We start from the raw sequence: 71,554 nt of genomic DNA, 5'->3' as shown, positions 1-71,554 counted from the left end.
GTGTGCAGCACTCCGCACCCAGGGGCCCCGCTGCATTTCAGCATTCTGTTCTCGGCTATGGGGGCAGGAGCCCCAGAGACTGGACTTGTACAGGAGATCCAGACGTCATCTGTGCAGATGAAGACTGAACTGATAGGAGTCGAGGGGGCCACTGAGAATACAGAGAAAGTGAAGCAGATGGCCAGAGTTCTGAGCCACAGACAGTGGGGACAGTCCAGCAAAGGACTGAGAAGCAGCCAGGCTGGGGGGGGGCTCCCCCCTTATCGGTGGCCTCCCAAGGTCTTTGCTACTGCTTAATTTATCCACTTCTGCTGAATATGTCAGACCCTGGAAATGCAAAGGCAAAAATAAAACAAATCCTTGGGCTTAGGTTTTATCAAGGAAGACAATGCATTCATATAGAAGTTTCTGCAAAAATGCATTTGAGGTCATTGAGGAAGGATGCACTAGTATCTGAGGGGGAAAGGCCTAGAAAGGCTTCAGATAGTGGCCCCTTCCTGGAGCTGCTATGGAAAACAGGACCCCTAAAACAGAAGTGAAGGCGGAGATAGGGGCAGTGCCGGTGCAAGGGCGGGCAGGCAGACAGGCAGCAGCAAGTGGGCAAGAAGCAGTAAAAAGACCAGTGGGTCTGGACTGTGGGGTATATGAAGGGAATCTCTCCTAGGCTAACACTGAACATTGAATACTTGCAGTCTCCAGCACCAGCCTGGTCTTTGCCAGGGGTCTGGTCAGTTGTTCGATTTTTTTTTTCAGTCGCTGAAATTCATAAAGTCCTGCCTACTAAGGCTTGGAGTGGTTGTGATGAGTGTTAGCAGAGGAAGGGCCCACATCAATGAAGTATCTTTTTTTTAATATTAACATAGGTAGTATTTATTTAGTTTTGAGGTTTACAACAAAGAATTATTTAGAACAAAGATTTTTTTTAATTCAGCAATTAATTAGTAGTATTAATTGGGGTACTTCTCCAATGCCAGCACCTTGAATTCCCATTCTAGTGTGTTTTGCCCAGTGACAACCACCAGGGGTGATTAGAGCCAGTGTTGTTTTACCAATTGAAATGAATTCATTTTTATAAAGGGGTATTTCCTGAGAAGACATGGCATGAACAGTGGTACAGACCTTCACACCAAACCTGGGGCACGCTCACCCCTCACCACCTTGGTCTTGGGAAGGAGGCTCAGACTTGCAGTTTCCACAATCTTCACCCCATTAAGTTTCAAATGCAGCCTGCCTGCTGGATTCCCTCCCTCCTAGAGGCTTAGGAATGATTTATAATTAAGGCCATGGGTCAGTCCACTGCTGGGTTGGATCCCAGTCATTCCTTGGGCCTGTGATGGTGGATCATAAGCTCCAGGGGGGCTCACTCTCCTGACATCCCAGAGTTTACAATGTTGTAGCCAGTATGATACACCTCCTCCTAAGAGCAGGAGAAAACAGCAGTAGAGAGACAGAGCACAGAGCCCTGTGCTGGTTAAGCCTCTCTCCTCACCCGGAGGCTTCTAGCCTGTCTTCTGCCCTCTGTCTTGCGGGAGGAAGGCGAGATCAGATGGTCACTTTGGGGCCTTACAAAAGCAGTCGTTCTCAGTTCTAGCTCACGAGACAATTGAAAGACTCTTCTTCACGTCAAAATCTTTCACGGGAAACAATACCTGTGTGCTCATCTCTGTGCCTCTGCATACCTGGAATGTCCTCCTCCCTCACATCTGCCTTACAGAACCCCTCTCTTCCCTCACGATGAGGCTCAAGCACCAACTTCTACAGGAATCCTTTATCTCCCCATGTAGGCACTGCCATGTGCAGGATGTGTATAAGGAGTGGGCTCTAATTGGCCAGTTCCAGCTTCCCTCCTACACAAAGGAAATGGACATATAATCCCGAGCTCACTTGCAAAAAACAAGCCAAAAAACTGTATAAAAGCAAATGTGCATACATGGTTCTTCCTTATAGAAAAGCAACAGCACTGCCATGTACAAGCTGTATGAATGGAGGGAAGTCATTTCACATTTCAGAGAGTCTGGGTCCTCCTTTGTAAAAAGGGGATAACACTTCTACTACCTTCAAGTCGTGGAAGAAAATGCCTTGTAAACTGTAAAGTGTTATAGACACATGAGCCAACATTTCCCTGCACACAAGCCTTTCCCAACACCCCATGAGGGCAGAGGTGACCTTGGCTTCTCAAAGACTTAGTGGAAGGACCTATCAGGCTGGAAAGGATTTGAGTACAGCCCGTCAAGAAACTGGATTGGTTGTCTGAGAGCCAGTCTGGCTCAGCACAGAGAAATTCATCTTGTTACTTTCCTCAGGGGTGGGTGAGTGGTAATGTGTCAGTGGTTCCACACGGACGAAGTCCAGTCTGGCTCCTTGATATTTTTATTGGGGTCTAAACCCTTTCATATGCCTCTGTGCTCAGAACACTGGGAATAAAGAGGGGCTTCTCCCACAGCCGTATGTGCTGACCTTCTAGTGATGACGTCCTTTCTTCCCCTCACTAGTTCTAGTCACCAAAACATTTTCTTTCTCTTCCTTTTCGTCCAGGTGTCTTTTGTCTCATGTGATCAAATGAACAGAGATTATGCCATGTACCATGTCTTTCCTGGTCTTTCTCCTGAAAATTCTCGACATTGACTCAGGCATTCAGTTTTTTATCTTTTGAATGGAAGTAACACTATTATTCCTTTCACAGTTAAGATAGAGTTCCAGATTTCAGAGCAGGAAGCAACCTCAGAGACCACCTGGCTCGTCCCCTGCTGTTAGGCAGACATGGTGGCATCTCCCCCATTTTGTCCAAGAGGGAGCTCACTGCCTGACCCAGCGCCACATCACTGGTGTTGGGGTGGCAAGCGCCCTGCTCCTCAGGCAGTACTCCCTAACTTTCAATCTCATGACAGTTAGATTAAGTGAGAATTCCACAGATATCTTGTGTTCAGTGGCATTATTATTAATTTAAAAAGTAATCATTTCAATTAACATATATCTCATAGTGTCATGAAACCACATGAAAAAATCAGGTTTAGCCAAATAATTCCCAGCCCACTTTATAAACTGTAAGATCGTAGAAATGTGAGCTGCCCGTGAATACCAAGAGTGATAGTCAATAAGTGCATATGCACAGTGCCTTTGGGTATTCTCATTCCTGATGATGTTTCTAGGATGGCGCTGCCGTGTAGGCCTTGGCAGTCTCAAACCAGATGTCCTCCACAGCCTTCTGACCCATACTCAGCAGGGTCTGCAGGTGCTTCCAGCCTGTTTTGGCAGTGATCATGAGATACTCTTTGTTCTCAGGGTAGAGCTGGGATGTATAAGCAGCCATCACGAGCGACTGAGAAAACCGACTGCTCACCAGTAAAAAGAGAGCCCCCCTTTCTTCGGCTGTCAGCGGGATGACGCTCTCGAAGCCAGCCAGCACGTGGCCACCTGCCGCCAAGGAGTCCTTGCTCTCTATCATCATGTACATGATGGTGATGGCCACCTCGAACACGTAGTAGCCTTGGCTCATGTCCTCAAAGTCCAGGACTCCAGACACACGATACGCTGGGTCTCCGGAAGCCTCGGGGCTGGCCTCCACCAAGATGTTGTAGCCATTCAGGTCCCCATGATTGATGCCTGAAAGAAGAGTGGTGAAACCAGTGGAGATGGGGCAGAGGGCAACAGAAAGGCAGTTAAGCCCCCCAAATCACTAGTTTTGTATTTTTACTCACTAAGGCCATTCACACCATTTATTGGAAAAGTCATCAAAAAATCGAGATGGCACCCAAACCCTCTAGGGTGCCTTTTTGCTTTACACAAAAGCACAGTCCTGAATACAGAAAGGACGAGCAGATTCTTCTGCTTTCAGCCTTTATGAAGCCAAGAGATGGGACCTAGAGCAATGTGAATGATCTGAGCATGACCACCGAAAGAGTTGTGAGAAAAATCACTTTTAGAACAGAAAGTTTGTATCTGAATAAAGCACAAATTATATTTCAACAGAAATTCAGTACCCACAAAGGAAATTAAGATGAATTTGAGATTCATTTGTTTTATCCCAGAGCTTCTCTGGATGAGAGAATAGTTTTGATTTCACCCCCAAATCTCATCACTCCTCTCATGGGCAAACTGACAATGGGGATGGTGGGGGAGCCAAGCTTGGAGGCTTCGGCATCAGGCAGGCCCAGAGCCATGGGTTGGGAATCCCTGTTTTACCCCCATTTACCCTGAATGTCATGGAGCATGTACTCCTGTGCTTTGGGCACAATAAGATGACAAAATGCAGAGGTTCTGAGGGCCCTCTGCTGCCACTGAGACTGTTCCTATGATTTATCCTAAGCACTTCAACTGTTTGGCCCTTCATATTACTTGCTTCTACATTATTTAAAGAATAATATACACTGACCCTGCACACACCTCAAATGACTACCATAGAATAGCATAATGTCCTTAAAAGATGTTGTTGAAAAGGTCGTAATGATATAGGGCCAGGTTGGTCCTCGGACAACAGGGATACAGTCTGGGTGGGCCCAGCAATGGAGACCCTCACTAAATCCAGACAGCCACATCACCAAGGGGTGAATTTCTGGGCCAGAGCCCCAGTCTAAGACTTACTGAGGGGCCACAATCAGCCTGGGAGGAGATGTTTCCACTTTGACCCAAAGGCAGATCTTTGCAGGACTGCTACATCCTCCCACCTGCCCCCCAGAGTCCTGCCTTAATGCCTCATCACGGCATGGAGATAACTCTCAGTTCTTAATCATGCCCACAAAGCATATGTCCTGTCAGATTCTACCAAGTGGAAAAAGGTTTCCCTGGTGGTCCTGGAAAAGCCCATATCCATGGTGACCACAGCTGAAGGGCCAGCCAAACAAAATTCATAAAGGCTCAGCCACGGATGGGGGCTGGCCCTTCTGATTCCCCAGGGATGGCGGAAAGGGAGCAGGGGCCACACTAAAGCATCACAACGCTAGAAACATTCATCTTCCTGTTGGGGTTCTCATGGCGTGATCTCCAGCCAGCCAGTGAGTGGGCACACGTCTGGTGGAACTGATGGTTATTCTCATTCTGTCCTGAGATGCACTATAGAGGAGGGGGAGGGGCCACAGTCTGAACTGGCAAAAGGAGGAATGATAATCATGAGAACACAGATCCACAAGGGAATTTGAGCAAAGGGGTAGATGTTTGGGAAGGCCTCCTCCATCTCATTTCACCACCTCCTCCCCATCTCAAAGAGCTTGTCATTAATCTTCAGGCAGCAGTTTACTGCCTTGGCTAGAGATGACAGTCATCACTAATTGGGGCGGGGGTGTGTGTGTTAGTTTCTGACAGTGGGAAATACTCACATTCTCGAAAATGGCTTAACTTTGTCATGATCTCATCCTTGAAGCATTTGAGCACCCACTCTACCATCTCTCGATTTTTGCTTTGGCCCAAGGCATAGATATATTTTTCTAGAACAGGAACATTTCTCAGATTCCAGATGAAATCCCCTCGATGCAGGCTGCTTATCTTTGGATGGCGGAATTTCTAAGGAAGAACCAAAGTAATGAGAAGGCCAGGTACTAGTACTGGGGACAAAGGGGGAAAAAGAACATTCCTTGACCTCATGGACCTTGCAGTCTAGTGGGGGTGGTGAGGGGGAAGACACTTGGATCCCTGTGTGCTATACAGAGTGGAATTGAATAGAGAGAAGAAGTCCAAAGTACTCAAGGAAAATTAGAGGGAGGAAGAGATCATTCTTGGTGGAAGGAGATGCCAGGGAAGGTTTTAAAAAGGAGATAGGACCTGATATGGACTGGAAGGAGGAAGAGGATTTTAAGGGAGAGATGAGGAGACAGTTGGGAATTTACAGGAACTCAGATTTTGAGCCAGAAGGGAGATGAGAGGTCATGTAACACAACCCCCTCATCTTATGATGTGAAATGGTGAGAAATAAAGAGGATAACCAGGATTTGAACCCAAGTTCTCAAGGCACCAGCCTTAGACAAACTGTATCCTACTGTACTGAAAGAAATGGGCTTGTTGAGCTAGGCTCACAGGCAGATGACCCACCATGGTGAGTAGGAGATGAATGGCAGGAAGAGAAAGGAGGGAATTGGACAGACTGTAGGCCAGTGAGCTTGCTTCCAATCCTGGCAAAATCTGAGTGTTATTGGGGGCTGTGCTTTGAGAGGCAGCGTGTTGTCAGCAGGCACAACAATGGGCTGTAAGTCAGACCTGGGTTCCTCTGGTACCTTGGACACATACTACCCTGTGGTCCTAGGTTTCAGAGCCTCAGTTTCCTTATCTGTAAAAATAGGATAATCTGTATATTTCCTACCTCACTGAGTTGTTGTGAGTAAAGTGTCATATACATTTAAGTTATAAATATTTAGAGAAAAAAGCCATAATCACCAAAAGTCAGAATGGTTTCATCAGAATAAATCATACCAGATTGACCTCATTTGACAGGGAAATTCTGGTCAATCTGGAGAATGCTACAGATACACATACTTTGATTTTAGCAAACCATTTGCACCAAGTCTCTCCTTGCATACTTGTGGGCAAAATGCAGAGATTTGGGCCAAGTGATGGCTCCATTGGGTTAGTTCAGGGCATCTTGAATGGCTGGACCCAAAGAGAGATTTATGGTTCAATGTCGACCTGGAAGGAGGTTTTCCCAGTAAGCCAGGGATCGGTCTTGGGCCTTTTTATAAATAACTTGGAAAAAGGCACAGATGGGAGCCCAATCCTTCCAGCTTCCCTGGGTCCCCTCAGACTCTGTGATGCAGCCAAACTGGCCTCTTCTCTGGTCCCCACAGGACACTAATCTCTGAGCCTTGCAGCTCCCAGAATGCCCTCCCTCTTCACCTTGGCCACCTGCCAGCTGCAGCCCAGGGACCACTTTCTACACAAGACTTTCCTAACCCCCCCCACTACCCTTTATTTAACTACTTCGTGTTTGTTTATATTCATTCAACATAACATTTATTGGTGACCTAAAATCTTAATCTATAAACTCCTGGTTGGTAGGGTATGTTCTGTCCATTGTATTTGCACCCTTCAGTACGTAGAACACAGAAAGGCACTTAATAAATACTTGTTGCTTGACTGGCAGCTAAAAAGCCAGGAGCGACAGTCAACCCCCTGCATAATATGAAAGCTTGGCAGGCGAGGATGTTGGGCCTAATCTAAAGGATGAAATTTAAAGAGTAAAAATGAAAAAGCTTTAAAATGGCCTCAAAAAATTGGCATCACTAATACACAAGGGGGGAGGTTTTTGTAGGTAGCAGAATTTTTAAAAAGCCACAGAATTTCAGGGTGGGCAGAGCCTTTAGCAGCCCCCCTGCCCCCCTGGGGGCTCCCCAGGGACCCCGCCTCCAACATAGGGGCTGAGCGGTAGAACTCCATCCCACTCCTGGATAACTGTCCTTGTCAGGAAGCTCCTCCTTCTTGCATCCAGCCTCACTTTGCCCTCTTGCAGCTTCCGTGTTCTCTTCCAGAAGCACAAAACCTCCAAGTGCAGCAGACCCAAACATGCCCCAGGTTTTCCAGGCTCTGGGCTCCGGGCTTTGGGAGCTTCTTCTCCACTCTCACTTCCATTCCTCCCCATCCTTCAATGCCCAGCCCAGATAGCAATGACTCCTGCAGCAAGCCTGCCTCACTGAAACGGCTGGCTCCCACACAGCGCCTCCACTCCCATGTTACACCCTGCATTCTGAGTTATACTTATGTGTCTTACCTTGGATGCCCCGGGAGGGGGCCCTGCCTTAGCTTCTCTGTAGGTCTCAGGTATCTAACCAATGCCAGGTACTCAGTGATCATCCAATGAATGAATGAAAAGCCGTGAGGCTGAACTTAGCAGAGAACAAGTGTCCGTCTAGGAGCTGAAGCCCTTACCTCCAGACTTCTATCCATCTGGGCCGCCAGTCTGCCAACTTCATATAAGAGCTTTGGAGTGATGGGAACCTGGGCTATAGGTCTTCCTGGCAGGTAGGTGAACAGCCTCACCAAGTAACTGTTGGTCTCAGAGCCACTGTCTGGGGCATGGAGAGACAGAGATGATCAAGACTTCAGAAGGCCCACCTCTCAGCTCTGACCCATTATAGTCACCTGGGTGACTGTGGGCCAGTAAGTCACCAGAAATCTGAGATGCTAGGAGAATACACCATCCACCTCATAGATCCATTGCAAGGAGAATAATGTACACACCATGAAGCATTATATAATCATTACCTATTGTCATTTATTAAGACAAAGACTATTTTGCCTAGAAATAATCACCAAAAAAAGATTTTTAAAATGAGTGAAGAAAAAACTAGAAAACAAGGGAAAGTGAAGTCCATAGAACCAAAAATCCTATAGACCCCGGTGGGGGAGAGCAATCCAACAGTCAGAGTCAGTCCTGGCAAACCCCATCAGGTGTCCATGGTGGTCCTTGTACTATGCACCTCGTGGGGCTGTTAGGAGGGAAGGGTTGGATTAGCCACCCTGATGACAGCCAACTAATAATGCAAGCAAGGTTGGGGAGCTGGGGGGAGGGATTAGAGGGCCCACAGACAGGCCTCAGGCACTATGGGAGCCCCTAATTCACATACCAACAACTGCCTTCCTCTAAGGCTGGTTTTAACCACCAGTGGTATCTCTTACCAGCTGTTGTCCTCATTGAACCCTTAGCTAACAGTAGAAAACAGAATACTCTGCCTTTTCAGGTCTGGACAAACCAGACCTGCAGCTTCTCTCCTCCCATCACTGTCCCACCCCTCCTCCTCCCCCACCCTCTTAAGGCAGAGGACCCAAGCACCCACCCAAGTTTCTTCACTATCAAGGCTATACCCAAGGGGGTATAAGTGATTGGGGGAGGAGGGTCTGCAATGAACACATACTGTTATCCCTATGACAACGTAACTAATCACCCCTGGTCCAAGGTCTGCCCAAGGTCTAAACCCACGGGGCAACAATACCCCATTTCCTTCATGGCCCCCCAGGCAGAGATGCAGGACAATGAGATGAACGCGCACTGTGGCCCTCTCAGCAGCAGCTGTCTCGTCATGCTGTCTACAGGCCTCCCTCCCTCTCCTAAACTCTAAGACAGGGGTCTCACACCACACTGGTAATCAGAGGACCACTCTGCTCCTCCCATCCCTCAAGGAATCTAGTAGGATCTTTACATGTGCTCGAGAGGGAAACCCGTCCATGCCACAGTGAGAAGAGCCTGAGCTAAGCTGCCTTTTTCTCACCTGGGCACAAGTTTTAGTAAGTCTACCCACTCCTGCCAACCATGGGACAGGGAAGGTGGGTTTACTGTAGGAACCCGCTTCTCTCCCAGATTTAAAGGCCACCCTCAACACTCTGCAGCAGGTACATACAGATAAAGGAGGTGCTAGTGGCTGTTCTCTAGATCCCCTTTAGTGGGGGAAGGGGTAATGACTAAATGCTATTTGTGAGCCACTCCCCCTCCCCAATCATTCAGTATCTTCCCTTCTTTGAGAAAACTTAAAAATCCATCCTTCTGAAATGGCGTCTCTGGGAGCACAGGTTTCATCTGTGAGTTTGGCCTGGTCCAGTTGTTACAGTTACTAAGAATGGCAACAGAACCAGGAAAATGCAGTGGAAAAGAGTCTAGAAGCAAGTGGAACTACTACCATTGTCCTGAAGTTGGCCACACAGTTCTTAAACCAACAGTAAATAACTGAGTTTCCGGTTTCATCTATGATTTTTCTTCTTGTTCCTGTATCAAAGTGTTTGTTTTTATGGACAGTTACTGAGTTTGGAATAGATGATAAAAAACACGAGCAAGCACATCTGATGACCATTTAATGATATGCCCAGTTGTTATTGAATTGTGCATGACGGTGAACAAGAATTGGGGGTGGGAAGCCATTCACGGTACAAAGAAGGTCAAGGCCATCCAGCTCGCTCATCCAGACACAACAGAAGGGGAAATTTCACTAATGCGCTAGATCAGCTTCCCTCCTGGCCCCAGCAGCCAGACCCCTCACCCCCTCTCCCTCGGCTCTCACTGAAAAAATGGAGGCCTTGTGACCCAAGCTTCCATTTCTCCCCTTCTGTTCCTCTCCAGATCCACTGATATCACCTCTCCCTCTCTCTCCCCCAGGCTCTGACAAAGAGGGGGCTGTAGATGATTGCCACAGCCTCTTCATTGGCTCTCCAAACTCTAGTCCATCTTCCACCCTGCTGCCAAAGTAATTTTCCTCGAGTGCAGATCTGACTATTGACTCCCCTAATCATTTAGCTCCTATGGCTTCCAGTCCCTCTAAGCCAAAACCTAGACCTCTGTAGCACAACCTAGGGCTCTGGGAGAGCAGGACATTTCCTGGCCCAGTCCCTCTTTCTGAAAACCCTGCCCTAGATCTAAGGGAGTTCCAGAAGCATGGATCCTTGCTCCAGGTTATAAATACCCCCAATGGGTAGGTCTGGTCAGTGTAACCTGACTTCTCTGGAGGGAGGGTGGGGGTCAGTAGGAAGTAACATCAGTGCTGAAAAGAACCTGTACAAAACAATTTTTTAAAATGAGTTACAGAATCACATCAATTGTAAAACCTGAGTGGTTTTAGGTGGGCCTACCTGGTCACCTACTGGATTAAGAATGTCCTCTCTCATATCTCTGACAAGCAACCATCCAACTTCTTGAATCCTCCTCATGATGGGGAGCTCCCTACCTGCACTCCACTGGCTTTACTTGGGAAGATTTCCCCTCCATCTCACCTCACTCTGCCTCTTTTCGGTCCCTCCACTGCCCTAGTTCAGCCCTTCAAGGCTGAGTAGAACACTCCACCCCTCTTCCCTGGGACAGGCCCTCAAATCCCTGAAGACAGCAGCACGGCCCCCTCAGTCTTGGGGCAAACATTCCCAGAACCTTCAACCATCACTCCTAGAGCAGGCTACTAACCCACCTGGCACCCTTGGCACAATCCTCTGGTGACCAGGACGAGGCAGAAGTACCCAGGTCCTTATGAGGGGGTGAGAGGGTCCCAACTCCAGACCCTCCTACTCACCCAGCACTTCAGGGAAGGCACAGCTGTTTTTAACAACACAAGACTGAGAGAACGAGAGAGTGTGTAGTTTTTAGTTTGATTTCATTTGACAAAAGCACAGTGTTGGTCAAACATTTTATACAGCTGGCTGGAAAATTAAATACAGCGCAGAGTGTTATAGGGCTGACCAGCAGGAAACATTAGGAGCCAGGTCTGGTGAGGAAGGCCAGCAGTATCACGCGTCACTTGGTATCACGAGCAGTGTCTGTGTATGTGTCCTACTCCTTCTGCTAGACTACAAGCTCCCTGAGGACAGGGATTGAGTCTTATCTAAACTTGGCGTCTTCCTCTGCCCCAGGACAGAAGGCAGGTAAGAGACATCTGAACAAATTTCCAGCTGCTCCCTTGGCTGCTCCCCTGGCTACCAGAAGACACTTACCAGTCCAGAATTCCCAGCCTTGACTGTGTCTGAACAGAGGCCTCAAACTGGGGCCCCTGGGATAGTGCTCCTTTTCTGTCACAATACCTGCACAGGTGGTTCTGGCCAGCGAGGGTCTGGGCCACAGATGCTTCTGGAGATTTGGTCACCACTTACCTATGGACATCAGAGAGGTCAGGCTGCCTCCTTTCGTAGGATGGACGGTGGCCGTTGGAAAGCCTTCAGCCTTCAGAAACATCATGATGTGGCTCTGCACCTCGACCAGGTCAGAGTTCTTGCTGGATTCGGTGTTATTCACTTTGAGGACATACTCGAGAGGGCCGCCACTCATTTCAGTGGCCCTTGGAACTTGCACGTGGAAGTTCTGATCATCGTAGCTGGGAAGAGGCTGGATCTTGGTCACCTTTAACCCGAACACTGACTCCACCAGTGCCGAGGCTTGGAGCTCACTAAAGGAAGGCTTGGTGAGGGCCTGGGATGGCTGATGCTCTGGGCCCGACATGGTGTCTGGGAGGCAAACAGAGAAAGGGGCTCAAAGAAGGGGATCGTGATACACTTGTTCCCAAAGAGGACTTTGGCCCTACCCTTTATTTCAAACCCTCTTGGATTACCTTGTTCCCCCTCAAGCCTACAATCTGACCTTTCTCTCATACTAAGTTATGAAAGACTAACATGAGATTAAAGGGTGGCCTTTCCCAGGGTGATTTCCATTGTCAGAAATTAAAAACATGAACTAAAAGAGATGAAGGCTGGCAGATAGAATTTCAGGTCTCCATCACAGGTGTGAAAGAGACCTTGTGGGAAATCCAGGCCTTTGTCACATGCCCCTGAGTCTGGACCAGAAGCATTGTTAAGGACTGTGAATCCATTCAGTTTTCTTTGGTACTATTAAAGACAGTTTCCTTGTTTATTTTCTGATCAGTGTTTTCTTCTGTCAGAAATGTGCTAAATAATCTCCCTTGTTTAGTTCCAAAACAATATAAAGAAGCTTGGGTTGGGGATTAAAATATTCCTTGCCTTTAAATGTGCTAAGGCCTTTCAAATCCTGGCAAATAGTTCAGCCTTCTATCGAGTGATTTATTTAGCTGGCTTAGCCATTGGAAGTGATCTGAGCCAGTTTTCAGTCATATGAATTGAAAATCTACCTTATGGATTTTTTTTCCTGGAGAGGTCCTTCAGTTTTCAGAAGCTATAAATGAGTCTGAAGGGGTTTCACAGAACCATGAGAATACGAAGGGCCCTCAGAGACTCTCTTGGCCCACCCAGTGCCTAGAGGATTCCTCCTCCAGCATCTCCCCACGGTGGTTATTCAGCTTTTGCCTGAATGCTTCCAGTAACAGGGGCTTGGTATCTCATGAAAAAAAGCCATGCCAGGGCTGAAGAGGTGAAATCTGCCTCCTGGGTTTGTGGACAGCGATCTAAACCTTGAAACTTATCAGAGCTCTTCAGCAGACCTAAAGACCAGATTCACACGTGGGGTGGTTGGCTGTGTTTATTTCAAACTTTTGCCCTTGTCCTTCTCTAGAAAGCAAACCACAAACCTTCCTGGGTCATTTGCTGACAGATATTATCCTATGAAAACAAAAGATCAATGATTTCCTTATTGTGAGACCTCTTGCTGAAAGCCCTACCAACCCTCCCCCCCTTCCCAGTGCTGTATGCTTTGGTTAAACTGAATTATTCCCTGTCTCCAACACACGTGGCAAAAGTTGACCTCCAAGTCTTTATGTCTGGAACTTCCTTCCTCCCCATTCTGGCCTATGCTTTAGAGACCAAGTCAAATGCTGGCGGTTTGCTCCCTAAGATTTGCTTTCTACCCTACCCACCCACATTCACCTCCAAACTGGGTAAAGAATTCTCCTTCCTCAGACTGCGAATATCTTTTTTTTCGTCTAGTACTTACAGTGCAAAATTATACCAACGGAGTATTGGGTATATAATCTCTATCAGATTTTAAATTCCATGATGATAAGGACTTGGCTAAATTGTGTCTCTTCCTGGGCCCTGAGCACACAGTAGGCATTTAATAAGTGTTTCTTGAGTTTAACTGTTAAACTAGGCAGGGGCAGAGCCCGGGCCAGAAGGAAGCCTTTCCAGCCTGGAAGCACCTGCTGGCACTTTCACTCCCCTGGCAGAGGCCAGGTGATCCTGATGGATGACCGTTGGGAGCCTTGGGCCAGGAGCTCTCAGCCCTTCCTTCTCCTCTCCCAGGTTCGAGGCACTGTGGTTCCGGGCTCCAAACTGCCGTTTGAGCTGTCTACACTTTGTACCTTGCACTAACCCCGTGGTCATCCGGAGGCTGGCTCCCAGGCAGCCCCAGGTAGTGCAATTGAGCAAACACTTTAAAAGAGGGGAGGGGAGCCAGGAGTCCCCCGAGCGGGATGGAGAGCTGGAGCCAGGCCCACGCAGGGAATCCTGTCCTGCGGAACGCAGCCTGAGAGCCGGGAGAGGGCTTCTTTACGCGGGGTCGGCGGAGAGAAGGTCCCTCTGGACGGGGCCCGCAGGAGCTCGTGGGGAGGCTCCCAGCCCCCAGCTCAGACCCCCGACCTCCAGGGCCAGGGAGAGCCTACGTGGCCGGCCCGAGGGACTTCCTCTTTTACCCCGGCCTTACTCAGTAGGAACTTAGGGCTCAGGAAGGGGGTTCCCCGCCCCTCCCCACGCCCCTGGTCTGACAGCTGGGGGGGAGGGGAGCTTTCTCCTCATCTGTAAAATGGGCCGATGAGGAGGTGGAGGCGGGGAGGGGTGGGACCGGGGGTCTCTGATGGGTCTTTCCAGTCTGGGCCGCCCCCCTCCCCAGCCCTGGTTTCCCCCCCTTTAAAACGGGCATCTCTCCTGACTAGCCATGACAGCACGCAGGGCCGGACGCCAGCACCTGACGGAACGAGGGGTCATGGCCTGACAGAGTCCGAGGGCGTGTCTTGGAATCCCAGATGGCGATGCCCCTGGGTCACCTTGGGCCGGCCAGTCAACCTCTCTAGTCTCAGTTTCCTCATCTGGAAAAGGAGGAGGTCGGCCTCTGAGCTCTGAGCCCTAGGCGGGGAGGTGGATGGGGCCCCTGACCCGAGTTCAAATCCTCCCGCAACCAACGAAGTGGCCGTAGGACGCCCACCTCCTGCCTCAGCTTCCCCGTCTATAAAACGAGGGAGATCATGGCACCTACCTCCCGGGGCGGTGGTGAGGGGCTCCCAGCTTGGTGGGACCTCTGGGAGAGCCACGTAGTCCTGGACTGAACCCCGAATTGCGCCCCGCGAGGCTCCTGGGGAACCCTGGGGTGGGCCGCCAGCCCAGAGGGCGGGGCCCCTCCTGATTCCGCTTCTGGATTGGCCGAGTAAGCCCGAGGGCGGAGCGGAGGAAACAGAGGCGAGCCCACACTTCAGGCTCAACTCCTGATTGGCCACCTCCTCTCTTCCCGCCTTTTGGAAGCTGATTTTGTAAGAGAACGAGATTTTGATTGGTCAAAATTCCTCTCAATCGGTTACCTTGGTAAAAGAAGACACCCCTTCAATGTCCCCTCTGGCTTTTCTGACTCTTCCTGTCCAATCTCGCTCTAGGAGGCCCCGCCCCTAAACGGCAAACCGAACATCTGATTGGCTGATCTCCCGAGGGGTCTTACTCCCCCTCTCCATTCACGTGCAGGGGCGGAGCCTCCGCGGGCTTTGAGTCTCTTTCAGCCTAGTAGAGCCTCGGCTGCGTTCTCGGCTCTCCTTTGGCTCTTAAAGCTCTTCTCCACGGGGCTGAAGCCCACCTTCGCACACACATCACTGGCCTTGCTGCCCCCCCCCCCCCAGACTTTCCATTCTGCTCTTCTAAATCACTGCCTTTCATGCCAGGCAGAGCGCTGATCCTTCCCCTGAGCAGGTTTTGTGCGTACGGACTTGTGTAAGAGGACTTCCAGACGCTTGAGGCAGGATTTGCTTAACCAGGTTTGGTGACCTCAGAACAGCGCGCTCTGGGATACTTGATTATTCTGAGCTTGTTCTCCAAGCTTGGCACTACTGCAAAGGGTCTCAGTTAGGTAGTGCTGTCCTGAAGGTCTTTGGGGAATTGTTCTTCCCACTAGAAACTCGGTCTCCATACAGAAAGCTAAACAGCATCTGCTCCACCTGTTGTAATCAATTATCTGTTAGCAAGTAAGCTTTTTCTCAGCTATCCCTCTCCCGCTCCCTGCCCCCCAACCTGGCCCTTGTATTTTTAGGACTCTACTTTGCGTATCTTCATTAGAGATTAATCATACCTTCTTTAAATTTAAATTTACATCTTAACTCTGTTCCAGCCTCCATCAAGATTCAGGATGGCATTTCATGCGCAGTCTGTTGGAATGCCTCTTGCCTTGCAGCCGTATGTGATAAAGAACTGCCTTGCTCAAAGAAAGAACTCAAGAATACTTAATGTTTTCTGATCGTTTGGGCCCCTTGGTGTGGGTGGTTAGTCCAGACTCTTGAGCGGTTCTGCGACATTCCTGGGCTTGATAGCACAAGTTCTACCATATCAGGAGCACCTGGAAGAGCCGTCTAAAAGGGAATCGATCCCTCCTCAATTTGCTTTGCTGGACCTTCTCCACGACAGCGGCCAACGCTCCCAGAGAGCTCTTTATCGGCCTATGTTATGCATCGAGGGCATAATTAGAGGGCCGCCCAACTAACAAGGATCACTTGTGCTTGGCAGCAGAAAGGGCAGAATCAGGACCAACGGGTCGAAGTTGCAAAGCAGCAAATAGTGGTTTGATGTAAGGGAAAACGTCCTAACGTAAATTGGTTATCCAAAAGTAAATTGGCTTGGCTCAGGCTTCCGGTTCTTGGTAATAAAGCAAAAGTCGAATGACCATTTTTCCAGTAACGGTGGGTAGTGGGTAAAATGATTCGGGAACTGACTTCCAAGGGCCATTACAGTCAGAGTCTGTAATTTCATTAATGCCGAGGGATTTGGGTCCCTGGGGAAGAAGCTGGCCACGTTCGGTGAGAAGGTTCTAAACCCCAATGCCTGGAATGAGGATTCTGGCTCTGGAAGGATCAACCAAAAGTATTTGTTTAAGATGACATTAATGTAGCGAATATTATGGTGGCATAAAACATGATAAATGTAAAACAAAAAATGCGATGTAGTGATGTAGGCAGAACCAGTATATATGTGTTTCTGTATGCACACACATATATAAAAGCATATATATGGAATTTCCATATTAATATAATAGAAATATAATTATATATAATATCAATATAACATAATTACACATTTGCTTACTTTGTTTTTATAAAGAAAAATAAGAAACATAAGGTTTAAAATATTAATATAGGGCATCAGGTTGTATGCCACCCACAACACTCCTGGAGCCCACCAGATTAAAATGTAATTGGGAAATCTTTAACAAAATATACAACAGAGATGATGTTAATAGGTGGCTTCCTACTCCACATGCACCAGCAGGGATCCTCATGGGCTTAAGTGGCCCATTTCTACTTGAGTTGGACACCAAGGTGAAATGACCAAATTTCAGACAGGCCTTAAGAAGAAACAAAGAACAAAATGCATCTTGATGATGGCTTATTTGGAATTTATTTTGGTATTTTAAAAATACATTTTACTTATGGTTCTCTGATCATTTTTTACAATGCCTTCTCTAGGAGGAACCCTATGGACCTCAAGATGAAACAAACGCAGATGAAGCAAACCATCCCATAAAATAACATCTGAAAACATATGTACATGTGTATGTATGAATGCCTGCATATGAAAACATCCTACCCTAGTAGCTCCCTGCTCTTTTGCATTATTTGGTCTCTAGGACACATTACAGTGTACATACACCCTTTTTCTGAATGCCCAGGCACAGTGCCTGGCACATAGTAGGTGCTGGTGATTCAATGTGTATTGACTGATTCCATTGGTTTTCCTTCTTACCATGTTTGACTCGGTGATTAATTTCCATCAGTGTAGCCATCATGTGTGGTTTTCACCCCTATGTTAATTCATACCCATTCCCTTATTTCTGCTTCACAGCTGTCCTTTTTTACTACCTTGTGACGTTCCATTCCATTATATACTATAGTTTTCTCACTGATATCCTTGCTGATGACTATTTAAAGAGGAAGTATGGCACAGCAAATCGTTTAGAACTTGGAGTGCCAGAGTCCTGGCTCCAAATCCCACCTCTGATATATTGGATCTGTGAACATGGGATGGGCAAAGTACATAAGCTGTTGGTTTTTCTTACTAAAATGAGGATAAGACTTGTAGTGTGGACCTAACAAGGGTTATATTATCCCACTGGAGCCTTGCACTTAAAGTGCTTTGCTGGTTTTAAATGTTGGCTATTATTAGGCTTATAATAATAAAAAATAAACAATAGTTCTTGCCCTTGAGGGCTACACACCTTTTTGGGTCCCAGTTGGTCAGATAAATGTGAGTAATGAATAATTAGGAGTCTCTTCAGTGTCATGGGAAGAATGCCAGAATCACAGGATTTAGAACTTTGAGGGCCCTTAGAGAGCTCAGTGCAATGCCTCTGTGGGAGGGAGTGAGGCCACAATGGGAAGGTCATTTGCCTAAAACTTTGATCTGATGACTCCAAAGCCAATTCTTTACAGTGATGGTCAGTCACCCACTGCTCCTCAAACCCAAACTCTGTTACTTCTTTCCAAGTCACTTCTTTGGACCTCAACATCCTCATGTAGAAACAAGTAGTTTAAGACAAAGTGGTATATGGAAGCCCTTAGAATCTGATGATCCTTATGAACAAGTGGATGGTAAAACTATGAAGGCTGTAGAATCTAAAGAGTAAACCTTCAATCTTAAGGCTCGTTTTAGTCTGATTTGATCAAGGTTGGATTTCTATTATCCGTAAGCATTTTTAAATAGAGAAAAAAAAACAAAATCAGTGATAATACAATTTTCTTTATTAAAAATAATTTACAACATCGGTAACATTTATATGCACAATTGTCATCAATTGAACTTTGCCTCCAGATATATTTCTATACAATACTTAACATTGTTGAACTTAAAACTGTTATACTGTTTTGTTGGCTTTAAACAGTAGACATTGATTTGCAATTATTCAAATGTGATTACTATACATATGGTTCTATAGCCATATATACTAGATGTCAAATGGATAGAAACAGCAACATTATCACAATTTGGGGAATAAACATTTCAAAAGCCCAAATAATATTTTTTTTGTTTTGTTCTCCCAAATCAAACAAACCAAGGAAGGCTCAGGGTGTCCATTTTGTTCCCCCTGCAATCCTTGGTCAAAAGAAAAAGGTTGTCTTTAACTGGGACCACGCCCACACAGTGGCCAAATGACTTCTCTCCACCCTACTACAGGTAGGTGCAAAACGATGCTGGCAACACTGGTCCTGACAAGGCGGGAAATCCTCCAGGTGGCTTAAGCAGCTGCTGGACTATCTGGGCCTCACTTCCATAGGAATATGCCCCTTCCCCCCCGTGTACACAACCAAGTGAGGCCTTGGGGACCACACTCCTGCCCTGGAAAGCACAGGCCTGCAGCTCCTCCCCTGCCCCTCAGAAGTCAGTCAGTCACAGAATAAACAACTACAACTGTCAGGGGGCTGGGGTAGTTACTCACGGCAGAACGAGACAGTCTTTTCACTGATGTCATCGAAAAGAGCAGCAGACCTGTAAGTCATGAAACTGGGCGTTCCGCTCAGCATAATTTACTGTTAACGTAAAACCCCACCATTCCAGGTGACAATGGGCTTTTACAAGCCTACTTGAATTCACAAACCCTGAGGTGCTTCTGTGACATGTCCACAGGACTTCCTTTCCTTAAACATTGCTTTATTTCTTCTAGTTTCAGTGTGCAAGAGGCAGCTTCTATGCAAGAAACAGCAACAACTAAAGGGACACACAGACACAAACTCAGCACTGAACTTCCTCATGTAGCAAACAGCTGGCCAACAACAGTTCTTCCTGAAAAGGACAATCTAGTCACCTCCCAGGAAAGAAAATTCTACTTGCAATATACAAATATGAGATCAAGATGACTGGGATTAGACAACAAATTAAGGCTTGCTGACCATGACAACGGCCACTGGACTAGACATCGAATGTCTGTAAATGCTTTATTCCTAGTGGAGAATTCAAAATGGCCTCAGCCGGGCCGGACAGTCAATCTGTTTCATGTTCCTAGCCCTGCTCAGAGGCTGCAGGATGGCCCCAAGTTTATAGAGGCTCTTTTCCAAATGGTTTGCAATTCCTCAAGTCAAGCACTTGCTTTTGAAAATTACCATGGCTATTTTAACATTTAGAGTGTAACAATTCTAACTATAACACATTTCCTTGTAAATTAAAAAATTCACCAACAAGGAGACACAAGAGCATGATAAAGTATAGGAAAAACAACACGGTTTAAAGGTGACAGGAAACAAATAATAGACAAGAATTTGTTTTTAGTGCACATGGATGGTGGATAGGAAAAGGGAAGGGATGGGAGAAGAAAAATCGTTTAGCTTCAACATTTTATCACCCAAATATATATTTATGACTTCTCTGTAAACTCTCACACTGGTAATTCTGTGCAACAGTTACTCAGTGGTCCCTGTCCACTGGTCTAAATAGTAGGAAGGGTTTTATCATTCCTTTTATATGCAATGTTAATTGATTTAAAATTGTAGTAACATTTCAAAATGAATACTACATTACTTTTCCTTTTGCACAGTTTTAGTTCTTAAAATGAAATTCCTTAAATTTAAAATAACTTATAAAAGCTTCAGAAATAATCATGTAACACCTTGGGTAATAGAAAAGTGGTCCAGCTTCTTTGGGTTATATCAAGGAATTCATTCTGGTAAGCAAGAGTATATGCTTACAAAGACAAAAGCATTCAGAAGAGGTTAAACATTGCTGCCCTCAAGGAGGGTGATGACACAATTAGGATGAAAGCTGACCCAAAGAAATAATAGGATGACTCAAAGCAACAGAAAATGTTTTTAAATAATTCAAAAGATGACCAAAATATTAAAATGAAAACTGCGTAGACTGCTCAGCAACCTACCACCCTGTACTTCTGACTGAACATCTGTGATAATGTAGGCTGACAGTTTTTATAGTTGTCTGGTCAAATACAGTTCCTTTCTCAGATCCTGAACAGTAAAAAGGTGAGTTTCTGGTAAATGATGCGTACTTAGAAGTAAAAGTCTCACATGAATGTGGGTTACTTCTGTTTCACCTGCAATTCTATGATCATGCCTTGCAGTTTAACCAACAAATCACACATCTATAGGGAACATGTCGGACTACTAAGAAATAGGCTGGTCTCAACTTTCTCCCGGATCCTCCCAGATCCCAACAGCTTCCTTATCTGGGCCCATGAAAAACAGGCCCATCTTCCCCTACACAAAATCCTTGTTTCTTGAGGTCCTGGCCCTTAGAGGAAGGCTAAAGCTAGCTCTGGCTTCTATTTCCAAAGCAGAGCAGACACCTACCTAAGTATGCCAGCTTTGCTTACCTCAATTCTAAGGCTACAGAATCAAAGCTGAAAGTCCATTTAGACATCAGCTTCTCAGCTTACAGAATTGATAATCGGATTTGGCTTCTCATAAGTCAATTTGTTACTCTTGACCAACAAACAGTAGTACCCAGTTTAAAGGTGCAAAACTAAAGGAAAACAACTGCAGGAAGGCTGCTCTTACATAATAGTCTTCACCACAATTCAAGTTCAAACTCTGCCTCGTTTATTTACAAGATGGTTTGATAAAATAACCCCCCACCCCACCCTACCCCATACTTACAGCTCTCTCCCACAACACACTCAGGCTGATTTTAGCAATGTTAATAGCACCATTCGTATAGTATTTAAAATCAAGAAAGATCTCATTGTGGTCACTACGATGATTCACACTCATTTACACCCATGGATGAGATAACTGGGCATACAGCCAGGTTTGTAGCTCCATGGTATGAATTCCTGGGTCCATCACACAAGGCATTTGCAGTTACCAGTTATGGAAGGGATCCATGTTCAGTAGATACTAGGAGAATTTTCGAGCCACATAGTTTAATAATCCGCCATGTTTGTATAATGTTATTTCCACATCATTTTCAAATGAAGCAATCACGCTGAATACTTTTCCAGTGCTTGTCTTTAAAAGCAAACAAACAAAAAAACACAGAACCTATTAAGATCAACTTGTCATTCCTTCTAAACAAAGCCCTCTCTGAGCCTTCTCCACCCGCCCCCAGCCTACAAGAAGAGATTATGGTTTCACAGCTACTCCTTAAGTATTACTAGTCACCCATTCCCCTGCCAGAATAAACCCCACAACAGCAGGGGCCAGGTCTTATTGTGAGGTATCTCCTTCAAGACTTGAAATAGTGCTCTGTAAACAGTGGGTGCTTTAGTGAAGGTCTGAAGGAGTCAGAAAATTCTCATAATGCTGGACAGTGTTTCTCGCTGCCTAAACCTTTCCCTGCCATGAAACTCTTCTTGATGCCAAATGTCTCCCACAAATCCTTTTTTAACAAGTGAAAATCAGGATCTTTTTCTATCCTAGAAGAAAAAATGGTAAACCCAAACAGAGATGCTTAGTCCTGCTCCCCCTAACTCTGAAGGCATCAAGGAGGTGATCCTGGGCTTTGGAGGGGCTATATCAGTGCCAAAGGACATCACGTCTGGCAGGTCTTACCAAGCTAACAAAGCGTTGTGCATAGAGACATGGAAACAAACTGTGCGTCTGCTGTCTAAGAACCAATCCAGCTAAAGTGGGGAGGCCCCATCATGAGGCAGGCACCAGCTGAAATCTTGTTTTGCCCACGTGTGGCAGCCTATGCATGGAATGAAGTCTGTGATCTGCCTGGTGGGCCCTGCCCAGCTCCCTGCCAAATGCCCCATTTGAGCGTGGGACTATAGGACTATGGAAGCTTCCTCCTTTGTGTAACAGGGATAAAACCTAAGGAGAGCTTCTCATGTTGCTCCAAGACACAAATGAGACAATACATGAGGATTTTTGCAAACTTCCAAGGCTCTTCCTATGTCAGTTATAGTTTTAATCACCTGGGACTTATTATTTACTGCAAATATGCCAGTTAACTTTTGTTTTTAGGGAGGAGATGAAATTGGGCTTTTTTCTCCTTGCTTCTGCCTCAGGACTAGTTGAGGGATGCCTCCACTCGGCAACGAGATGCTCATGCAATGGTGGTATACATATTCCTTAAAACCACACCAGAAAATAAAGATCTCTAAGAGAGCCTGGAAACCAGGAAAGAAGCAGAGTTTGAAAATGGATCAGAGGAAGGGGATGACAGCCAGGATTCTGCAGTGTTTGTCCACAGACTGGGTCTCCAGGTCATGTCAAGTTCTGTAGACAGACTTTCCTTCTCAGCAAAATGAAGGCATTGGACTAGAGAGGTTTTCATGTAACAAACCCCTTTAGCATTCTGGTGTAATCTAGGGACACAAGGATCTTTTTTTTCCTCTTATAATAAAATAAAATGCTAAAATTCAGCCAGAGAAGAGTGAAAATAAAGATGTAACTTTTTTTTCTATACAAGTTAAAGGACCTGCTGGAATCCCCCAAAGGTCTGTGGCACTCTTCCTACTAGAGATTCCACCTCAAGAGGGATTTGGGAAATTCTCTGCAACTTACAAATACTACAAGGAGCCTGGTGAATTTTACTGAACAAAACCAATGTGAGTCAATGCCTAAGGGGGCTAAGGTAATTAATGACAGCAGGATGGAGATATATAAAGAGCTTTGCTATTTATTGTATTATATATAACATATACTGTATGTATATTATTAGGGCCCAAGCTGTGTGGTTTTCAGCACGATTCTGTCTCTCAGCACAGTGACATACTAGAGAAGGTGATCAGAACCAAGTGGCTAAGAAGCCATCCATACACCCATACACCTGGGGGCATTAGAACATACACCTCAAAAAATGTCAACACAGGTCACAAGTAGAGTAAAGTGATGACTACACGGTACTGGGAAATCTGTTTTTTGAGATCACTGTTTTCCAAAGCTTTTGACATTTTAGACAGAATCTCCCTTGAAGGGATCCCACCTTTCTGTATCTTCTGATTTAGCGATTCTGGATAGCTGCCAGACATGGTCCCTGGGATGACCTTCTGTGGGTGGGGACAGCCCTGCCCTGCTATGCAGTGAAGCTTTCACCCTTCTGTCCATGCTAATCAGCTGTGAACTTTTTAAGGAGGCATGCTATCTGAGCTCATCAGAAATGAGCACAAATGATACTGGGTTCTGGGACAGTCAGGCTGGCTTTTGTAAGAATAAAACCTATAGGCTCTACAACATCGTTTTTGGCTTGCTTTCCCCCCCCTTGCTGGCACCTTGGTCATACTTCATGTAGGTGAGGCTTTCAGAATGCAGAGATGCTATATGAATTAAGAAAGTAACCCAAGATTCCACTGACACCCACTGGGGCTAAGTGTGACTATCTGTAAGCAGGACCTCACTCTCCCAGCTTCCTGGGCACAGACAGACCTGAAAACCTTGCAGATACCTTTATGTTTAAGGTGACTCCCGGTGACAGATCTTCAGGGAATGAAAATGAAAGTTGCTCTCTGCCGGAGAGGCCCAAGGAATTGGCATTTTCTCCTGGAAGAAACTGCAGGGGAGCGATGCCAATTCCGATCAAATGGTCTTTGTGAATCTTCTCATAGCTCTCTGCTACCACAGCTTTCACACCCTGAAATAAACAACTTTTATTTCTTTCAAACTCTAAGGAAAGAGAAGTGGTATATGGCATGCCCTCTAAGAAGGTTCTCCAGCCTGCAGAGTGGATACAGCCCCTTCTATAAGCTCTGCAGAAGAGGTTTCTACCTTCTGACCCGGAGTGGGACAACCTATCACCTCTTGGGACTGGCACAGCAAAGGCATTTTGCTTCCAATGTAGTCTAGAGGCTCTAAACCAGGCTCCCAAGATGTAAAAATGTTCTTCTCAGCACTACTGAGATTAATTGTAGAAGACAACTTGGCAAGCTATGGTCCTTGCAATAAAATATGGCATTTTCCCCAGGGCTGGCACTAGATGAAATTGTGATGGTGACAAAGTCTATTGATTTCCTCTTATTACTCACTGGGACAATTTGCATTTAAAAAGTGAATCTAACGGGGGCAGTTAGGCAGTGCAGTGAATAGAGCACCAGCCTGTGGAGTGAGGAGGACCTGCGCTCAAAGCTGGCCTCAGACACTTAACACTTAGTAGCTGTGTGACCTTGGGCAAGTCACTTAACCCCAACTGCCCTGCCTTCCCCCCTCCAAAAAAAAGTGGATCTAGGACTGAAAAACCAACAAGGACAAAAGGGACGACAAAGAACAGAATAACAAGGGCTAAATGGCAGGTGCTAAGACCAGCCTGTCTGATGGTGGCTAAAATTTCAAAAACCTGTTGGAGAAGGTTCTCCCGAGATGTCCTCAGTTACTGGACACTTCTGTTCCATCTGTGGGTGACCATAAGCCTACCTTTCTCCAGTCACAAAGTGAATAAAGATTTCATACCATCTGTGAGTGTGAAGGATCCACACTGTAGAGGAGCAAGCTAGAGGGGCGGGCACAATGACTGGCATATCAATCAACCTGTCTATAAGTAACCAAATCCCCAACCCCAACTTTCTTAGATGCATAAAGAAAAAATGCTGGTCTAGTCCTAGTCAAAATCTTTAAGAGAATGTTAAAATGTAACCACAATCTTCTAAAAAAAAGTCATAATGAACAATTAACCATAGGCAAACATCATACAAATGTTTCAATAGCATTCTAAATTTAAGAATTTGGAGATGGATTTAAGGGAGTATACACTCCCACCTCTCAATTCCTCAAGAAAAGTTGTACAAAAGCATAAAATACCATCAAATAGGGTCCTTTGGCAGCCCAGTCTCTTGAATTTCCAGAGCCATATTTCTTCCCTGCTAAAATAATCAATGGAATACCTTCTCTCTGGTATAATTCTGCAGCCTCAAATACATCCAGCTAGAGATTAAAAACAGACAAAAATTCACCATTAAGTCAGCGGGCAGAATTCTAGTAAATAATAATTGGCATAATCCAAATCTATCTTCACCGTTTGTCCTGATGGAAAATGAACTGTTTTGGGAGCTGGTTTTCCAATAAACTTATTGAAGAGCTTGATATTTGCAAAGGTGCCTCTCGTCATCACAGCATCATTACCCCTCCGGGCTCCATAAGAATTGAATTCACGAGGTGTAAGGCTATAAATCAAGATACAAATCTGAGATTACAAAACGAAAGGGGAAAATACCCCCACCTCCTCCAGTTGAAGCAAGGGAGAAATAGAAATAGCTACTGATTGCTGGGATGTTTGTAGTCAACACTTAAGTTAATTTTGCTTTATGTTTTCTCAGCAAGAAAATCACTTATTCTCCTTGGGCCTTGGTTTCCTCATTAATAAAATGAGGTTGAATTCTAAGGTTCCTTGTAGTAGATACTGTGAACCATTAACGGTTAAATTTGTCCATCAGACAAAGAAAGGGTTAGATCCCAAAAAAATCATAACAAGTAAAAAATTAACAAAATTATTGATTTTATTCCGACAGTTTAGAGCTGGGATAAATTGGGATGAAGACTTTCCTTTTCTCAAAATACTTCCAAACTTATGACGAGTAGAGACCCTAAGCATACACAAAATGAGGGGAAAGTGACATTTTTCTAGTTCTCATTGTTTCAGTATTAGAAATCTCCACAAAAACCTAATGTCTCTTCATGGGAAGGATCCTAGACCTAACAGTGTCTAGTCTAAAAATAATCATTTATAGCTTTCTTTAAAAATTGTTTTTATAGACCTAAAATCAGAAGTTTAAAGGTACAAGTCTTTTTCTGTGAGAAATGACAATAAACTGGTCCTTCTACAGAACACCTATTTATTTTTCACAAGGCATTTTCAATAAATTCTTTCAATGAATGGTTTAATATAATATACAAGTTTACGTTTAGTAAATCCTTCCTAAGCTAACCAGAAGATAGCTCTGCAAAGAGATTTCTATGCATAACTTTTACCCTGGTGCCAAGGCACCTATTAGGGTAACCAGACAATGTCTATTTTATTAATCATTAAAAAGTGAAATAAAATCTACCTACCCCCAGATTACGATCTCAAGAATTAATGTTTATTTTCATTGTAAACTCCCAAGCATTTATCAGGATGCAGAGGGCCATCACCCTTTGATGCCATCTGCCCCACCATGCCTGTGACCAACTCATTCCAGGCTTGTACGGGATGATCCAAGTAAAAACAGTATGCAATTCCATGCATTTCTCATAATGGGCATAGAATAGGATCCAAATGATTATTCTATTCTGACAAGGTACATTAAATTAGTCTCTTAAATGGGCAAGATTTAGAAAGAAAAAAGGGGAAACTGCTATTTTGTTTTCTATGCAGCTATGTTTAGACAAGGGCTCGATTTAAGTGAGCTCCACAGACAAAGAAATAAACAAAACAAAAATCTGACTAGCAGTCTGGCTCCCCTTTGAATGAAGCACCTCCATACTCAGGCATGTACGGCTTCTATAGGAACCAGCACAAATGGGTATGGTCTTGGTAGGAAGCAGCCTTGCCGCCAGCAGGAAAAGAGCCCTTGCAGATACGTACCCTCTGTTAGTGAGATACTTGGCAGCAGCGCTACTTCTGGCGATGCTTCCAGCAGGTGATATATGATCGGTTGTGACAGAGTCTCCCAAATAGAGCAAGACATAGGCATTTTCAATGGGCTGCAATGAAACTGGCTCTTTGGCCTACAAGATAAGCAATGAAGATGTTTCCGGATCACAAAGAGCTTAACTCCCTCTACAGAAAGAGCACTGTGCTTTAAAGTTTGTAAACAGGACACTTACAAGTTTATCAAAAAAGGATGGACATCTGATATAAGTAGATTTCGAATCCCATGGGAACAAAACAGAATCTGGTGCATCTAAGGAATTCCACCGCTTATTTCCTTTCTGTGAAGAAAAAACATATCAATAAATAGGCAAGTTTGTGAAAGTCTTTTCATGTGCAGCCCCAAGGATGGTGCACAAAAAACAGGAATAAGGTAGTCTTCTGCTGTCATCTTTCGAAGCTGGTTGTCTCTTTCAGCTTGCCGTCATCCTCCTTGGCCGAGCGCTTCACCCATGGGCGCTTGGCCAAGAGATCCCAGCGGCCTGTACATCAGAGAAGCCCAGGTGGAAGTGTAGCACTGCCTTTCAGTGAACATCCCTAAAACCCAAGAACTGTCTGCAAAAAAGTGCAGCAAGTACCAGTACAAGTGACTTAGTACAAGAGAGGCAAGGATTCCCTGCATGTTCAGGGGAAAATGTGACAGAAGCAGAAGCAGGATGGCTATGGTGGCCAAACAAAAACAATTTTCCAGAAAAAGGAAAAGACCACAAAAAAGATTGTACTGAGATATGAATGTGCAGAACCCAACTGCAGATCTAAGAAGACACCTGCCATTAAGATTAAGCATTTTGAACTGGGAGGAAAAAAGAAGAGAAAGGGCCAAGTGATTCAGTTCAGAGGTTCACTGGTTTCATCTTAATAGGAAAAAAAAATTCCATTCCTTTTCTTGGTTTTGTGTTTTCTGTCTTGGAAAGGAGAGGCTTGAGTAAAACCAAGTCTCATAGTATGTGAAGCTTTTTCCATGTAGGAAAAGTTCTTAAGGATGTGACTGAGTTAATCATTTACTTAATGAGATTTATGTGTCATGGAAAGAAAGCCCAGATGGACATTTCTGGGGGGCCTGGGTTATTAGTACTGTGGCTATAATAGTTACTGATAACCTAGATTCCCAAGCAAATTGGAAGTGGGGAAATTAGGGATACAAAGTAATAAAGACAAGGATAGCTAGCCCCTATTTTGTAGGCCTCCAGCATCAAAAAATTATTTCATCACCCTCAATGATTGACCTGTTTTCAAAATATTAATGAAGTAAGTGGCTTCCCAGATCTACTTTTTGTGGAGAACTAATTAATAATGATTGAATTGCCTGGTCATTAAGGGATGGCCTATTAATTGAAAACTCACGTGTATCTTGCTTTGAGAGTATTAATCAAGTGATTTCCCATATCTAAAGGGATGACCTATTAATTGGAAACTGATATTAATTATGTTTAGGGGTGGGTGGGAATAACAGCAGGTCAAGACTTGGAACAGTAAAGAATGGAGGTCATTGTTCCTTGATTTTACATCATTTTTTGTATTACATAAATCCATATTAGGCTTTAACCCCTCTCGAGGTCAAAATGTTTGTCTGTGTCAATCTCTGTTTCTTGTATCACACTAAAGGTGCTTAATAAATGATGAGTCTTCCTAAAAAACAAAACACTCCAAAAGGAACCTGGAAGACCCTGAGGAGATCAGACTGTTATGGCACTAGCCAGATGGCATGGAGCTGGGAAAGGGTACCAAGAAAGGCTTCTATTTTCCGGAATATTCATCCACAAGGTTAGACAAAAGATGAGGCAGATCTCTACCTCCTATGGAGGCTGAATGAAGACATACATGACATCTGCAAACCTTCAAGGGGAGGGACAGGTTAAATAATTATATCCTTACCAGATTCCAGTATATAAGAACAAAGGGCCATTTCCAAAGGTTGAAGGTGAGTTTCATGACCAAACAAACAAACAACTTGTATAAACTGTGTGGAGTCAACATTAAAAAAAACAAACAAACCCCAAAACAAAATAAACCCAAACCTCCTTATTCAAAAAGCTGAAAAGGACAAAAATATAAAACAAGCAAGTTTAAAAAAAAAATCATGACAGATTTACAACAAATAAAATTAAAAGAGAATTAGCCATGGCTGTAGTTACATTACAAAGGATGTTGGTACTGAAAGATATCACCAAAATCTTCATTAAATAACTCCAAGGTGAACTGAAAATGTCCTCTGACCTACTTTATATTAAAACCTTTCCATATTAACACATAATTCAATTTTAACTCACTGATGTTTGCACTATTTTAAAATGTTTAGTTCTCTATTTTTTATTTGGAAATAAATCTAAATCTGCAAACTCCTCCTAATGCGGGTCACTATTACCTTGCTTCACAGCACAGTCCAGCAGTTACTTTAACAAAAACCACCTGCTTGCTCCATGTCATTCTACATGGCCCCTGAGCACTATCCTCTTTCTTTGAAATTAAAAATATTAGTAAAAGGCCGAACACTGGGATTCTTTCTGCCCTATGAGCCCAGCTTCATGGCTCTCTCAAGTCCCTGTCCCCATGAAGGCTGTGTCACTTTCTTCAAAGCAGTAAATTGAGATAACAGTGATTCTTTTCATTAACTGATCAGATTCCTTCTTTAGAGTCTTGAATTTAATTCAAGACTCTCAAAGGAGTCATGTCAGAATTGACACAAAAAACATTCCATTCCAGACTGTCATTTTCTAAATAAAATGTCTTGTGACACAATGCAGAAATCCAGGTCCATGACAGAAGAACTGTGCACTTATGTGCCACTCTTTAAGAAAGCATCCTTACCTCCATTTTTTCTTTTAATTCTTTAAACATAGAGAATATCACATGCTCTTCCTCTACTTTATGAAGCTCCTCTCGATTAGGCCAAATGTCATGTAGGTAGATGTTTCTGCCTTGAGGATCAGTGCCTGTTTTAAAAGTGTTCAATGTAAGCAAAGAATAACAAAATGCTTATTGTTTTTCAAAGATATTAATCATTACCCCAGCAAATGATTGACGTACAGATTGCTTCGGGTTAAGCAACAGAATGTGTCCTAGAGTATCCATGTTAGTTGACATGTAAGAATAGAAAGAAAGTAAACTAGCCAGCTTTTATTCTAATAAAAATGATTCCATTTCAGAAAAAAAAAAAACCCACTACTTAAGAAATCAAGTTACCTAAAGGTTCTGTCTGGAAATCTATATTCACTGTTCCCGCAATGGCATAAGCTACTACTAGAGGTGGTGAGGCAAGGTAGTTGGCACGGACACAGTCACAAAGACGACCTTCAAAATTCTTGTTGCCAGATAACACCCCACAGGCAACTAAGTCACCCTAAAAAAAAGGCAAAACACTTCAGGTCAAGAGAAAAAACAAGTTGGATATAAGCAAAAGCAAGGAGTAACCAAATAACCCAAACAGGTTCCATCATTGATTTCCAAAGAACTACTGCTCAAAAAGAAACCTCAGAATGACGACAGAAATCCCAGCATCTTAGAACTGGAAGAAGTTCAGAACCTAAGCAATCACTTAATCCATCCCTTCATTTGATAGCTGAAGGAGTCTGGAAGAGCAGGGACTTGAAGTGTAGATCACCCAGTAAGAGTGGCCGGGCTTGAAGGAGACCTAGGCCTCAACTCCCAAACCCCAACAAAGCAGGAGAAGAGAATCATAGGCTTGAAAGTGAACACTCATTTCATGGGTCCAATGCTTCTCCTATGGAACAAGGAGCAGTTACAGGGATGTTGGGAGGGATGAAGGCCAGGACAGATGCAAGCCAGTTAAAGGGTCTGGGAATATTGAACTGGAAGAAAAGAGGACCTGGGAGCACAGATGACATGATCTCATCATTGTTTTCAAATAATCTTTAGGGGTATTATGCAAAAAGAATTAAAATAATTGTGCTTGCCCCGAGGGCAGGAATAGGAACAGGAAGTAGAATTACAGAGTGGTTGAGGCTTGATAAACAAAACATTTCTAAGAATGATGGCTACTCAAAAGTGGGCCTTAGCTCTGTGAGAGACCTTCCAGCCAAAGCTGGCTAACCACTCAGGGAGGAGGGTATAGTGGGAATTCCTCTGAGGTACAGTCTGAGCCAGACAAACTTTATGCTTGGTTCTGCAATCGTGATTCCAACGGGCTAACTCAGAAGGGAGGCCCCATCCTGGAGAGTGATCTCTAAGCACTACCGCAGGCATTTCTGTTCAGCCACAGACTGGACCAAAGCACTTTCTAGGGCCTAACTAGGCAGTCTGACTTCCCCTCCAGCTACCACCCTTCCCTCCTGGCAAAAGCTGTCCATTCTTACTGCCTCTGCTTCATCTCTTGTTTCTAGGAGAGTAGTACAGAGACTCTAAAAGTACACTGCAAAATTCTTTCAAGATTATGAAGCTAATTAATGGTTTAATAACTAGAAAGTGGTTAAGAAAATTCTGGGAGCATCTCTCCAATCTGTCTCTGCTAATCTAGAAATGTTACCTCTTTTACTGCATTCAGAACAGCTTCTGGCAGGGGAGCTGTATTTCCAACACAGGTTGAACATCCATAACCAACTACTTCAAATCTACATTTAAAAAACAGAAAGGAAAAAACTGTAGAACATATTTCACTGGGAAAAAGCAGATGCACTCTTTATTTCATTCTAAACACTTGTTAAACAAGTTAAGTGAAGTCACTTAACCTGCCACACATTAGACACAGGTTTCAATTAGTATTTTCACTGAATGAAATCTGCATACTTTCATCAAGCACCACCTAACCTTCAATCAGCGCCAGGACTCAGAAAGGGCCACAGAAGCCCACAGCATTTACTGCAGCTGCCAAAGAAGGGGAGACTCCTTTCCTTGCCAAGGGCAACTACTCTGCTTGGACCCTTATTCCCATTCACCTCTGGCTCTTCAGGCACATTATCCTCCGAACCATCCCATCCCACCACCCTGCCCCCATTTCCATTTCCTCTTTAATGACTGGCTCACTGCCAGTTGCTGATGAACACACCCAGGTCTCCCAGTTCTAGAAAGTCTTCCCCTGCTGCCACTGTGCCCTCAGCTATCATCCACTCACTCCCAGATAAAGCTCTCGACTCTCACTGCTTCTGTTTCTCCTCTCACTCCTTTTCTGGCCTTGGAGATCTGGCTTCCAATCTCATGGCTCAACTAGAACTGGTCTGGACAAAGTCACCAATTATCTCCCAAAGTGGCAGATCTCAGGGCCTTTTCCTCAGGCCTCCTCTTTCTGGACCCCTGTGCGATCTGTCTCTTCGTTGGGTTGCTTCTTCTCCTCTCTACCTGACCACTCCTCAGTCTTCCAGTCTGCTCCATTACACACATCACATCCCACACCCGTGTGGGTACACCCTGAAGCTCTGCCCCAGGCCCTCCTCTTCTTTCCTTTAGGTGCTCTCATTATCTCCCAAGGGTTTAATGATCATCTTTATGAAAGCGAACATTTCAGGGCTATCTACCTCTCTGTCTGTCTGCAAACGCCTCATAGGCACCTCAAACTCGTCATGTCTAATACAGAACTCATTCCCTTTTTTCCCAAACACATTACTTTTTAAAATGTCACTATTTCTATGCGGGGCACTGTCATCTTCCCAGTCACCCAGATTTACCACCTTGGATTCATCCTTCGTTGCTCCTCTTCCTCCTTCTCACCTCCCCCACATCCCACCATTTGCTGAGCCAACTAGCACAATACACCTCCCCTGTCTTTTCTCCACTCAGAGGCCCATGACCCTAGTTCAGGCCCTAGTCATGCCTCACCACTCCAGGAAAATGATATACTAATTGGTCTGTGTCTCAAGGCTTATGCCTCTCCAATCCATCCTCCATAAAACTGATAAAGCAATATTCCTACTTCTCAATCTACTCAAGTTTTTCCCTATCATGCCTAGCATCAAATACAAATTCCTCTGTGAGGTACCGAAGCCTGGCTCTAACACACTTTTCCTTTCCAGCTTAAGAATTCTCTGGCTGAGCCACACGGGCCTTCTTGCCATTCCCCATCCCTTGTACATGCCTCAGAACATACCGTCTCAATGTCTAGAATGGACTTCTTACCTCTACCTACTCAGATCCAATGCCAGCCTCCAAGAGCCCCTTCCTTGTCCTCCAGCTGCCCCTGCTTCCCTGAAATCCTGGGGTTTTTTTGTCTGTACTTAAATGTGTATATGTTGCCTCCTCCAATAAAGCATAAGCTCCTTAAGGGCAGGGGCTGTTTCATGCTTGTCTCTGTACCTCTCTGCCCAGCCCAGCATCCAACAGGTCATCCATCCTTCCTGTTAGAGACTGAGACTCGCCATTACTTAGTTTCTAGTATGGGATCAAATCAGAGAACAAGAAAACAGAACAGCCTATCGGAGAGTCTGCAGAGTGCTTTCCTCACCAATGAGTGGTAAGGCTGGGGAGGGAACCACGCCCTCCACCTCTCGATTTCTTACTTTTGGGTAAAGGCAACTTACTCTACACTCCAGTAATTGTGACTTACCCAAGTTTACTAAGGTACGGTAACACTCCACTTGAACTGAGGTAATGTGTGACCATCCCACTGCCAGGAGATAAGCTTGTTCTGATATAAGGCTTAACCCGGAGACCAGCTTCAACAGCTTTTTTTGCCAAAAGACCTACACAAAGTCAATGTGTTACATGAATAACAGTTTTCAAATAATAATAAGTTGCAGAACCAAAAAAATGATATGTTGAAAATACATTTAAGCCTTGTTCTCTGCCCCAAGCATTACCACATGTAATAAAGTGATCTCTGGCACTGAGAAGGGAGGACAGAAGGGGAGTACCTGACAGTATCTTTTATTAAGTATAAAGTAGACCCAAGCCTTCCTCCATTTACTGAAGACATCACGTTCCTCTTCCATTAAAATCCCACTCTTATGCCTCATCATGATATGGAAATGACTAAAGTAGCACAAGTTCCAAAAGGGCCTTTCCCATGCGAGAAAGGCCTTGGACAGACTGTCTCCCTACCACAGAACCAGCCTGACTGAGCTCAGAAAGGCTCATCAGCAGGTTGGCTTTAAGTCATTTATCTTAAAATGACAGTGCCTTGTGGAAGACTGTCCCTCACCAAGTCACAGGGGGACTGAGAGATAGCTGGAGGGAGTATCCACATGGAGACACCATGAAGCCCTGAAATGTGCCAGACTGACAGCTCTCATTGGTTAACCTTCTCCACTAAAAGTAACCCACAATGTGCTAGGCCCCTGCCTTCTGCGCTGCTTACTACTTAAATGTATATACAAAGACATGAAAAAAAATAACAATAACTCAAGTTTTATACTCAATTAAAAACAAACATGTTCACTAAAAGCTTCACATATGTTTGGTCTTTTCAACCTTTAGGACACAGGCACTATTTCTGATGTTCCTTGTGAATAGCTCTGCAGTACCAGGGACAGAGTAAACAAAGTTAAGACTCACTGACTAATTACCATGATTCTAGACTTGAACGAAATAGTAAGAAAAGGCTCAGACTTACACAGTCACTCTATTTCTTAACAAATAGGTGGAGAATCATCAGAACTTTGTTTCTGAATAATTAGGGCAAAATCTATAACAAAAACTGCCCAAAACATCTTGGAGCCAATCAAAACCTCTAAGGGAACCTCTTGGGGGTGAAGGACCACGAAAGGGCTGAGTGGTGATGCTTTTTGTTTATTTTTTTTTTGAGGGCAATTGGGGTTAAATGTCTTGCCCAAGGTCACATGGCTAGTTTTTGTGTTAAGTGTCTGAGGCCGGATTTGAACTCAGGTCCTCCTGACTCCAGGGTTGGCCCCCTACTCACTGCACCACCTAGCCGCCCCATGTGGTAATGCTTCTGCATCCCAAGAAGTGACAAGGAAAGAGACGGTGTCTGGTTGTAAGCCAAGGCATACCTGCAGCAAGCATGACGGATGGATTGCAGTTATTGGTACAACTGATTACTGCGGCAATGACAACAGACCCATGAGACAATTTATACTCAATTCCTTCATATTGAATAGGCACAACATCATTTTGTTTTTCAGCGGCAATTTGAAAGCCTTTAAATCCAACCTGCACAAAATTGTACACATCCATTAGTTTCATTTACTCTTGTCTACAACCCAGTAGTTTTCTCCCCCACTGCCTCCCCACCATTTAACCAACACCGAGCATACAAGATTGGAAGGAGACATCTTTCTACAACTGAGTCAATTTTCAAATTATCCTTGGTTACCCAGCAATCAGCTGCCTCCCATGTTATCAGACCAAGGGCATAGGAGACACTCACACCTTCCACCATGCGAATCTCAGAGCTTTCATCAAGGCCTACAAAAGGAGGCTGTGGAATAGGGCTAGAAAAACCACCAGGGACAGTGCTTTCACTCCCCCAGTAAGTCTGGGGACAGCTGATCAAAAGAAATGGCCTGGCTGGATTACTAGAGAAATAGGCAAGCAGTATTTGGATGCTCCTATTCCTGTCACACAAGACACTGGTGTCCAGAGTATATTCTCCTTTTGCAATGTTTAGCACTATTTAACAAGCACTGAAGGTACAACCTGAAATGATTTACCTTTTCATTTAGGCAAGCTTGGAAATCACTTTTCATATCATTCACAGCCACTCGATCCTGGGGCCTCTTTGGACCACTGACAGATGGAATTATAGAGTTCAGATTAATCTGGATTATCTAGGAGAGGAAAAAGAATTAGTATTCATAGTAGCAGTCTCCAGTATGAAGAGTACCATTTATCTTAACAGTCTGAGTCCATCCATATGACCATTTTTTTAAAACACAAGAGTTCAATTTTAACTAACTTACATTCTGGGTTTGAACACTGCTAAAAGCAGGGCAAAATCTTATGCAGCCAACAGAGTCCTGTGCCACCCCCAGGAGGGGTTGTCTGCAAAGACCCCAAAGTCCAGATGTCCTTCTGCTAACACTTCACAATAGTAGCTGTTCATTTTTGTGTAAATGTATTCTTGGGTTCAACAGGAAAGGTTCCTGTGAATATCTGACTTGGATGAATTTTACTCTGGGATAAAATAAAAACTAACGCAGGGATGGATTTAATTTAATAAAGTCAAACGTGTCATAAACTAGCAATGGTTATCCTTATGTTGGTATACTGACAGCAGCCCATGGGCCTCCCGTTCCTCGGAGCTATCTGGGGGCCTTCTCCCCTTCGCTTCCCTTCCTTCCCACCACAGGGTCATAGGTATCTGCAGAGCCACAAGGGATCTGAGAGCTCAGACGATCAATCAGGTTGTCTAGTGCCATCTTCTACCCCACACAGAAAACCTCTTCATAATATCCCTGCTATATGAATACATCCAGAGACGAAGCTCCTACTACTTCATAGAACAGCTCAGGGTCATCACTGCAAGTTTTAAAAAGCTCTTCCTTACACAATGGGTCAAAATCTGTTTCGCTGTAACAGGATTAGTCATAGAAATCATGGAGCTGGGGCTGGAATGATTAATGGCGGTTCTGCCCTCCGGAGCTACAGAGACTCTAAACACCTCATTGACACAACAGCCTTTCAGATACTGAGGAAGATACTTTCAGATACTTTTCAGAGACCAAGTGTCATGTCCAATCCAAGTCTTCTCTTTTTGAAGCTAAAATGTCCCTAGTTCTTTCTATGGTTTCTCCAGACACCTAAGTTCTCCACCCTCTAACAGCCTGGTTATGACTCAGTGCATAGTCAACATCCTTCATAAAACATGGCACCCAGAACTAAACTCAATACACCAGATGTCTGACCAACATAGTGAACAAAGGCAATTCAATATTTTCCAAATGGAGCTTTTTCAGCTGTCACAATAGATGCAAACATAGCTTGTAGTCAAGAAAACTTGGGACCTTTTCCTACACCAATTGCCATCAAGCCAGGTCTCCCCCATCTTGTATTCATAGAGTTGATTTTGTAACAACAAATGAGTAACATGTATTCATGTTAAATTTCCATCATGTTAGTTTTGGCCTGTCAAGACATTTTTGAATCTTGACTCTAATATACAATGAATTCAGCTTTGTGTTAACTATAAATATGGTAAATATATCCTTCTAGGTTTTTTTTTTTATCAGTTGTTGGGAAAAGTTGACAAGACTGAATAGTGGACTGTGGAATTCCATTAGGGAATATGCTCCCAATTAATTTAGATCCACCAGTCAACATTCTGTTGGTATGGGTGCAGCTAAGTAGGCTATCATTCCCTTCACGTTTTTTTATCTTGACCACAAAGATATTTTACTCTTTTCCCACATGAAAGACAACAGAAGTATATGAGTCCTGGAAGTTCTACAGGCAGTCTAGGATATGTTTATTTACTTCCTAATTTGGATCACTTAATTACTTAGCAGGGGAGAAAAAGTGAGAGCCATGGAAGTTTTAAGACAGAAGACACCTGACCTGACTGACCGTCTGCCCTTTCAGATCCCTCATAGCTCTTCAGATGCCTATGACCCTGAGGTGGGAAGGAAAGGAAGTGAAGCCCTTCACTAGGGGAGAAGGCCCTAGATAGACCCAAGGAACACTTGGCGGCCAGAGGCCCCTGGACTGCTCTCCACATACCAACATAAGGAGAATCATTACTAATTCATGACTTTGTCTTTGTCTAATTCATGACATTGGACTTTGTCTTAAATCTTAAATCTACCTCTGCGTTAGTTTTTGTTTTATCTTAAAGGAAAATTCAACAAAGTTGGACGCTGTCAAGAACCTTTCATATCTCAAAAAAGAAATAACTTCTCCTAATCCTGATTTTAAGACACAAAAACTGATATACATTTCTTCCTACAATTTAACATACATATTGGAGAGGAAAATCTACCTTCTGAGAGTAAAACAGAGTCATTTATTGATACTAACTGCTAAGAGATTATGAAATTGGTTTAAACACTAAAAGAAATCACAAGTCTTTATTTCTAATACAAAAAAAAATGACTATATTCCAAGCTACTATGCTACAAATGCCACCAGGGAAATGTGAAGTAGAAGGCCACATTCCCCAAGTGTTCTCTCAGTGCCAGGACCTGTGTTTGGCGCTGGGAACCCCAAATGTAAGCCACAAACTCTGCCTGGGAGTACCTGGGAATACTCAGGCTCTGCCAGAGAACCCTGGTCACTTCTAAACAACTTCACAGCTTTAAGGTACATTTCCATTGACACAAGCTTGTCTTTGCTGAAACCTGGTGGGAAAAAACAAAAAAGCTTTCATAAGGAGTAATTCTCTTAGTGAGGGAGAAAGATTACTTATTACTAAAATGAAACCTTAACATTTAAATTTCTACAACTCAGTTCTAGATAGAATCCTGAAACTGGCTAAAAATAATGTACTTCACAAAAATTCTCACATACGTGTTGTCAAAGACACACCGATATTCTTTCCATTATCCTGCCAGATTAGAAACACTGATCACTGAAACAGAAAACAGGACAATACTGTATTTGTCAAAGACAATCGGTCCCCGATAGATTGGTAACGGCCTCATTTCACTGGATTCTGTTCCAGCAATGCCTTTGGCTCCTATGAGCTTCACCTCAATCGCCAGTTATTACCAAGGACGTGCAAGCTACAGAGAGACCCTGCTCTCCAGAAGCTGACCTGCTTCAGATAAACATGATGCAGTGAGAGGAACAAGAAGAAACCATAGTCGGGGCTCCAAGAATCCTGGAGGAAGAGCTCAGAAGGTCACATGGAGACAGTAGCTAGGTGAAGACTTGAAAGAGAAGGAATGTGAAAAATACAGAGGGGATTCCTATTCCAGACATGGCAATTGGGCTGCATGAAGACAAGGAGAAAGATGGTGACAACTTGTCAATTTTGAGGAAAAGTTCAGCCAGGAAGAGACTCCATGAAAGAGGCAATGGGAATGGGGTGTAAACTAGATGACTGAGGACCTTAAAGACCAGGAATCTGTCTTTCGTCCTGGGGAAATGAAGAACCAGTGAATATTCTGGAAGTGAAGGGGGACGAGTAGAGAGCTGTACTTTAGGAAGATGACTTTGGTAGCAGTGTACAAGATGGATCAGAAACAAGGAGACCCCTTAAGGTAAAGGGGAGAAGCACCAACCAGTGCCAGGCACTGGGCTAAGCCGACTTACAATTATCATCGCATTTGATTTTCACAACAGCCCTGCAAGGTTGGTGCTGTGATCATCCTTATTTTATAGTTGAGAAAATTGAGGCAAACAGATGTTAAGTGCCTTGGCCTGGGTCCCACAATCAGTAAATGTCTAAAGTTAGATCTGAACTCAGGTCTTAACTCCAGGCCTGATACTCTGGCCACCATGACACCTAGCTGCTACTGCTGTTTCAATACAGATTAGGTGCCAAAAAAAAGGCTCGTACAAGTTCACTCAGGGCCTGAACTAGGCTGGCGGGCCCCATAAGTGATGAGAAGACAACAGATGTAGGAGCAGTTCAGGGGCAGAATCCGCAAGGCTTGACAACTAACTGGACAGGGGAAGACGGTGGGAGCCTCCATGGAAATGAGTTCTATCTTCTGTACGATGAGGATGCTGTGATTGGGTTAGATACCTCTGGAGATGTGCAGCAGGTAAAGAAGCAGAGCTCGGGCACAGAGAAGGGGAGAAGGGCACACCGCAGCTCAGCCACAGAAGCTACAAGGAGCAGTGTCCAGGAAGGAGGCACAGCTAACAGCATCCACTGCTGATGAAGGCAGAGGAGGAGGAAACTGGGGAAAGTGCAGCAGTAACCTCTGGGAAAGCAGTCTTTGTCGAGCAGTGGCCTTCAGTCCCACTGAAAGGCCACGAGGAATGAGGCAGCAGGGAGGCCGTGGAAGCAGCACATATACACTGGTCTTTCATGCTTTGCAGTAACTCAAGTGAGGACACTTGTGAGCAGCACCCTTGGCTCTGCGACTGTGCAGGGATGAGGTGACAAGGGTCTGCCCAAGGGTGGTGGCCAGGTGAGAGAAAGAGTATCCCTGAAAATAAAAGCAAGACTAGCTAGGAGGGCTGAGAGAGAGCAATCAAGGGCTAAGTCCAGACTCCAGGCCCAGGGCACTGGGGAGGATGATGTGTGACCTGACAGTGACAGAGAACTCAGGAAAGGGGAGGGTAAGGAGGTCAGTCTGGGACATGCTGAGTGTGAGCTGTCTATCAGGCAGCTGTGTGAGGCTGGAGGCCAAGGAAGACGTTAGGGCCACAACAGTGAGTACACATAACACGCCAGTAACTGTAAAGGAAGAACAGAAATGACTGGCAGCAGTGAGGGCTGAGCTGGGGTTAGGAAACAGGCCCTTCCAGCCTCACTTCCTGCTACTCTCCCAGACCCACCTTAAGTTCTAGACAATCTGGAACCTCAGCCTTATCCTGCCTTTTCCCACAATCCCCCACCCTGAAGTGTACTCCCTCCTCATCTGCTTGCTGAAATCTTCTGCCTTTCGAGGACCAGCTAACAAGCCACCACTTCCATGAAGCCCTTCCTGATCGCCCCACTTCAGAGTGGTTTTTTCTCCTTCAAATGTTTCTAGGGAACTTTCTGTGTCACCTACTCATCTGCTCCAGGGTCTGGGCTGAATCCAGCTTCTCTGTGTATCTTATATTCATCTTGTTAGATGTAATGTCCTAGAGGGAGGGGCTGTCATTTTTCATCTTTCTCTTCCCAGCACAGTGGCTTGGTTACAGTAGGCACTTAATAAATGTGTTTAACAAGGGGAGAGGTGTGGTGCGGTTTAACGGAGAGAGCCCTGGGTTTTTAGGCCCAAGGTCTGAGTGGGAATCCTGGCTGTGTGCAATTGTCAGTGACTCTTCTTTGTATTTTTTCGCCATTCACTGTAAACAGAGAGGGTCAAACTCTATTCCCTTCAAGGCTTCTTCTCTAAAATCCCACCAGGGAGTCCTAGGAACGAACAACACAGGCTCTGACAAGACACAGCCTTGTCAGAGAGGGGGCCCAAGGTGGTGCAGTGAATAGCACCCTGGTCAAATCCGGCCTCAGGCACTCAACACAAAAACTAGTTGTGTGACCTTGGGCAAGGCACTTAACCCCAACTGCCCTGCTTTCCCCACTCCAAAAAAGAAAAAAAAAACGAGAATGTCTCAGGCCAAGAGAGAATAAAAGGCATGAGATCATTTCAGCACCTTCTAAACCCTCTGGCCTGGCAGACTTACTCTCACTGAGGAGTGGTGGAGAAAAGCCTGCTGTCTGAGATCTTGTTTCCTTAAATTGCTGGAACTAGAGCTAACCTTGGAAGGACAGAAGGAAGGCAGATTTCTGGATGTTTCTTGGCTTGAGGCTCCAGCACTGGAAGACGCCTCCAGGGTCGAGTCTGACTAAGTATCATGAAACCCCGCAAGCATCACAGCTGCTGATCTCAAGGTCCTCTTACCTGTATGTTCTAAGTGCTTTAATGTCACATTATCAACAGGGAAAAAGCTCAGAATAGCACCATATTCGGGACACATGTTTGCTATCGTGGTTCGGTCAGTCACGGAGAGCTGAGCAACTCCACTCCCAAAGAACTCAACAAACTTCCCGGCCACTCCTGCTTGTCTGAGGTGCTGCATGGAGGAATGCACAGAGAACAGTTACTGCCCACGACCTGCTCCACAACCAATCAACACAAACAGACAAGCTCTTCAGGCTCAAAGGAGAGGGCCCCATGTGGGTCACTGTGAACCCACAAAGAGCATTTCAGCTATCACAGTTACACGGCCATCAGCACAAAAAAGTCTTCATAAAAAGCAGTGATCCAAATCTACTTCCTGTGTTGTAGAAGCCAATCAAACACAAGGAAGTATTTAGTCCAGGCCCCTCATCAAGGACTATAACTCAATTTAACAGGAAGTGTTGACTTTGTCTCCGGGAAAACCAGGACTTGATCCTGACCAACCTGTGAAGTTGCCTCCAGGGGAGCCAAGGGAAAAGCTCTGATTAAGGGATACTCCCCTACAAGACACAGAATCATCAAAGGAAAAGAAGGAGCTGCAGCAGAAATTCCTTACACTTTACAGGCCTTAAAGGCTGTAAAATCTTTTCTAACTAATCCTGAGGGTCGTCTGAGCTGCCCCACCCCCACCTCCCAGATCAGGAAAACCTGAGGCCTGGAGTGGAATGTGACTTGTCCAGCTCAGGGTCACCACATGAACTTTTCTCCAAGGTCCAATGCCTTTCCACTACGGAAAACCAACTGTTGAACCACAGATGGTTTAAGAGTCAGGAACCCTGATGACCAGATGATCGACTCCTTCCCTGTCCTTTTATAGAAGAGGGGACCTGGAGACCAGAAGTGACTTTAGAAAACCAAATATCTGATATACTCTCTAGGTGGTTAAAAGAGGAAGACAAAGAAAAATGCTGAGTGGCATGTTTTTTTCATGTGTTTAATAAAGGCTCAAATGGCCTTGAAAAACAAAAGATGATTAGTGCTGAAAGACCACTGACTAAGAAGCACTTGGGAAGAAACAACAAAAGACAGAAACCAACCAACCAACAGACCTGATCATCAAAACCAATTTACAATAATGCTATACCAAATGGTCCTAAAAAGGAACACTTATTTCTAGGGCTGGATAAAGGGGGTGGGGAGGGGCAGTACTAAAACCTAATGGATTCTTCCTTTTCTACTAGAAATTCCCTCACAAGCCTCAATTTAGCCTCTAATATCTTTTGAGACCTGGTGGTTGATCAATCATTTCTCTAGCTTGTCAACCTATCTCCTCATCAGGGAACCAGGCAGTACTGATGGCAAGAAATTACCCTTTTCTGTTCCCCCGTGGTAGGGCCCAGAGTAACTCTGAGGAGTGGTTATCAAAGATTCACTCAACTAACAAAGAACTGGTTAACTGACAACCTGCTATCATTTTGCTTTTAGGATAAAAAAATTTTAAAGATTCAGTTAAAAAGGGGATAAAAGTATTCAGAAAACTAAAGTTAGAAGAAAACAACTACCTCATATTCATTTATCAACTTTGAATTTATGCTGAGAGGGCATTTGCAAGAGAGTGCATGCACCTCTTTCCCCCCCACCGTTACATCACATGTAAAATGAGAGGGCTGAATAAGACAAGCCTCAAAGCCTCTGAGCTGATGAAATGGCTGAAACGACTGAGAAGTGCTTCTACCCCACCAGGCTCCTGGTCAAAGGAAGATCCCTCTGCCAAGACAGACTGGCAGCGGTTCTGCACCTAGGTCTCAGAGAGATATTTGGGGCCTGAGAGGTCAAGTGTCCATTGGGGTCACACAGCCAACACCTGACAACAGAGACTTTCACTCCAAGGCCAGCTCTACCCACTACTCCCAGCTGCTTCTCTGACTAAATAAAATTAAAGGGCAAATTATTAAATTAGGTATGAGAGATCTCATTAAGCCTTTTCTCTATAAAGGCATTTATAGCTAACTTGGTGTTAGAGTAAGCTAATAATTATACTCATGGCCCTGAGCTGACAAATACTGCCATTTCAACAGTTTAATGACCTTTGATTTAGGCAGGATGAGTGCTCCCTCAACTCTCCTGCTCGGACTTAGCAGACTGGCTCCCAGTGTTGCTTTAGCTGAAAAATTCATCCCTTTGTGACCATCCCTGTCAAAAGGATGTAACAAAGCTATTCCTCAGCTCCTCATCAGGCCTGTGCAGGCCAGCAAGATAGGTCAGTTTACATTGCACTGGCTTGTCCTTCAAGAACCAAGTTACCTCCATGCCAAGATGAGGCACAGCAGGGTTTTGGAGAAAGTGGCTAACAAAATTCTCCTAAAAATAAAGTTAGGAAGGCCATCTATTGAAATAGTACTTTAACTTACCTTTGTAATACCAAGAACCACATCTATGGATGTCGCCAAAGAATTTGACAACCCTATCAATTCACACCCGACCACCTCTGGCAAAGTAAGAGAGACTGGGAGACCAAGCATGACTGCTTCTGTCTCAATGCCACCAACTCCTAAGGAACAGATTAAAACACATTTATCAGTACACTGTATTCAGAAATAATTACGTCTGAGTTTTCTTGATGTTACCTCACATGAACCATCTTAAAGAGATGTCACAACAGTGCTCTTTGTAAGGGGCACTGGACAAGGAATGCCAATGCCCAGTTCAACCTCTGAAGCTGACTTTACCCATAAGTCAATCCGCTAAGACTATTAAAACTTGAGAAGGGAAAGCTGTCACACAGCTCCTTCAGAAGTAAGTGACAGAATAGCTAAGTCCTCTCACCCTATGATGAAGAGGCTGGGGGCTTGGGGGTAGAGTGAATCCTGTGAGGTTCACACTCCCAGTCAGTTAGGGAAAGAGCCACGGGGTCCTACATGTCCTCTGACTCCTGTGTCAGGGATTATGGGACCATTTACCACCTTGACATTTTGAGTTCATCCACCAAAACATATACTTACGTTTTTCTCTATCCTTGACCTAGACATTTTTTTGGCGACAGTCAATTCCCTTGAGCAGAGTAAGTAACAGAGAGCCAGGAGAGTTGTGTAAGAACCCAAGAGCTGACCTGAGCTTCAGCTCTCGCTCCCCTCTTGCTTACTTTTCCTCTACAACTTACAATAAATGCACATGCCCCGAGTGAGGTTCCCGGGGTCCAACTAAGAGAAAACCAAGATGGTCTGAATTTCGACTATACCGATCTTTGTATGAAGAAGGTAAGAGCCACGAGCTTCATTAACATTTAATAATGCCAGTGACAGGACATTTGTGATGTATGGTATTTGTGCTCTGTCTCTGACTTGATAGTGATTGCAAGGACTATCGATAGCTTTAAAAAGCAACACACTAAAATGACAACTTTTAAGTGACAAATGTTTCTGGTAAATAGGAAGCTAGAAAAGAAGAGACACAGCGATGGTGCTCCTTCAGGACGTCAGGCTCTCCCACAATAAAAGTCGGCTCCTTTTAGACTGAGAGAATCAGTTTTCACTTAAGAAATGACTAAACAATAAGGTAGCTAGGTGGCACAGTGAATAGAGCACCAGCCCTGGAGTCAGGATGACCTGGGTAAAAATCCGGCCTCAAGACACTTGACACCCTTATTAGCCAAGTGACCTTGAGCAAGTCACTTAACCCCAACTGCCCTGCCCTCCCCCCTACAAAAAGCAAAACAAAAACAAAAACAAGAAATGACTAAACAAGATTAAGAGTCAAACCCTATGCAGGTACTTACCCCACCCCAGAATGCCCAAGCCATTCACCATCGTTAGATGAGAATCTGTTCCAACCACACTGTCTGGGAAGAATAAATTCTCTCCTTCAAATACCACTCTAGACAAATACTCCAAATTCACTTGATGGGCCATTCCAGTTCCAGGGGGAATCAGTGTCACATTCTTAAAAACTTTTGAACTCCACTATATTGTTTACAAATAAAAAAATGGAAATATTAATTTATGCATGTAGCAATTTGTGATTATTTCATAATTATGCATAAATCAGCATTTAAAATATTGGAAGTAACGCCCAACTTAAGGTTTTCTGTAAGACAATAAAATATGAAAATGTCACCTTTGCAAAATAAACTTTAAAGAAAAAAATAACTGCAAATACGTGACTGAGAAAAGTAAAATGCTAGCTATTTTGCTGATGTATGAAATATGTTGTTATTTTGAAAATTTCTGTCCAAGTACTTCAATTCCTCTGAAGCTTTACATACCTTGAAGAATTGGAGCCTCTCTCGATTTCTGCCAAATTCTACCTCTTGGTTTTTTAACACTGTTTCAGGCCTAGAGAGGAAAACAGCTAATGTTAAACTTGTTTATTGTTACACAAAACATTTGTCTTTTTACATCCACTTCTCCTACCCCACCCCATAAATTCTTAGGATTTACTGGACTTCTCAGAATCAAATGATTTTATTTTCCGAATATGAAAAAACACCCCTCTCAAGTCAGAGGATGGGGATTTTGTTGCCTTATAAAATCAAATGAGATAGCAAATGTTAAACTCTTTGACAAGTCTACATAAATATTAGCTATTATTGTGATTTGCTCATGTTCCTGCTGGGCTCTCAAAACATAACACCAGGAGGGATCTGGGGAAACCCACCTTTGCTTGTTTTATGGTTTGGATGAAACCAAGACAGAAGCATAGGAGAGGCTTTTGGTAGGCCTTGCTTTAGAAGGAAATCAAGCAATCAATAAACAAACACTTGTTTAACACCTATTATGTGTCACTATTGTGGCAGGCCCTGGGAAGAAAAACAAATACAATTGTGGCATAGTGAGCCTAAGTCTGAGACTGACTTCAGGAGCATAGATGAAGAAGATACATGACTGGAAGTCAGGTCAGAAGCCAACATCAATTTCCAATGACTTGTCCAGGAGTAAAGACGTGGACTCCTCCATAATGGCGGGTTTTCCCCACTACTCTTCTGCCAACCACGATGTCACAGAAATTCACAAGGACACTTCATGTACTGCTCTTTCACACTACAGGAGCCCACATGCTACAACCAGACCCTGCCCTGTCATCACTAAAACCCAGCTGGAACAGGATTCAGTCCCAGACAAAGAGGAGACGTGTGAACCCCTAAAGCTGCAGCTCTCCAGGCCCTCCAATATGACTTCAGGCAGGAAATGCCTGTATTTTAAATGGTCTAAACAGCATATTATATAAAAGTGTTAAGTACTCAAGTTTTAAGGAAGAAATCATTAGAAATAGTTTTCTTCCCCAAAACAACCATTATCATAAAGTTATTATTATTTGAAGTCATTTACTTCAATCAAGGTATAAGTGGGAAGAAAATCTATTTTCGATGACCAGTTAATAATTAACTAGTGACTAGATCTTCAATGATAAACCCTACAATTAAGACGGTATAATAACCATCCCCTAGGCAACGTCAATTCTAAACAGTCTTTTCCCATCCCGGGTTCTCTGAACAATACACTGACCAGCAATCACCTGAACTCATACTAGTTTTAGGTACCCTCTGGGGAACAATTTCTCTAGGACTATTGTAGATACTACAGGGAATAAACAATCTTTCTAGACACTCTAGACAGTGTCTTACTCCGTAATAAATGTGTGAATTAATTCTTAGTTCTTTAAAGCTGGCTGACCAAACTCCAAATGTTGAGTTTATACTATCATTCCCTTACCTTTTGTCTGATTCTGTCTGGCTGTTACTGGCTTCTATCAAACATCTCTATCATACAAATTCATTAACATAAGAAAGGCTGGAATTTAAGAGTATCTTGAAGGATCTAGCTGCACCATTTGACATGATAATTTTTTTTTATCCACCAGGCAAAGAAAATAGGAATAGAGTGAAAATCTTTATTTCAAAGTGAAATTGTAATAAAATGTTTGTTTGCCTCAATTGTTAAGGTTGGTCCTTCTTGTATTCATGAATATATAAGATACCACCCTCTACTTTCATGAAGCAGTGGGGCGGAATGTAACCCTTTTTGAGTTCTATCTTTTAAAAGCCAAGTAAAAAAGAAATACTAGTACTAAAAAATAGCAAGCAACTCTCTTCTCACTACTTCAAAAGGATTCCACATTCTACCAGCTGGAAGAGAATGAATTTACAGTATTAGCAAAAAAAGAATCAATGCATTCTTGTATCATCTTCCCTTTTGGATTAGCTTCTGTATAGTAGGAAGACTGTTAAATTTCAATCAAAGTTGACAGTCATCGAATTAGTCAGGAAGACTAGGGAGTACATGAGTGGTTATAAAATTAGATTGTTGTTAAAAGATCTACAGATGACATGGTATTCTGGGAAAGAGCAGGTGAGGACAGAAATATTGGAGGTCAATAACAAATCAAGATTCTATGTATCATGGCTAGAGGAAAATGCATAGGTTGGTTTGTTTTTGGAATTGTTTTTAAGTGTTTTATCTTCAAATGTAAAAAAATTTTCAAAGGAAAGAAATTCAGACTCTAAGTAAGATATCAATCATGTCCATCACTAAAAGGAACAGTACCTTATTTTCATTATGTTTATTACAATAATTTTTGTGTCTCAAAAAAATTATTTAAGGTAACTTCAGATCAATCAGGGATCCATGCCCAAGACTTGCTTTGAAAAATGACAAACTTGAAGAAAATGTAGACTAAGATTACCTCCAAGGGAATGTAGCTCTAACATTGCTTCTAATACTCCTACTAATCAAAACAAGCACTCTGCTTGGGAGAATTTAGGGAGAAAGTGATGCAATTTTTAGTTCCCTAAAAATTATTTTCTACCAAAACACCAAGTAAAATACTTGTAATCAAATGTCTTCTGGAAGACTAAGGCAGAAGAAGATCTAGAGGAGAAAGTCCAAGCTTTGAAGTACTACAGGGCCCTGGGTAAGAAGATAGCTTCTCTGAGGCATAGTTTTCTCACCTATCAGGCCAAGCCGACCACAACAGTTCTGAGGAAAATGTTTTCTAAAACTCCAAGCACTCTGTCAATGTCACTGATGGAGCCACGCTTCCACAATTAAAACAGCCTGCCACAACCCCTCTAACCTTTGAAAGATAACAAAGTCAGAACTCCTGCACCAAAGCTTCCAAGAAAAATATGAGCTGGTTACAGGCCATAGAGGAGCTTAAATAGGATTTTGAAAACCAAATAAGAGAAGTGGAAGAAAAGAGAAATGAGAACGATGCAAGAAAATTATGAAATGAGAGTCAACAACCTGACTGAAGAAAATAATACCTTAAAAAATAGACTGACTCAAATGGCAAAAGAGGCTCAAAAAGCCAATGAGGAGAAGAATGCCTTAAAAAGCCGAATTTGCCAGATGAAAAAGAATCTCAAAAGCTCACTGAATTGAATCAGAATTAGACTGGACCAAATGGAAGCTAGAGACTTTATAAGAAATCATGATACTATTAAACAGATCCAAACAAATGAAAAAATAGAAGGCAATGTGAAATATCTCATTGGAAAAATCACTGACGTGGAAAATAGATGCAGGAGAGATAATTTAAAAATTACTGGACTTCTTGAAAGCCATGATCAAAAAAAGAACCTAGAAATCATCCTTCAAGAAATTCTCAAGGAAAATTGCCCTGATGTTTCAGAACCAGAGGGCAAAACAGAGGTTGAAAGAATCCACCAATCACCTCCTAAAAAAGATCCCAAAAAGAAAACTCCTAGGAACATTATAGCCAGGTTCCAGAGTTCCCAGATCAAGGAGAAAATATTACAAGCAGCCAGGAAGAAACAATTTGAATATTGTGGAAACACAATCAGAATAACACAGGACCTGGCAGCTTCTACACTGAGGGATCAAAGGGCTTGGAATATGATATTCCGGAGGTCAAAGGAGCTGGGATTAAAACCAAGAATCACCTACCCAGCAAAACTGAGTATCATGTTTCAGGGGAAAATACGGTCATTCAATGAAACAGAGGACTTTCAAGCATTCTTGCTGAAAAAACCAGAGTTGAATAGAAAATCTGACATTCAGATACAAGAAGCAAGAGAAGCATGAGAAGGTAAACAGGGAAAAGAAATCATAAGGAACTTATCAAAGTTGAACTATTTACATTCCTACATGGAAAAACAATAATTGTAACTTACGAAATTTTCTCAATATGAGAATAGTTGAAGGGAATATAAATATATATATGTATTCATACATATATGTGTCTACATAGGAGAGTATATGGGTGTATGAATACATATGTGAGTTTGTGTATATATGTATACAGGTATACATAGACAGAGGGCACAGGACCAATTGAATAGGAAGGGATGATACTTAAAAGGTGAGATGAGAGGTGAGAGAGGAATATAATGAGAGGAGATGGGGAGAGACAGAATGGGGTCAACCTTATTCTCGTTGAATTTGGCTTAGGGAGGAAATGACATACACACTAAATAGGGTATCTCATCCTACAGGAGAGTAGGGGGCAAGGGGATGAGGGGGTTGAGGGAAGTTGGAAGCACCCACTTTTGAAAAGGGACAGGATCAAAGTAGAGAATAGAACAAGTGGGGGGTGGGATGGAATGGAAGGAAATATAGTCAGTCTTTCACGATATATCCACTATGGAAATATTTTGCATAGGTACACATGTACAACCTATATTGAATTGCTTATCTTTCCAGTAAGGGTGGGTGATGAGGGAGGAAGGGAAAGACTCTGAAATTCAAAATTTTAAAATCAAATGTTTAAAAAAAAAAAAAATATATATATATACACACATAATAATATTATTTTACATGCAACTGGGACATAAGATATACAGGCACTGAGGCATAGATATCCACCATGCCCTAATGGAAAGTCACAGGAGGGATGGGGGAAGATATAGGAGAAGATTGGGGGAGGGGAGATCCAGTGGGATTGCTGTTTTGGGGTGGTAGTTAGGGGAAAAATGGGGAGAAAATTTGTAACTCAAAATCTTGTGGAAATGAATGATGTAAATTTAAAATAAACATAAAATTTAATTAAAAAAAGAAAGAAAACTGGAAAAGCAAAGAACTGAATGCTTCCTTGCTTTGAATATAGAGTCCAAACCAGGAACTAGGCCATAATGACACAGGCAGGTTCTCAGCCATTTCCTGGTTGCCTAGACCTCTAGTCCAATTTGGTGACGCCACTTTGCAAACATTCTGGAGTCCCCTGACTTCCTTCCAAGACTAATTGGAGCTTACTTCTGGACCCCACTGTTTAGGGGAAGTTAATTTTTTCCTAAAATTGACATAAGCCTTGCAAGTTCTTCAACTACCTTTCCTTGAAAGTAAAGGAGGAAGAAGGTGTGAATCAGTTTGCCCACTAGTAAAAATCAACACAATAGGGGGTGCTTTTAGGCAGTTCTCAAAACTATATGGCTCTGATAACTTTGATAACAATGTTTTCCTTACTCTTCAAACTGTCATCACCAAGAAAAATAAAAGTGTTGTTGGAAGGTAATTTCAAACATGCAAAAACACTTAATACTACCATTTCTACAGGCTAGTAACCTTTAATATTAATTGTATTTTGCTTTGAAAAAAAAAAGTAACTTCCACTGGGGAAATAACCTAGGAGTAGTAAATGGCAAGAAGAGGTTCATACTCAGGCACTGGTTGTAAATGAAAAGGACACAGAATAGGCGTGTTCTCAATCTGCGCAGAAAATTTTCCTGAGTTGCGACCCAGTTCTCCAGTATCACATGGCCCTCGGCAGACAGTCTGGCCTCTGCAGGAGACTTTTCGAGGCTGGACTTTAAGTGGAGAAAGTTTGCCTGTTGTTTTCTGCAGGTCACCACCTCCCGGATTTGGAGCATTCTGTATTGCACTATTATTTCAAAATGAAAAAAAAAAAGTCCATAAGGCAAGACAGTTATAAAAGTGGAATAAAGTTAGCTTGCCAAAATAACAGACATGGAAGTTAAAAAAAAAAAGCAATATCCTTCACTATGCAATATAAACAGCTTATCTCTCTGAGAGTGGGTTACTGGTTATTTGCAAGGTTGTTTTCATGAACATAACTGTAGTGAAATACCATTTACTGAAGTCGATTTGCAAAGAATGGTCAACAGTGAGGTCTGTAGGGCAGGCAGGATGGACATTCTGAGGATCTCCCCCAAGACTTTTCACTGCTTCTCTCATAGCAGCAAAATCCACCATTGCTGGTATCCCACTAAAAAAAAAAGTGATCAATTCTTCAACTATATTTAAAATGAATAAAATACTCAAGATGAAAATAAAACATTAAGGTCCAGTACAAATTATCAAGCAAAACAATATGCACGACTACAAATCTTTAAAATGTGTCTGTTCCTCTATCTTCAGCTGTAAAACGCCTCTTTATTAGGCATTCATTTTGAACCCAAGACTCACCGGCTCTCCAAAAGGGTTTTCTGCTTGGCTCCATGGCAGTGTCGAGGACACTGGATTGTGAATGAGACGACCTGGGTTTGACTCCCAGCTCTACTGTCATGTGACCCTGAGCAAGTGACTTGTCTTCTATCTCCTCCTCTAGCTAGGAGATGAGAATGCTCACCCTTCCAGTTAGGGTCCTATTCATTAAATTGTAGCTTCTCACATCTCCCATACACCAAAGACCAGCACTGCCCCCCACTCCCAGCACTTCAGTGATCTGACACAACCTCCACTGCTGTCCAGTCAATGACCGTTCAAAACCTTGAAGCCAAAGTCTGTTTTTTGTTTTTGTTTTGTTTTTGTTGCAGATCACCTCACGGTTCAAAGTCCCACATGTCACCTCAGTACCCTGACACTGTCAATGAATTTACGATGCTCTCATATTTTCATTCTCAACACTGGTAGTACTTGTCAGAATGCAAGAAGTGAAAAAGAAGTCTGATTTTAATGGAATATTTTAATTGAGAAAAATGCAACCTTACTGTTTATAGAACAAGATAAAAGCAAAAAATGTCCACCAGCTATCCTAAACAGAATACATTTTCATGTATTAGTCAAAAGTATACATCACTTACGTAAAATCTTGAAGGAGAACTCGGGCAGGGAGAAAGGGCACTTCAACATTGTTTTGTTTATTCTTCCAATCTAAAATATTCATAACATCTTCCTTTTTCACTAGGAAGCCATCACAATTTCGAACAGCAGCTTCCAGCAGTACCCGTATGGAGTAAGGCAGAGCATCTGGGGTGAGAGAAAATCATTCAATTATCCAAGGAGAGCTTAGCCTTAACTGTGTCTTTAAAAAAAAAAAAAGTCAAGTAAGAAACCCTGGAGACCACCACCACCACCCACAGGTTGATTTTTTTTACTAAAGGAATATCTTTGTGGCCTCCCTAACAAGGACATCCAAATTCCGCTGCCACAAAGCTTGGGCTCTAAAGTGAACATTCCTTGTTTCTTAAAGCTTTTCTCTTGCAGCCTCATTAACTAAATTTAACTCACAGCTTGGTTATCAGGTTTCTCATCCCACAACAGATTAGAAGCAGCAATTCAAAAGGGTTCAAGCCAGAGCTAATAAAGACAGCCTTAAGGAAACAACATGAAAATGAGAGTAGATACCAAAACACACAGAACCTATTACTACAGAATACAATAATGCTGTTCATGTTCATAGTAATGACACAGAACAGTTTTTTAAAGGTTAAATTGCATTCAGCACTTTGTGTTTAAAGAGTCAAGGAATTGTGTATGTTATTTTTTAAAAAAAGATTTGTATCTCAAAATTGATCAAGTAAAAAAGTTTTGAAGTTCAAAGGGGTAAGCTTCAATTATCCAGAAAAATCCTTAGTCACTAGCAATACAAGAAACACTACTATAAAGAAGTTTCATTATTTTCAAAGATTAGCTCAAATCTGATTTTTAAGAGTAGATGTTGCTATTTCTCATAAATCTCAATCTGTTTACAAGTTTTAATTAAGATGTTAAGGAAACACTAAAAGAAGTCAAAGACTCAATACTCTAAGAAAGAAAACCCTAGGAATGTGCATTTTGGGAAGGTAAAAGAATAAATTATTATGCTTAATTAATTATGAGAAAAACACAGAAGGGCATACAGCTAATCGTAAAATAATACAGCTCTTTCTCTTCAGGTTTTTGAATCTCAGAGAATATATTACTTCTTAGTTGAAATATTTTCATTGGGAAAGAACCTTATCTAATCCCAATACGCTAATTTAATGCCAAAGCATATTAAATGGACTCATGACGCAATCTTCTTTCATTTCTTAATAAAGTGAATGTTAGAGGCCTGACTGCAATGAATATTAAAATAGCAAACAGATTTCCTTAAACACTTTCTTCAGTTCTCTCTCCTTTCTATCTTTTCTTCTGTTTCCTCCTTCAGTTTTCTGTCTTCCTATCATCCTCAGAGGTATTCTTTTCACCCCTTTCCCAAATTTGCTCCCTTCCATTCCACCCTTGATATCTGGCTCCAGCTTCCAGTCAACTGCCAAGTTAAAGACTCCAGACTCTACTCAGAGAAGCCACAGAGAGAGGCTGAGGCTTTCCCAAGGAAGCCTTTAACATATGTTTGATTTCCAGGCAAGTGTGGCTATCTAGAAGCAATCATGATTTAATTCTACTCCTAGGCTGCCCTTAATTTCTCTTCCCCTTCAGACCTGCACCAAAAAAAAAAAAAAATTCAAAAGCAATAGGCTATGACTGTCAAGGCTGAGTGACAGTTCTTTTGTCACCTCCCCACCTTCCTTAATCTATTACTACAAGAATAATTGCTATCTATGAGGAATTTCAAAGCCCTTGACCATATACATGGTCACTGGGAAGTAGATGTCACAAGTAATATTATCCTACTTTATATGAAAACTGGCTCAAAGAACTTAAATCACTGGCCCATGGCTAGTCAGTACAGTCCTGGAAAGTAAGCACCAACAGCTTGTAAGTCCAGCCCTCTTCACTTCGCCACAGGCTCTCACACTTCTTTTCCACACAACACTGCAAGCCATGAAACAGACCACATCACACATATCATGAATCTGGTTGAAAGGCCATGGAGCAGAAGGCTTAAGTCTGGGCTATAGCCCTGTCAAATGAGAGCTAATGTGTGACCTTAGGCAAGTGAGTCATTTCACCAGTTCTGAAGCGTATCCTCATCTGAAAGGGGGCTCCAGAACAGTATACAGCCGAGGTGCTAAACTCTCAGTCACAAAATTCCCAAGTTCAAGCTAAATTAAAATGCAGTGGGAAATGTTTTAACAAAATAAATATGCAACATAGATAATGCTAACTTATAGTTTTCTAAGTCGGTGGTGTACGGTATCCCTCAATTTAACTTCAGATGGATTTCCTAATTTAGAAAACAGATAAGAGAAATAATTCTCTTTTCTGTGATGGTTTCCCACTTACAGCTTTCACTACAATCAGTAGGTAAGGCAGACAGTGCTAAGGAATGCTAGCCTCCTTTCACATATTCCCAATCTCCCTATCTGCCCCTCATTCCCTCTTCTACCAAGGCCTTTTGCCCCATTTGATCCAGGTTCCTCCAGACCACTCTCTTCTTTCCTCACCTTATCTTCAAACCAAATGTTGTCATTCTCATTCATGTCTCTCTCCTTTTGTTCATACTATAACAGAGTAAGATCTAATAAAATGTGTTCTCTCTTTCCATCCATCTAAGTCCTCCCCAAAGCTTAGCTTTGTACTTGGAAACTTTCTCCTCCACAAACAGGTCTTTTTATCTATCATAAATTCTACTGCAGAAACTGCATGTCTGGGGCGCGAGTAAGAGCACCAGCTCCAGTGTTGAGAAGACCTGGAGATCGAATCCTGGGCTCAGATACTCAGCACCACACCCAGAAATAACTGGCCGTGTAACCTTGAGCAAGTTACTTAACCCCGATTGCTTTAAAAAAAAAAAAAACTGCATGTCTGGTTATAAAGCTAAAATTCTGTACTTTATTCACTATTTACTGCATTTACATTTTACGAGTTTTGCTGATGTCTTGTTCTTGCACCATTCATTTCTGCTTTTACTCTGGCATCTTGGCTCCACCCCTCAACACCATTCATTTCTGGATACAGACTCACCCATCCCGTGCCATACCAAATTCTCTTGTAATTAAGAAAAACAAACAAACAATACACACAATGACAAAATGCAACATTTTGTGACAGAAGTGGTTCCTCCTCTCTTGATTTCTGTGGTTTCTGGGCAAACTAAACTATCACTTCTTTAGGATAGAATCTCACATTTCTTTGCATGCCTTGGTACATTTTTGGGGGGTGGGGGGTGAACTCATTTACTGACCAATGAATTTAATTAACCTCAATTTAGTTTTAACTAGCTTATATTTAGATTAAATCTGTTAAGTTCACATGTGGATACTTGTTCATTGGCAGATACGTGGCATATCCATAGAGTCAAACAAATCCAATACAAATACAAAATCATTTGTTAATATTCAAAAGCTTTTAGGTTACTGCTTTGGATTTTTGCAATAGCTAGTTATTTTGTTAGAGCTGACTTCTTATAAGCAGAAAATATATTTCTGTATTTTAATAGCCTTTTTTCCAAAATATGTTGCCATGTCAGTTGGTTTTCAATGACCTTTAATAATTCTCAGTCATGTGCCAGACTGTAAATAAGCACATTTTTACATAACCACAAAAGATAGTGAACCTTTTAACATACAGAAGAATCAAATGACTAAAATTATAGTCATTTAATTATATATACATTTATAATGTTTTAAAATACCTGTTAGACTAAACATTTTGGTTTAAAAAAATCTTTCACACTGAGTTCAGTTGCTGGTATACAGGGTAATCAAAGATCTTTTGTGTTTCTAGTCAATTAGAATATTTTGAAAGGAAAATGTACATGTTCTCCCACTTTCTGACACAGACTGCTCACAGCAAACCAGAAAAAAAATAATATAATATTCAGATGAAATGTGACTGCTATATAGTCTTTTCATTTTAAATTTGTTAGCATCTTTTTACTAATATAAAGCACTCATCAAGAATATTAACCTGATGCGTAAATGGCTGCAATTAAGAATGTAAGATGTGACATTCTTTGTTTGGTCTGACATTTTACAAATGAATCATATTAAAATGACAACACTGCTCATGGATCACAGATGCAGAGCTGAGAGGAACCTCAGAGATCTTCTGATCCAAATTCCTCCATTTACAGGTGAGGAAACTGAAGCCCAGAAAAGACAGCCCTGTCTGAGCCAGGCCGCTGTGCTCTCTCTCTCTAAATGGGGGATCTTGTAAGGTGCTCAGAATACTTAAATCCTCTCACTGTACCAGGATGATGCAGCACTCCTGAATAAGTCAGAGTCAGGGGATTTAAATCCAATCTAACTTCCAGACAAACCACAGAAACAATTCTGTTAATTTAGCTAATCACAAAGAACAAAGGGGAGAGGCATCCCTCCATGGCCACCTGCCAAAAGGCCCCAAATCAGGCCAGCACCATTCTACTTGTCTCCTCTGGCTCCACACAAAAACCCAGACATGGAAAGCCTCCTGTACACGGATCTTCTGTCTCTTGCTCAGTAAACTACCCAGGTCTCCTGTGACCCAATTAGCTTCACTAAGTTTTGTGACCACAGATAATACCTGTAACCTCTGCCTTGAAAATGCAATTCACTGGTGACTAGGGGGATTAAAGAAAGGTGTGGTAAAATCATTCCAAAACTATGACCCACTGTGGAAAAAGAATTCACAGTATTCAATTAACAACCATGTCTTTACTGTCTATTGTGAGTAAAGGACTGTATTAGGTACTGGGGAAATGACACAAAAATTAGGCAGAATAATCCCCGGCCTGCTCTCAGGAAGCTTAGGCTTCTTATAGGGAGAGAGAACACAAAACACATTAGGTGCATTAGAGGTGTGGGAAATGAGACTTTCACGGAGGAGGAGGTATCGAAGTTGGGCTTTAAAGGACAGGGAGAGGGGGAGGCTAGGTGGCGCTGTGAAGAGAGCTGGTCCTGGGGTCAGGAGGACCTGAGTTCAAGTCCACTTGACACACCGGGTGTGACCTTGGGCAAGTCACTTAACCACAATTGCTTTGCCTTCCTCCCTCCAAAAACAAACACAACAATCAATAAAGAATAGGAAGAAATGGGGGGGTTGTCTGCAGGGTCACCTTCATAGAGAGAGAACCAAAGGAAAACATAAGACACCCGCCACCCCAAACTTCAGAAAATGACAGTACTGGTTCAACAGAACATGGCCCAGAAGCCTTCCCAAATGTTTAAAGAGGGCGGCCTCTCTTTTAGCAGAAACAGTTCTTAGCTTAACTTGGATCTGGAAGGCACCCGCCGGCTGCCTGCTGCCCCTAGCCCCAGCCCCAAGCGGCAGCATTACCGTACTGGGCGCCTCCCAGCCTAGGGACGTTGAAGAACCTGCTCTCGGAGCTCTCGTGCAAGGCTTCAATCAGGTCCTCAAAGGCGCTTCCTGCGGAGGGAAGTAAGAGCGGTGAGGCCTCCTCCCCGCACACCGGGCCCCGCGCCGGCCTTGCCGCATCTCAAGGGAGCCTCCAGGCCCTTCCATCCAGCCCACGAACGTCACGCGTCAAGGGTGACGGGGGCTAATTCAGACAGAGCAGGGCAACCGGGGTTGAGGGACTCGCCCAGGGTCACTCCATTAGCAAGTGCTAAGTGTCTGAGGCCACCTTTGAACTCGGGTCCTGGGCGCGGGGCCACCCAGCCGCCCCACACAGGGGGCCTCTCTGTGGCCCCCGCCCCCCGCGGCCCTGCACACAGTAGGCACTTCATAGACCTTTGTTGCCCCGGACCCTCTGGGGGGGCAGGCCGGGCAGGGGCTCTGGGGCCTGGGGACCTCGGACACGCAGACACCGCGACCATGCACCGGGAGACTCTGGCCCGGCGTCGGGGGCCTCGGACACTCGCCAGCGGCTGCTCTGACTCGGCCCCCGCCTCAGTTTCCCCATCTGTCCACTCGGCCCACGCCCAAGGTCCGAGATAACGGAGGCAAGAGGGGGAACGGGGGCGCCTGTCCAAAGCCGGAGTAAACACTAGGCGCTTCATAAACGCTGAAGCCCACTCGCGTCCGCCGGGGGGCGGGAGGAGCCACAGAGGTTCGGGAGGGGGTAGGGGCACGAAAGGATTGACAGACCGAAGGACGGACAGACCGAGGGCCGGCCGGCGCAGGCCTGCGCGATGGCCGATGTTCCACCCGAGGGCTGGGCCCGCTCCCGGCAGCGGAAGGGACCAGGTGGCAGCGCTCCTTTCCCTGCGCCCCGAGGGAGTCTCGGGCCAGCCGGCCGGGACAGGACGGGGCAGGCCCGGCGCGGCCTGCGGGGCCCCGGCGTCTGGAGGCGGAGGCGGACCCGGCTCGGCTCGCAGGGGGGAGCGTGGCCCGAGCCTGAGGCACGGGAGCGGCTCGAGGCGGGGCCCGTGCCGGCCGGGGAAGGGCCGGAGGACGCGAGGCCGGGGCCGGGACCGGCGCTGACTGACCTGCACTGGGGGCGTCCATCGCCGGCGACCATATTCTCCCTGCGGGGAGGGGAGGGAAGCGGAGCAGCGGGAGGGGGGGATCCCGGAGGGTAGGGGAGAGAGCCGCGCAAACACCGCGAGAACTGCCGCCACGGCCACAGCCACGGCCACGACCCCCTCGCGCTCCCCCCCCCCCCCGCGCCCGGCTCCCGCGAGACCCTCCGGACGTGGGAACAAAGAAAGAGAAGCGAACGGGAGAGAGAAGGAGGAGGGAAAAGCTCGCGAGAGGTACCACTCCTGTAATCTCGCGAGCGTTGGGCGAGACCGAGACCGAGCACGCATGCGCTCCTTCGAGGAAGCATGGCTCTAGGAGCGACCCGTAGCGGAGCCCCGCCCCCGCGGCGCTGAGGCAGTGTCCCGGAAGGGCCGGTGGGATGTCATCCCTTCAGAGGCCACTAGGGGTGCTGCCTCCACCCGAGCCCGGGAAAGTGAGCGCCTGGCCGGGCTTGGATAGCACTGCTTGATTCCTGGGAGTGGTCTGGGCTCAGGCTTCCCCGCCCCTATTACAGCAGGGGAAACGGAGGCCCAGAAAGGCTGGAGAGCGAGGACTCCAGCCCGGCCTCCAGGATCCCTTCGAAGACCGTCAGCCAGCACTTATTAAGCGCCTACTGTGTGCCAGGCCTTGTGCTAAGGACTGGAGTCACAAAAAGAGGCAAAAACCAAACTGCTCCTCCCAGTGTGATGGGGGAGGGCAGGAAGCTCTCGACCACTGCAAACCCATGCATCTTAAGGGGGGGGAGGAGGCGCCGGGAGGGAGGGAGCTCCAGGCAGGGGGCACAGCCCGGACAAAGGCTCGGAGTCGAGATGTGTGGGTTTGTTCCAGGAGGATGGCAGACTGCGCAGTGGGAATCCAGACTGGGAAGGGCTTTGAAGCCCGAGGATCGTCCCTTGGGCCCCGGAGGCAGTGGGGAGCCAGGCCCCCTGGGGCGGGGCTGTGCTTTGGGGCCCTCCCAGGGATGGCAGAGTCGGGGCTGGATGGGAGAAGGGAGGGAGGGAGGGAGGGTCTCTGAATAGAGAGGTGAGAGGAGAAGTCTGGAGCCAGAGAAAACCACCCTCGGGCCTTGGAGGTGCTTCCCCACCACCCTTCCCTAAATCTGAAAGGAGCCCTGCCCCGACACTGTGGGAGGGCCCGGGTGCCCAGAAATGTGCACCGACAAGGAAGTATGTAATCCGTACAAACAGGGGGAGGGGCCTGCCGTGGTCAGCAGCGTCTGCCCCTCACTCTTTAGACAGGGGGTGCCCCGATATGCGGGTGAATCCAGTGACTGGGATTTAAGTGAGGCAGGGCAGCAGTCACCAGCCTCACTGTGACCCCCAGCATCTGGGTCCAGTGGCCAGATATAGATCAGGACCCCTGGAGTGAAGTGGGGGGGCCTTGGCTGTGTCAAGTGAAGGTCATTAACTCTGTATGACTTATTTATCCTAAGGCGAAATAAGAAAGGAGGCAAAAAATGGCCTCTTAAAAGAAATAGATCTGGGTTTCTGACCAACATAGAAACTAGTGTTATTTACATTCATTCTGAGCCAGTTGGAGCCCAAACTGGGACCAAGTAGGGCTTGGCCTGGGAGGGATTGTTGGCCAATCAATTAAAGACGGCCTTAACCCCCAAAATCCAGGAGAATATATTAAAGAATGCTTGTTGGGATGGCTAGGAGGGGCAGTGAATAGAGCGCATGCCCTGGAGTCAGGAGGACCTGAATTCAAATAGGGCCTCAAGACACTTAATACTTACTAGCCATGTGACCTTGGGCAAGTCACTTAACCCCGACTGCCCTGCCTTCCCCCTCCAAAAAACAAAACAAAAAGGATGCCACTAAGGAGGGCTTGGGGTTGTGAGTTGTCATACCTAGGGCTGTTTAAATTGAACTTGTCTTTCAGATTGAAAATCCTGGGGAGGGGAAGAGGACGGGAGGGTACAAAAGTGGGAGGGACAAATTAAGGCAGGGGAGATCTGGCATCCAAGAAAGAAGGAAAGAAATGACTCTGTTTACCCTAAGTCCACAGAGCTTCCCGCCTGAAACTCAAAAACTTTTGGCTGCAGCACTGGATTTGGAGCGGTCCGGAGGTTTGTGATAACTTCAGAAATAATAGCGATAGCTTAATAAGTGTGGGGCACCGTGCTGAGCACTCTTTTGATCCTCACAACAACGCTGAGAGCAGCTGCTATTATTATCCTCATTTTACAGATGAGGGAATAAGTGAAGTGGCTTCTTCAGAGTCACACAGCTAATAAGCATCTGAGGTCGAGATTTGAACTTCGGGCCCCATACCCCATCCACTGAGCCACCTAGCTAAAGGAACAACTCCTCACAAGAGCCCTGCATGGTAGGCACCACCAGCATATGCCCTTTTTACAGATAAGAAAACTGAGGTTCAGAGAGACAAAGTGACATTTTCTCTTACAGCACTTGAGCCTATGAGCTTGCCATAAAATTGAAATGGGTAAGTTTATCCAGTAACATCAGAAGATTGACCACTAGGTGGTGACCTTTTGTGGCTGCAGCTACTAATAAGACCATCTGTTTAGCATGAAGTGTCTGCAGTCTGCACTGCTTTCCATTGGTGGGGATAGATCCTCTTTGGAGAGTTTGGGAAGGATGTGAACATAGAATGATCACAGATGGCACGTGGTGGGTAGAGGGAGTGCATATCATTGAAATCACAGAGCCAAAATGTGGCATTTACTCCATGCAGTGAGGTATTTGTTGTTGTTGTTTTTTTTGTAGTTGAGAGAGTTTGTATTAAAAATGATTTTTATTGATAGGACAGTCAAAATGACACAGGAATTCACTTCTGACTTTTTTTTTTTTTAAGCAATCAGGGTTAAGTAACTTGCTCAAGGTTACACGGCCAGTTATTTCTGGGTGTGGTGCTGAGTATCTGAGCCCGGATTCGATCTCAGGTCATTCCGACACTGGAGCTGGTACTCTTACTCGCTGAGCCACCTGGCTGCCCCTACACTTCTGACTTCCTTAATCTGTCCTCTCTGCTATCATCTCCCTTCCCTCATTCCCTTTCTCTTATTCTTTTCCACTCCTACTTCCTAGTTGTGTAAAATAGACTTATTATATAGAGAGTATATGTCCTTCCCTCTTCGACCAGTTCATTTGACAGTGAGGTTCAAGCATTGCTCACCATCACTCCCATTTTTCCCTCTACTATAAAACCTCTTCCTTGTACTCTTCTTTTATATGAGATCATTTTCCCTCTTCTTTCTCTCCCCTCTCCTCCCAGTACATTCCTTTCTCACCCCTTCATTGTTTTTTGCTTTTTGGAGGGCAATTGGGGTTACGTAACTTGCTAAAGGTCACACGGTTAGTTTGTGTGTGTGTGTGTGTTAAGTGTCTGAGGCCAGATCCGAACTCAGGTCCTCCTGGCTGCAGGGCCAGCGCTCTACTCACTGCACCACCTAGCCACCCCACCCCTTCATTTTTTTAAGATCATCCAAGGGTAATCAACTCTGTCTATGACCTCTGTCTATATAGTCTTTTAATGCCCTGATAACAATAAAATACTTAAGAGTTACATGTATTATCTTCTCATATAGGAGTATAAACAGATTAATTTTATTAAGTCCCTTATTTTTCTTCCATGTTTACCTTTTTATACTTTTCTTAAGTCGTGTGTTTGAATGTCAAATGTTCTATTCAGCTCTGGTCTTTTCATCAGAAATGCTTGAAAACCCTCTATTTCATTAAATATTCATCTTCCCCCTGAAGGATTATGCTCTGTTTTGCTGGGTAGGTGATTTTGGGTATATGAACCTAGTTCTTTTGCCTTCCTGAATATCACATTCCAAGCCCTGAACTTCTTGAACATGGAGGCTGCTAAACCTTGTGTGATCCTGACTGTGACTTCACAATATTTGAATTATTTCTTTCCGGATGCTTGCAATATTTTCTCCTTGACCTGGGAGCTCTGGAATTTGCCTATAATGTTCCTAGGAATTTTCATTATAGGATCTCTTTCAGGTGATCAGTGAATTCTTTCAATTTCTATTTTGCCCTCTGGATTTAAGATATTGAAATACTTTTCCATGATCATTTCTTAAAATATGATGTCTAGATATTTTTTTAACCATGGCTTTAAGGTAGTCCAATAATTCTTAGATTATCTCTGTTCAATTTATTTTCCATGTCAGTTGTTTTCCCAGTGAGATATTTCACATATTCTTCTATTTTTTCAATCTTTTGACTTTGTTTTATTGTTTATTAATGTCTCTTTGGAGTCACTCACTAGCTTCCACTTGCCTAGTTCTGATTTTTTTTTTCAAAATGCTTTGTTAACTTCTGATTTATATCATTCATTTCTGCCAGATTTTGAGTTACAAATTTTCTCCCCATTTTTCCCCTATCCACCGCCCCAGAATAGCAGTCCCACAGGATATACCCTTCTCCAATCTGCTCTCTCCCATATTTTCTCCTATACCCCTTTCAACTTTTCCAGTGGATCTCTATGCCCCAGTGTCTGTATATCTTATTTCCCAATTACATGCAAAATAGTATTAATAATAGTATATATATATATATATATATATATATATGTATTTGAATATTTGATTTTAAAACTTTGAATTACAGATTCATTCCCTTCCTCCCTTGTCACCCACCCTTACTGGGAAGATAATTAGTTCAGTATAGGTTATACATGTGTGGCTAATGCAAAACAGAAACATAGTAGATATATTGTAAAAGGCTGACTATATTTCCCTCCCTCCTATCCCACCTCCCACTTGTTCTGTTCTCTACTTTGATCCCATCCCTTTTCAAAAGTGGGTGCTTCCAACTTCCCTCCCCCCCGCCTGCCCTCCCTTCCATCATCCCCCCTCTCATCCCCTTCCCCCCTACTCTCCTGGAGGGTGAGATACCCTATTTAGTGTGTATTTCATTCCCTCCTCAAGCCAAATTCAATGGAAATAAGGTTGACCCATTCCCTTTTGCCTTCCTATTCTTCCCCTCCATTGTAACCGTTTTCCCTTGCCTCTTCTATATGAGATAGTTTACCCCATTCTGTCTCTCCCCATCTCCTCTCATTATATTCCTCTCTCACCTCTTAATTTCACCTTTTAAGTATCATCCCTTCCTGTTACATTGGTCCTGTGCCCTCTATCTTTGTATACCTGTAAACATAAATACACACATTCACATATGTATTCATATGCCCATATACCCTTATATATAGACATATACATATATACATATATATATATATATTTCTATTCCCTTCAACTACTGAGAAAAGTTTCACAAGTTACAATTATTGTTTTTCCATGTAGGAATGTTAATAGCTCAACTTTGATAAGTTCTTTATGATTTCTTTTCCCTGTTTACCTTCTCATGCTTCTCTTGCTTCTTGTATCTGAATGTCAGATTTTCTATTCAACTCTGGTTTTTTTCAGCAAGAATGCTTGAAAGTCCTCTGTTCCACTGAATGACCATATTTTCCCCTGAAACATGATACTCACTTTTGCTGGGTAGGTGACTCTTGGTTTTAATTCCAGCTCCTTTGACCTCCGGAATATCATATTCCAAGCCCTTTGATCCCTCAGTATAGAAGCTGCCAGATCCTGGGTTATCCTGATTGTGTTTCCACAATATTCAAATTGTTTCTTCCTGGCTGCTTGTAATATTCTCTACTTAATCTGGGAATTCTGGAACCTAGCTATAATATTCCTAGGAGTTTTCTTTTTGGGATCTTTTTCAGGAGATGATTGGTGGATTCTTTGAACCTCTATTTTGCCCTCTGGTTCTAAAACATCAGGGCAGTTTTCTTTGAGAACTTCCTGGAGGATGATTTCTAGGTTCTTACTTTGATCATGGCTTTCAGGTAGTCCAATAATTTTTAAATTATCTCTCCTGGATCTATTTTCCAGGTCAGTGGTTTTTCCCATGAGATATTTCACATTGCCTTCTATTCTTTCATTTGTTTGGATCTGTTTAACAGCATCCTGATTTCTCATAAAGTCATTAGGTTCCATTTGCTCCAATCTAATTCTGAAGCAATGATTTTCCTCATTGAGCTTTTGAGATTCTTTTTCCATCTGGCAAATTCATCTTCTCCTCATTGCCTTTTTGAGCCTCTTTTGCCATTTGAGTTAGTCTATTTTTTAAGGTGTGATTTTCCTCTGGCTGTTGACTCTCATTTCATAATTTTCTTGCGTTCTCATTTCTCTTCCCAATTTTTCCTCCATTTCTCTTATCTGCTTCTTAAGGTCCTCTATGGCCTGTAACCCACTCTTATTTTCTTTTGAAGCTTTTGGTGTAGGAATTCTGACCACTGTCTTCCTCCTGTTCCTTGCTTTGCTCCTTTTTGTCCCCAAAATAGGTGTCTAATGTTTGAATCTTCTGTCTGCTTTGTTTCCTTTGCCTGGTCATGTCACCCCTCAGTCACTTGACCCCTGGGCTTTTTGCCACAGTAGGACTCTGCCACCAGACAGGGGAGCTTTCGTCCCAAATGCTGGGGTTTTCTCAGCTGCTGGAGGTATTAGATGGATGCCCTCACTGAGGTCTCCACACACTCTGTCAAGTTGGACACACACCCCAGGACCTCCACCCTAGATTGCAATCCAGATCCAAGCAGGTAAAAGCAAGAGCGATTACCCCTCAGACTGGTGCTTGGTCCCCCTACACTCTGCAGGCCAGGAGCTGAAGCTGCCATGTGGCACTGGCTGGCTGTGGCGTCTCAGCAGCTTCTTACCCCAGGGGCAAAAGCCACACACTCCCACTTACTGGGTCCCAAAGTCCAGACTGCACTGACCTCTCACTTTGTCCTTAGCGTCTATGTGTTGATAAATCTGGAAATGGCCACAGCTGCTGCTGATCTGGAGTCCCTCCAGCCAGTGGCTGGTCAGGCCTGCCCTGGGGCTAAAGTCTTGGTGTGGGGCTGGGCTCCGCTCCCAGAGCACTGTGCTGGCCAATTACTGCCGGCCTGCTGGACTGTCCTCAGCGGAAGGTTAGTTTCTCTGTGTCATTTTGTGGGTTCTGCAGCTCCAACGTTTGTTTAGAGTCCCCTTTTTACATGGATTGGGGAAGGTGGAAGCCAGAGCAGCGGGGAGGTCCTGCTTCTACTCCACCATCTTAACTCCCACCTAGTTCTGATTTTTAAGGAATTTGTCCAATTGGCCAATTCTACTTTTTTAAGTAGTTCTTTTCTTCAGTCAATTTTTGTACCTCCTTTACCATTTGGCCAATTCTGTTTTTAAGGTGTTATTTTCCTAAGTATTTTTGTACCTCTTTTTACCAAGCTATTAATTCTCCTTTCATAATTTTCTTACATCACTCTCATTTCTTTTCCCAATTTTTCTTCTACCACTTTTTATCTTTTTCTTTAGTTCTTCTGGGAATTCTTTTTGGGCTTATGTCCAGTTTGCATTTTTCTTTGATGCTTTGCTTGTAGCTCTTTACACAGTGTTGACTTCTGAGTTTGTGTCTTTATCTTCCCTCTCACCATAGTAGCTTTTTATGATCAGCTTTTTGTTGTTGTTTGCTCATTTTCCCAGTCTGTTTCTTGACTTCAAACTTTGTTAAAGTTGGGATCTTCTTCCCTAGGGGTGGGGAGGCACTGTCCCGAGCTTCAGGCTTTTTTTGTGCTGCTGTTTCAGAGTTAGTCTTTAAGTTTTTGGTGGTTCCAGGGGGCATGATGTGAAGAGAGATGTAGTCACTGCTGTCCTGGTCAGCACTCTGGTCTTTACCCATGAAGGGCCCCTGCTCCCTTGCAGTCAGAAGCACTGGTGCTTCTCTTGATCCTGGAACTGTGACCAGGTCCTCTATTCTTGGTCCTGGTACTGTGACCAGGACCCCCTGCTTGCTTGTGACCAACTGCAAGTACTTCTCCCTGGAACTGAGACCGGAATTGCGTATGGACAATAGAGTTCCAATTAGTGCCAGCAAAGGGTCCCCTGTAATCTCTGGCCAGTTGTCCAACCCTCTTACTGTGTCTGGACTGGAAGCTCCTGAAGCTGCTGCTGCAGCCGCTATCATAGATGTGCACTCCAAGCCAGCCCCAACCACAGTGTCACAGCCTCTCCTACCAACCTAAGTTGTCTTAGGCTGGAAAAATGTCTGACTCTGACCTTTTGTTGACTGCTGTTCCAAAATCTTATTTGAGTCGTTATTTTAAAGGTATATGGAGGGGAATGTTGGGAGAGTTCAGCTGGATGGCTGCCTCTACTGCACCATAGCGGTTCTGCCCCCAGCAGTTCAATAGTTCATACCCAGAGAAGGCAGACAGAGCGAGGAGGAATATCACAGCATGGGACACTGAACACTCAGGGAACAATACTAAGAGGTCTAGACTGGGGGTTAGATTAAAAAACATGTAAGGAGCAAAAATGTTGTTCCCTAAGGAGTCTCCCTATAGAATTATGAAGACCAAACTTGTTCAGAGAAAGCTTCATTTCAGTAAGCATTTATTAGGCACTTACTGTATGACAAGTGCTGTGCTAAACTCAGTTTGTATTAGTAGAATGCAAGGCTAACATGGCATACTCTTTGACTCAGAGATTCTGCTGCTACTCTTATACCCCCAGGAGGACTGATTAAAAAAAAAAGTCCTCATATATACACCAAAATAACAGTGCTTTTTGTGATGACAAAGAGTTGACATGACATACTATGGAAGCATAGTATGTGTCCTATCTATTGGGGAATGGCTGAAAAAAAATGGTGGTCCATGAATGTGTGCAATGGAATATTACTGTCCTGTAAGAAATTATGACTACAGAGAAGCATGGAAAGATTGCATTAACTGATTCAGAGGGAAGCAAACAGAGCCAGGAGATTAATATACACAAGGACTACAATAATATAAATAGAACAACCATAAAAAAATAAAAAATGAAAGTGGTAAAATTACAAAGAACAAGCATGGATCTGAAAAAGAGATGAGAGAAATTCCCCCTCCCCACCCCTTTGCCAAGACGAATTGTACATGAGTGCAGTACATTAAACATTTTCAGACTTTTCAATGTATTGATACATTGCTGGGGGAGGGGGGACTTCCTCTTTGTCCTTTTTTTCTTCTGTCTTTAAAATTAGTTGTTATAAGGGAGGACTCTCAGGTGAGAGAGGGAGAGGGATGCCAAGGGGAAATTTTGTGAGGTTAAAGAAAAAGGGACATTTTTAAGAAAAAAGGATGCAAGGATAAGTGAAGATCGATACAATATTAGCTTTTTCATATGTTGTTTGCCATGGCAGCCTCTATGTGGCAGCAAAACATGGCACTGTTCCTTCAGGAAATGCAAACATTACACATGAGAAATGTGAACCAAATACAGGCACTGAGTATCAGTGGTTAATAGTACATTGATAATGACATTAGAAACAATGGCCCAGATTTAACTATGCAGATACACGACGTATAATTATAAAATGGTGAGACTGGTTTCTTAATGAACATACCAGGATCAATACATTCAAATTCATAATGTCCTTCGTAATTCAGCTTTTTCAATCCAGCTACTTCTAAGCTTTTTTGCTTCCTCAGACCTCAGGGAGTACTCTTCAATGCACCCATGTATTATTTTGTATGGTAGTCGTTTCTCATATTTCCTTACTATACTGTGAACTCTTTTGAGCAGGATTACTATACCTAAACTTGGTATCTTCCCCAAGCACCATGTTTTGCTTGCAGCAGGAGCTTTATAAACATTTGTTGACTTGAAATCTGAAGCTCTGTTTTGGTCATTGTGTCCAGGGCCTATAGCACATTCTGTTGAAAATTTGCAGTGATTGGCAGTCATCCTCAGAAGGTGGAATTGATTTCTGGAAGAAACGAAAAGTTGCTCAGAGCCAAGTTTGAGGAAGCACATGGGGGATCAATCGGGGTATATTGTTTCAGGTTAAGTGTGGCATGACCACAGTAATAGGCTAGGTTGTTGGGTAGCCACTCGCGTACCAGCTCTCAACGAAGCTCAAAACAAATGTTCTGAGCAGTGGTGATGCCAGCGGAATAAGTGCCTGGCCTCTCAAAGAGGACAGCTGTTAAGGATGTCACTCATGTAGATGCCCAAGTTCTGCTACATCTGCTAAGAAATCCCATTGCTTCATAGTCATCCTTCATGTGCATAAGAAAACCTCCATGTTTCTCCTCTCTTCTGGTTGCTTCTGCTCTCTCGGAAGACCTTTCATTTTTTCAAGTTTCCTTTAGCTTCTCTTCAGATATATATATATATATATGTGTGTGTGTGTGTGTGTGTGTGTGTGTGTGTATTTTTTTCACATATATATGTATATTCTTGTGTGACCCTGGGCAAGTCACTTCACCCTGTTTGCCTCAGCTTCCTCATCTATAGAAAGAACTGGACAAGAAAATGGCAAACCACTCTGGTATCTTTGCCAAGAAAACCCCAAATGAGATCACTAAGAGTCAGACACAACTGAACAGATATTCACATACATATATTATACACACACAGAAATGCACACATTCACTTCAGTAATTTTTTACATATGCACATCTCTGTACATATAGATGTGTGTACATATTATTCTTTGGAATGTATACACTTTATTTCCCCCTGTTATTCACATGGGGAAGGGGCATTTAAGTGGGGAGGAGGGAGGTAGCAGACATCTCAGTGCTGGCTAAACACAGGAGTCACAGCTTGTGAGTTGGAAAGAACTTTGGGCTTGGAATCCAGAGACCTGAATTTGAATACCAGCTCTGACACTTTGAGCTGTGTTTGGAGCTAAATCTCTTAACTCTCAAAGGCTCAAAAGATCTATATCTTCAAGTTCCCTTAGAGAACAACTAGTCCAATCACCTCATCTTACAGAGATGTGGAAACTGAGGCCCATAGAGGTTAAGGTACTTGGCAAGTGTCATCTTAATAGGCAGTGACAGTGTAGGGACTCGAGCCAGCCCAGAAACATTCATTCCAGTCCACCACACTCTATCCTTGGCATGAAGGAGAAGTAATACCATATTGAAAGATCTCATTGATCCTGAGGGAAAGCAAATGCTAGTTTGTTCACAGCTGAATACTTCTGGCATTAGAGTTCAGGCCAAAATACTGTATCCTAGGAACAACTTAAATCCCATAAATGCTCTCTAACATAGTTCACTTTGGTACTTCCTGCTGGGCTACAAGACTGATGTTTAACTAATAGATGCAGATGTTATAGAAAGGACTAAACTTTTCCAGAAACTGTCACCTTGGATCAGGTTTACTCTGAGGCATCTCTGCTGGAGAAGTTTTTGACTATGAATGGGACAGAAAGATGCCCAGAGGTCTTCTTAGCAACTTGAGAGCAAAGTTTCTTAGTCAGCTCCAAACAAATAGCTGAACTCTTAGTAGGATGCTGGCAGGCTCTTGTCTGTGTTCTGCCAGGAAATACCCCCTTCTGATGTACCAGCTGAGGCTCCCCATTCGATCCTGGGCTCTAAAAGCTGCAAGGAAACTCCAAGGTTGTGTAGTGCAAGGAGCCCTCCGTGCAGCTTTCCTAATGACCCCCTCCTGAAGAGTGGCCACAGTAGGGAGCTCCTTGTCCTCTGAGGCCTCCAGTTCTGCTGTGGATGTGCTGCCGCTGTTGGAAAGTTCTTCCTCCAATCATGGCAATCGCAAGGTCATCTGTTTAGAGCAGCAAGGAACCTAAGAAACCATCTAGTCCAGCCCTGTCATCTTTGTTGTTGTTGGTTATGAGAAAAGTGGAGACTCAGAGAGACAAGTGACCATCAGGCACCAGGCATTTATTAAGTACCTGCTAAAGGCCCTTTGAATACCAAGACAAACTTTGTGGATATTAGAGCAGCAACAGAGACCATAAGGATCATCTGAGGCAGGTCTACACAACATTCGACCCATGGACTGCTTACCACCTGCTTGTGGCCCTCAAAAGGATTTTGGGCAGCCCACAAAAAGTGGAGAGAATATAAAACAGGCCTGCACAACATCCTGCCAAAGCAGCCCTCGGGCCCTGTGTTGTGCAGGCCTGGTCTAAGAAGAACGTGCAGGCTTTGCCATCTGCCTTGTTCCTGAAGATTAGAGGCCTCTGAGCCTTATCTGGGTGCTATCCCATCTGCTGCTATGCCCTCCAGACCTCTGGGCACTGTCCTCTGATCTGCTGGTGCACCCTGAGGGTCTCTGGGCCCTGCCCCTACACCCTTAGGTCTTCTGGGCCTTTGCATCTTCATTTAAAGATACACTGGATGTGTTTCTGAACTTGCATGTATTATCTTCCCCACGAGAGGGTGAGCGCCTTAACAGAGATTGTTTCATTCTTTTTCTCTTTGTAGTCTCAGCACATGGCACGCTCTTAATAAATGAGTGTTCGTTCATTCATTTTTGTAGTCCAACAGCTTAATTTTACAAATAGGAATACTGAAGACCAGAGCGGCTGAGGGATTTGTTCAGGATTATGAGGCTTGCCCAAATGAAAGAGTTAACCTGAAATCCAGACTTCCTGACTTTTTCTACTGTACCCCAGTGTTGCTCTTGTTCAGGTGTTTCCCTTGTGTCTGACTCTTTGTGACCCCATTTGGGGTTTTCTTGGCGAAGATACTGAAGTCATTTGCCATTTTCTTCTCTGGCTCATTTTATAGATAGGAAACTGAGGCAAACGGGGTTAAGTGACTTGCCCAGGGTCACACAGCTAGTAAGCGTACCTGCCATTTATATAGCCCTTTGTAGTTACAAAATGTGCTCAAAAGGGAATATCTCATTTGATCCTCAAACATCCCTCCCAGAAAGCTAGGTAG

The 71,554-nt window shown here is 43.9% G+C and overlaps 2 protein-coding genes, 1 long non-coding RNA gene and 1 pseudogene across 3 annotated transcripts; 2 read left to right on the top strand and 2 right to left on the bottom strand.

Annotated features, from left to right (window-relative positions):
- Positions 1–842: 842 nt before the first annotated feature.
- Positions 843–14,698, bottom strand: HYKK (hydroxylysine kinase). Its single transcript, XM_069071404.1, has 5 exons — positions 14,546–14,698; positions 11,542–11,892; positions 7,849–7,988; positions 5,313–5,496; positions 843–3,603 (listed from the first exon to the last, which is right to left on the bottom strand). Exons 2-5 carry the CDS (start codon positions 11,885–11,887, stop codon positions 3,146–3,148), a joined length of 1,128 nt encoding a protein of 375 aa, XP_068927505.1. The 5' UTR covers positions 11,888–11,892; positions 14,546–14,698; the 3' UTR covers positions 843–3,145.
- Positions 14,699–14,810: 112 nt separating this feature from the next.
- LOC138148620 (uncharacterized) lies at positions 14,811–16,170 on the top strand. The gene is made up of 2 exons (XR_011165104.1): positions 14,811–15,515; positions 15,659–16,170. It is a non-coding gene; the product is annotated as an uncharacterized lncRNA (long non-coding RNA).
- A 2,086-nt stretch (positions 16,171–18,256) lies between these two features.
- Positions 18,257–59,066, bottom strand: IREB2 (iron responsive element binding protein 2). Its single transcript, XM_069071403.1, has 22 exons — positions 58,819–59,066; positions 57,707–57,796; positions 52,384–52,549; positions 51,429–51,566; positions 51,000–51,221; positions 45,652–45,721; positions 45,166–45,349; positions 43,802–43,941; positions 41,391–41,562; positions 38,122–38,222; positions 35,601–35,717; positions 34,941–35,100; positions 33,539–33,674; positions 31,529–31,613; positions 30,229–30,385; positions 29,854–29,978; positions 27,222–27,326; positions 26,980–27,122; positions 25,432–25,579; positions 25,218–25,340; positions 23,872–24,057; positions 18,257–21,488 (listed from the first exon to the last, which is right to left on the bottom strand). Exons 1-22 carry the CDS (start codon positions 58,835–58,837, stop codon positions 21,378–21,380), a joined length of 2,898 nt encoding a protein of 965 aa, XP_068927504.1. The 5' UTR covers positions 58,838–59,066; the 3' UTR covers positions 18,257–21,377.
- Positions 27,378–27,904, top strand: LOC138148473 (large ribosomal subunit protein eL42-like; annotated as a pseudogene).
- Positions 59,067–71,554: the final 12,488 nt, after the last annotated feature.

The sequence above is a fragment of the Petaurus breviceps genome, unplaced genomic scaffold (genome assembly GCF_028583685.1).
Source record: "Petaurus breviceps papuanus isolate PSGF00001 unplaced genomic scaffold, PetGlider_PUasm1.0 90825, whole genome shotgun sequence".
NCBI lineage: Eukaryota > Metazoa > Chordata > Mammalia > Diprotodontia > Petauridae > Petaurus > Petaurus breviceps.
Note: the sequence above shows the minus strand (reverse complement) of the source record. Positions and strands in the feature narration are given on the sequence as shown.

Bases quoted from the DNA above. Each gene is read 5' to 3' on its own strand.
- IREB2 (XM_069071403.1), bottom strand. The intron at 45,350-45,651 runs GTATGTAAAGCT...TAAACAATATAG, and splicing joins AGAGGCTCCAATTCTTCAAG to TGGAGTTCAAAAGTTTTTAA. The intron at 35,718-38,121 runs GTACTCCCAGGC...TTCCTCTCCTAG, and splicing joins CAGAGCCTGAGTATTCCCAG to ATAATCCAGATTAATCTGAA.
- HYKK (XM_069071404.1), bottom strand. From the start codon at position 11,887: ATGTCGGGCCCAGAGCATCAGCCATCCCAGGCCCTCACCAAGCCTTCC. The intron at 7,989-11,541 runs GTAAGTGGTGAC...TCCATGCCCCAG, and splicing joins GACCTCTCTGATGTCCATAG to ACAGTGGCTCTGAGACCAAC. The intron at 3,604-5,312 runs GTGAGTATTTCC...CTCTTCTTTCAG, and splicing joins GTTAAGCCATTTTCGAGAAT to GCATCAATCATGGGGACCTG.